General features: G+C 46.2%; 3 protein-coding genes, 1 non-coding gene and 1 pseudogene across 8 annotated transcripts in view; 1 reads left to right on the top strand and 4 right to left on the bottom strand.

Moving 5' to 3' along the window:
- Positions 1–122: 122 nt before the first annotated feature.
- On the bottom strand, positions 123–1,137 carry LOC133220742 (olfactory receptor 14C36-like; annotated as a pseudogene).
- Positions 1,138–1,701: 564 nt separating this feature from the next.
- Positions 1,702–40,742, bottom strand: LOC133220744 (CCR4-NOT transcription complex subunit 1-like). Of its 4 annotated transcripts, none has more exons than XM_061369053.1 (22): positions 40,432–40,742; positions 35,733–35,840; positions 34,904–35,002; positions 34,299–34,367; positions 34,145–34,199; positions 33,501–33,704; positions 31,601–31,769; positions 29,768–29,894; positions 29,369–29,479; positions 28,050–28,220; positions 26,905–27,032; positions 26,222–26,462; positions 24,641–24,760; positions 23,247–23,369; positions 22,894–23,045; positions 16,641–16,791; positions 15,118–15,319; positions 14,555–14,683; positions 5,938–6,062; positions 4,813–5,099; positions 3,433–3,511; positions 1,702–2,036 (listed from the first exon to the last, which is right to left on the bottom strand). In XM_061369053.1, the coding sequence occupies exons 1-22, from the start codon at positions 40,531–40,533 to the stop codon at positions 1,704–1,706; spliced, it is 3,285 nt and encodes a 1,094-aa protein (XP_061225037.1). In that variant the 5' UTR covers positions 40,534–40,742; the 3' UTR covers positions 1,702–1,703. The 4 variants fall into 4 exon arrangements, with proteins under 4 accessions (XP_061225037.1, XP_061225035.1, XP_061225033.1 ...); XM_061369051.1 differs by having other exon boundaries at positions 14,555–14,686; XM_061369049.1 differs by having other exon boundaries at positions 14,540–14,686; positions 40,432–40,741.
- Positions 16,212–16,342, bottom strand: LOC133220778 (small nucleolar RNA SNORA50). The gene has a single exon (XR_009727783.1). It is a non-coding gene; the product is annotated as a small nucleolar RNA SNORA50 (small nucleolar RNA).
- An 8,792-nt stretch (positions 40,743–49,534) lies between the features above and the next one.
- USB1 (U6 snRNA biogenesis phosphodiesterase 1) lies at positions 49,535–53,836 on the bottom strand. Its single transcript, XM_061369056.1, has 7 exons — positions 53,708–53,836; positions 53,471–53,622; positions 53,169–53,352; positions 52,307–52,360; positions 51,220–51,325; positions 50,019–50,102; positions 49,535–49,742 (listed from the first exon to the last, which is right to left on the bottom strand). Exons 1-7 carry the CDS (start codon positions 53,797–53,799, stop codon positions 49,638–49,640), a joined length of 777 nt encoding a protein of 258 aa, XP_061225040.1. The 5' UTR covers positions 53,800–53,836; the 3' UTR covers positions 49,535–49,637.
- Positions 53,837–54,511: 675 nt separating this feature from the next.
- The window catches only part of ZNF319 (zinc finger protein 319), a 5,501-nt gene continuing 1,000 nt past the window's right edge, over positions 54,512–59,012 (top strand). Inside the window, exons 1-2 of one of the 2 annotated variants that reach the window (XM_061369054.1) lie at positions 54,512–54,651; positions 56,049–59,012. The exon at positions 56,049–59,012 is cut by the window's right edge and continues 1,000 nt beyond it. In XM_061369054.1, the coding sequence (XP_061225038.1) occupies positions 56,405–58,057 (1,653 nt within the window). In that variant the 5' untranslated portion in view covers positions 54,512–54,651; positions 56,049–56,404 and the 3' untranslated portion in view covers positions 58,058–59,012. The remainder of the gene's footprint in view (positions 54,652–56,048) is intronic. The other variant, XM_061369055.1, reaches the window with a different exon arrangement.

Genomic DNA, 59,012 nt, shown 5'->3' on the forward strand with positions numbered 1-59,012 from the left:
CAAGAAAGAGAAAAATGACTGCTACTGCTAAACCCAGGACAAGGAGGAAAGACAGACGTGGCCTGTCATGACCTTGGAGCCCTTTGCAGAGGAAAGCAGGCAGTGTACGGCTGCTGAAAACATCCAGTCATCAGCATCCTCAGAACATCCTTGAGCTTCTAGTTCCTCAGGCTGTAGATGAGGGGGTTCACTGCTGGAGGCACCACGGAGTACAGCACTGACACCACCAGATCTAGGGATGGGGAGGAGTTGGAGGGGTGCTTCAGGTAGGCAAATGTGCCGTTTCTGACAAAGAGGGAGACCCTGGCCAGCTGAGGGAGGCACATGGAAAAGGCTTTGTGGCATCCCTGCTCAGAGGGGATCCTCAGCATGGCCCTGAAGATCTGCACATAGTACCCCACAGCAAAAACAAAACACCCACGTGCTATAGAGGTACCAACCACAAGAAGGCCGGCTTTTCTGAGATACGAGTCTGAGCAGGAGAGCTTGAGGATCTGGGAGAATTCACAGAAGAACTGCTCCACAGCATTGCCTTGGCAGAAAGGTAAAGAGAAGGTATTAGCTGTTTGCAGCCCAGCATAGAGAAACCCACTGCCCCATGCAGCTGCTGCTATGTGGACACAAGCTCTGCTGCCCTGAAGGGTCCTGTAGTGCAGGGATTTGCAGATGGCCACGTAGTGGTCATAGGACACGACACTGAGAAGAGAAAATTCTGCTGAAATAAAAAAGACAAACAGAAAGACCTGTGCAGCACATCCCAGGTAGAAGATGGCCCTGGTGTTCTGGAGGGAATTGGCCATGGATTTAGGGACAATGGTAGAGGTGGAGCTCGGGTCCAGGAGGGGGGGCCTGAGGAGGACGAAATAGATGGGGGTGTGGAGGTGCTGGTCGCAGGCTGTGCTGGTGATGATGAGGCCGTTGCTGCCAGGAGCACAGCCAGGGATATGCCCAGGAAGAGCCAGAAGTGCCAGAGCTGAAGCTCCCGCTTGTCTGCGAATGGCAGGAGGAGGAGCTGGGTGATGGAGCTGCTGTTGGACATCTACTGCCTCTGGGCATGGGGCGCTGTCATAGGAGAAAAAGGCAGTGACAGGTTAGGACAGGAGGGATGTCAGATAGAGAAGTTCAATTTACACACGACTCCGAACCCTTTTGGGCTGTAGAGGAGAGGCTCAGTGTGACTTGGTCATGATTGTCTCTGAGGTCGGTTGGTTTGTTTGTTTCCCAGTGTCAGGTCTGACAAGTGATTTTTTTTAGAAATAAAACCTTGAATGTTTCGCAGGCAACTGTGAAGAGTCTCAGCGTGGGACAGGCAAAGGGCTCAGCTCTCTGTGGGTTAGTGCCTACTCAAGGTTGCTGCAGAGTCCAACAGTCTGGTTCTCAGCTGCCCTGCACTTTCTAGAGAGACAGTCAGCTCCTTGCCCAGCAGAGCATGGGCAGCAGCCACCTCCAGTGCCAGACCCCAAGAGAGCTGCCTGAACACACCCTCCCCAGGCCTGGGCTGCACTTTCCCCCTCCCTCCCTGCCCATGGCTCTGCTGCCTGGAGCTGTCCCTCTCAGGAGCTGCTGCTCCGTGCCCAGCTCTGCTCCCTCTCAGTGCTCCCAGAGCCCATCCCATGGGCTGTGTGCTCAGCTCTGCCCTGCACACCCCTCTGGGCAGCACGGCTCTGCCAAGGGGCATCTGCCTGTGCAGGGGCTTAAAGATTTTAAAAACCTAATGCAGTTAGAACTGCTAGGTCAAATGTGGTTTGGTGAGCAACAAGTGTTCTCAAGCCCCAGTAAGGGCACTGACGTGACAGATTACTTACTGGCACGTCTTTCTTGAAGCTCACTCCAGTTGGTCGGGTGATTGTAATGGTTTTTGCAACAGTGGTGGTGGTTGAGGTGGTAACTATAGTGCTGACTTGGCCAGCAAGAGGAGCTTTTGCTGGAACTTGGGCCTGGGCCTGAGCCTGGGCAAGTGCAATACTTCCAGGGGTGGTGATTGAACCCTGCATCTTCACAGGAGGATCTCTGGATTGCTGTCCATATTCTATGTACTGAAAAAGAATGAACAAGCACATACAAAATTTCACATGCAGCTACAGAACAACAGGCTCAGTTTTAGCATGAGTAATATAAAGGTTTGCCAACAGTCTTTAAAATACTTGATACTAATGCCATTAAGGGAATCTGCAAACTAGAAGTTTAGCCTTATAAAGCAGATCTTTTCACTATTAACATACTTTCTCACTGGAGAGGAGCCTCAAGCTCTTCCTCTGACCTCAACAGGTTGACATCAAACACCAAGAGACTTGACATCCTTAAAATTCTACAAAGCACTACTCAAAAAACCCCACCTCTGCAGGCATCGGACAGCAGAGCAAAAGAAGGGAAGAGCCTAGGAGAAATGTTTGAGTACCAAGAAGTTCGCACAGGTTGCCCAGAGAAGCTGTGGCTGCCCCATCCCTGGCAGTGTTCAGGGCCAGGCTGGACAGGGCTTGAAGCAACTTGGTCTAGTGGAAGGTGTTCCTGCCCATGGTAGAGGGCTGAAACTGGATAAGCTTTAAGGTCCCTTCCAGCCCAAACCATTCTATGATTCCATACAGCTATGCAGCAAAGTAGATACGAAGTCTTCCCCAAGGACTTCTACAGACACTTACACATGGTAAAGTCTGAAGTTCACAATTCGTAAGCAAACCATAGTTCTGAAATGGCCAACTTTCAAATTTTACATCTTCCACAGTAGAAAATTAGTTTCTTCCTCATTGTAATACATGTACCCAGGAATTGGTAACATCAAACAGGTTTGCTAACAGGTTTCCACCCGTATCTCTGAGATGACCTCTCTACCTTCATGTTTGAGCTGACCTTTTTCCTTAGATCATGCTCTCAAGCTCTGCCACTGGGATTAGCTTTTCTGTATTTCTATCAATGAAAGCAACTCTGAGTCAGATACTGTGACCAACATTGCTGTGGACTACAGGGTATTCCAATTACTCTGATCAGGCCTTCAGGAATGAAATTTTTCTTACTTTTCCTCATCTTTATGTGGATTATTTCAGCAGATCTGAGTATGACATTAAAAACGTAGCTGAATGCCCTCTATTTTAGAGGAAAATTCAAAATCCTTGAGGGACTGGACTATGAATTCACTGAAGCACCTGAAAACCTCTATGAACAGGTACGTGCATATTGATCATGCAGTTATAGTCAGGCTGCTATTTCTAAATAAGCAACCCAAACATATTTATGGAAACAAAAAAGGTATCATATAACCACCTTCACCTGCCCAACCTATCCCACAGCAAAACCTTTAAGGAAAACATATTTAATTCTGTGGATGCAGACTGCCTAAAATTGTGACAAGTGAGATTATGTTTCCAAAGGAAAACAGGAATTTGCTCAAAAGAATTTAAAATCATAGAAAGCCAGTGTGCTGACACAAACACTCACCTCCTGTAAGTGATGCGGGAACTGTATAAAGTGACTAATAGAAGCCAAGTGCTGACAATACTGGGGATAGTCCTTTAACCTATCAAACAAAACATCCCTCAGTCAGAAGCATAAACCCTGGTCAGGAACAATATTAAAGAGAAATACAAATGTAACACTGGTGTCTCATTCCTATGCTGCATCACAGAATTAATCTGGATTCCTCACGGCAGCTGTGCTACAGACAAAGCATCTTCTACAAAGTACTTTTTGTTGAAAAACCTATTTGAAATGATTTAACAGCAAAACACAAGGTTTATTCACAGAAATTCACCCTACATCTCTGTGCTTCTGACTGAGCACATAATTGCATTTATATTCAGTTTTTGCAGTAAGATTGTTGGGTAAGTCATTTGTAGTCTGCCTCAGTGTGTTTTAAACAGCAATCCAGAGTACCCCTAGCACCTGAGACAGAAGCTTCGCCTATTATTATAGTTCCACTTGTGAATGCTAGCTGCTGCTACTACTCACTGAGAGTGAAATCTTTGTGTCATGCTTAAAATGGTTTTTCAGAAAAGAATATGGCTATGTCTCAAGTATGACAGCCTTAAGAATCTCTACTCATTCTGCTCAGCTAACTCCACAACACAATATCCATCCACAACTGCTGCAAGCAACAGCTTTTATTACAGATTAAATACTCCAGGGCAGATGAACAGGAGAACTGGGATAGAAGATAACATGCTCCTTGCTTATTAGTCCACACATTTATTCTTATAACTAATTCCAGGAAGCTTTCTAATGCTTTTCAAGTTCAAGTATCTTCTTCCAGAATGGAGATTTTTCCTCATGGGTATACAATCCTGCCTACTACAGCTGCCTGCCTTGAGAGATTCCTCTCTTTTATTGGTAAAAGCTTTGAGAAAGCTTTAAATTTTGAGATACTTTTGGGCATACTTGACATTTCTATGTTAAACCAAAGTCCTAGAGCTAGTTCCTAGACAGCTTTCAGTAATGAATAGTGAAAACAGCACTTCATTAGAATGTATCTGTAAGGAGGAATTACATTCACCCCGCTTCTAACAAGCTGACAACTTCATCTAACTCAACACTTCACTCAATTAGTTTTCTCAACAAGCTCACTACATAGTTTCAACATCTCACTTTACCCTGCATTTATACAAGTACCACACTGAAAATTTTGGTTTTTAAAAGTTACCCTTTAACTAGTACACTAGCACATTTTGCTTCAGTACAGCATATCTTTAAAGTAGTCCTGAAGCTGAAATGTGTAAATTTTTAGCACATATAAGCACTCTTGTACTGCATAATTAGAGCAGGTTCAATGTGTAACAGTACATGTAATGCCCTGGTAAAATATTAATCAAACCCCACACTTACCTATTTTTAAATCTATCTAGTGCAGCAATACCAAAATAGTACATTTTGGATGCAAAAGGCTTTCGTAAGGCTTCAAGAACATAGCGCAGGGCCAGGCCCAATGCCATATAAGTAACCAGTCCTTTCTCTATGATACCACCAAAGAGGCAGGCTGTTATGTGCAGCTCTTTATCTGGGTACTGGGGAAAGAAACGGTATTCCTCAAACAAGTTCCTCAGCATACAGTTAAACACTTCTCGTTCTCGTTTAATGTTGGAGTCCTTAAACCTCTGCAGCATTTCCAAGACCTGCAAGGAAATGGGAAATTGTTACCAACAGATCTGCTTCATTTCAGCTCTTCTGCTTCTTCAGGTTTCAAGAGAGATTGTACCTGTTAAAGTAAACTGCAAGACCACATACTCGACTGCAAAACATCTGCTTCAAAAACGGTCATGTTAGCCTGCAGACACTACACTGATACAATAAGCCTTCTCTCCAGGCTTCAGTTATCTCTCATTTCTTTTCAGTAACTGTCTTCACATAAAACTTATGTGGCTACTCCACTGCTTCAAAATTAGCAAAATGAAAATTAATGTTCAGTGGTTCCATAATTCACAGCCACACAAATATATTCAAATAAAGTTGAAGTACTTAGAAGAGTGAGTACATGAGACTGACAATTACTCTCACTGAGACTAACCAAAGTAATTATCAAAGCTCTGAAGGTAGAGCTTCAGGCACCTTTGTATATTTGGATGTTGTAGTCGTTTTTTCGATACTTTAAAAACAAATATATTCAAGATAAGTGTAACTTATAGAGATTGCTTAAAGGCACACTTTAACAGTTATTTTGAACACACAAGCTTCCACTCCAGGTTAAATTCTTCGCACTCAGCATCATTTCAGGCGTGTTAATTGGACACCTAAAAGTCAAAGCTGAATGTAGCAACCAAGTGCAAGTTTACTGTAAAATCATCCTATCTTAGAAATATACAACTTCAACCAAGCAAAAAAAGCAATGATGCAATCATCTACTAAAAGCCCTTTATTATTTTCCACTAAGACTAATACAAGAAGGAATAACTACAATGAAGTTTATAGCAAGTCACTAGACAAGTGATGCAAATGCTACTGAAGGAAACTCACCTCATCTACGGACATGGTTGGATGTGGTGGATGGTTGTAAATACGCTGGAAGTAGCTGTTTGCCTCATCATCTATTTCTTTGCTAAAGTGCTGATTAGCCTCTGGCCACACCTGAGATAAGTCAGCTGTTAAAAAAGGGAACAGGTATAATGCTCAGAACAACTTGAGGTAGCCAGGACCTCATGTAATCCTATTCAATTCTTCAACCGATCTATACAGAACCTGCTGGTTTTCTTGAAAAGCAGGATATTTAACCTTTCCAGTAGTCAGGAACTGTTATTTAAAAATATATATACAATATGTAGTATTTATGCAAAAGAACTGTATTCTAAGATAGCATTAACCTCCTACTGATGCATGCCTAGAATCCACTCCATCCCAAACTAACCTCAGCTGATGCCTGAACTAGATGAATGCAAACAGACTTAAGCATGCTACACAACACTAGCGAGCAGACAAACTTCCACACAAACTTTCAGGCCAGTCAGTGAGTGAGCTTTGAGCAAGTGTCCTGGGTTCAGCAGTAGCAGTCATTTTTCTCCTTCTCAGTAGCTGGTGCAGTGCTGTGGTTTTGACTTTCAGTCTGGGAACAGCGCTGATAACACCGATGTTTTTAGTTGGTGCTGAGCAATGTTTACTCTCACGAAGGTCTTTCTGAGCCTCATGCTCTGCCAGGGAGGAGAGGAAGCCAGAAGGAAGCAGAGACAAGACACCTGACCCAAACTAGCCAAAGAGGTATTCCATACCACAGCACGTCATGCCCAGTGTATAAACTGGGGCAGTTACCTGGGAGGGCTAGATCACTGCTCGGGTCGGGCTGGGTACTTGTCAGCAGCTGGTGAGCGCTTGTACTCTCTTCCCTTGTTATTTCCCTTCATTATTATTGGCAGTAGCAGCAGTGGTTTGTGTTATACCTTAGTTACTGGACTGTTCTTATCTCAACCCATGGGAGTTACATTCTTTCGATTCTCCTCCCCATCCCGCTAGGAGCCGGGGGAGAATGGGGGGAGTGAAAGAGCGGCTGCGTGGTTCTGATTTAGTGGCTGGGCTTACACCACTACAGTTCTTTTTGGCGTCCAGCGTGGGCCATGAAGGGTTGAGATAACGACAGATCTGACCAGAGTGTGTCTAATCGTATGTGTGATAAGCATTTATTGTTTTGGATTAATAGTCACTCGTCACAATGCTGATTCATTGTCTCTCAAAGTTGTTGCTCTTGATCTCACAGTGCCAGCATGTCATACCTTACTTAGAGCTGGTATTTGCTGTGTTAGTGTTTATTGGCTGGGAGTGCTTGGGCTAAGGTTCTTGTTTCATTGTACTTTATGGTAATAACTTGTAATACAATAGACTCATTGATCATGAAACTGATCTGGCTTGCGCTCCCAGTGTGGTCCTCACCTCTGTACTTTGGAGGTATATAATGAAGTGTTGAGCAATTACACATCTTTTTTTTCCCTCCTTGGGTGATCAACCTATGAAGGAGACGTTCCCTTACACCCCCAGGTCCCCCATCAGACTATTTACAGCATTACTTGAGTTCTGAACGTTTTGAATGGTCTTTGGGTACGCTTGAGACCTGCCTGCTGACTGTGATGGGGATCACCATGTTGGCATGTGTTTTACTGATGACCATGTCATCTGATCTCGAAAGCTAAGCAGTCAGGTTTGGGTCTTGTCTAGGGTTAAATGATGATACAGGAGGACCAAAAAATTTTCCCTGAGGCTGGACAGCTATGAGTGGCAGGGTGTGTGGGATAGTATGGGCAAGTACCTAGGCCAGTGGACCCCTCCAGTGCTTTGGAACTTCACCACTGAATAAGTGCAAAATCCAGGAAAATTAGTAAAAACGCTTAAATGAGGTGTGTTGCCATCCTGGTCATACCAGAGATGGACAAATCATGGCAATGTGCTGGAGCTTGGCCTATGCTTGCAGAGCCCTGTTCAACACTATCCAGCACCTCCAAAGGGAAAAAGATGCCTCTGGATCTGAGGGCAAAGCAACAGACAATGCAGCAGACAAAGACCAGCCCCAGCAACAAGTACAGCAGCTACTCAAACTGACAACAGACAACGCAGCTACTCCAAGTACAGCAGCTACACCAATCCCAGTGACAAATACAGCAGCTACTCACACTCTGACTACAACAGGCAATGGGAGCTACTCCAAGTACAGCAACTACACCAATCCTAGCAACAAGTACAGCAGCTACTCAAACCCCAACACCAACAGACAACTCAGCCGCTGTGCTACTCAACCCCCAAGCACAGTGGCTGCACCAACTCCAACAACAGATACCACACCCACTCCAACTACAGCGATAATCACTGCATCTAAACCAAAGCACCAGTTCGTACCAGTATCAGTTGCCTCTCTAAGCAAGGGGAAAAGCAAGAGGCACAAAAAGCAACCCGTACAGTGAAGAAAGATGAAGAACCAATGCACTTACTACATGGGACAGCATCTGAACAAGGGTTATCATTATATGGATAAGAGGAACAAGAGCTTCAGTCTCTGATAAGCAGGTTCCCAGATGGAGTGGAAGAGCTGATTTTTCTCCAGCTCCTGGGATAAAGAAGACTAATCCCTTCCTACAAGATGTAAGCAACCAACATCAATCAATCTGACAGATGGACCATTCGGTGGATAAGGAACTGGCTGGACAGCCACAAGCAAAGAGTTGTGGTCAATGGCTCAATGTCCAGTTGGAGACCAGTAATGAGTGGTATCTGTCAGGGATCGGTGTTGGGACTGGTCTTGTTCAACATCTTTCTCAGTGACATGGACAGTGGGATTGAGTGCGCCCTCAGCAAGTTTGCCGATGACACCAAGCTGTGTGGTTCGGTTGATCCGCTGGAGGGAAGGAATGCCATCCAGAGGGACCTTGACACGCTGGTGAGGTGGGCTGATGCCAACCTCATGAAGTTTAACCATGACAAGTGCAAGGTCCTACACCTGGGTCGGAGCAATCCCAGGCACAGCTACAGGCTGGGCAGAGAAGAGATTCAGAGCAGCCCTGCGGAGAAGGACTTGGGGGTGCTGGTCAATGAGGAAACGAACATGAGCCGGCTTCAGTGTGCGCTTGCAGCCCAGAAAGCAACCGTATCCTGGGTTGCATCAAAAGAAGCGTGACCAGCAGGTTGAAGGAGGTGATCCTGCCCCTTTACTCTGCTCGTGAGACCTCACTTGGAGTATTGTGTACAGTTCTGGTGTCCTCAACATAAAAAGGACATGGAACTGTTGGAGCAAGCCCAGGAGGGCCACGAGGATGATCAGGGGCTGGAGCACCTCCTGTATAAAGATAGGCTGAGAAAGTTGGGGCTGTTCAGCCTGGAGTAGAGTAGGCTGCATGAAGACCTGATAGCAGCCTTCCAGTATCTGAAGGGGGCCTATAGGAATGCTGGGGAGGCACTCTCATTAAGGACTGTAGTGACAGGACAAGGGGCAAGGGGTTAAAACCTAAACAGGGGAAGTTTACATTGAATATAAGGAAGAAATTCTTTACTGTAAGGGTAGTGAGGCACTGAAATGGCTTGCCCAGGGAAGTTGCGAATGCTCCATCCCTGGCAGTGTTCAAGGCCAGGCTGGACAGAGCCTTGGGTGACACGGTTTAGTGTGAGGTGTCTCTACTCATGTCAGGGGGCCTGGAATAAGATGTTCTTAAGATCCTTTCCAACCCTGACTATTCTATGACTCTATGATTCTATGAACATTGCGATCACAATTAGAGGGGCCCTCCCTCCAGCCAGGTGGAGGTAAGGGACAAGTGGATTTACTGGACTGTGTGGATCAGACGGCCTGGCACACAAGTCCCACAGAAGTATAAGGCTCTAGTAAACACCGGTGCACACTGTACCCTGATGCTACCAAGCTGTCAAAGGGTGGAACCCATTTATATTTCTGGAGTGACAGGAGGATAACAGGAGTTGACTGTACCGGAGGCTGAAATCAGCCTGACTGGGAGGAAGGAGCAAAAGCACCCCACTGTGACTGGTCCAGAGGCTCCACGCACCCTTCTCATAGACTATCTCAGGAGAGGGTACTTCAAAGACCCAAATAGGTACCAATGGGCTTTTGGTATTGCTGCTTTGGAGACTGAGGAAATTGAGCAGCTGTCCACCTTGCCTGGTCTCTCAGGATCCTTCTGTTGTGGGGTTCCTGAAGGTTGAAGCACAACAAGTGCGAATCCCAATCACAACAGCGGCAATACTGCAGCAACCAAAACTCCCTGATTCCCACCCATAAGTTGATCCGTAGACTGGAGAGCTAAGAAGTGATCAGCAGGACCCACTCACCCTTTAATAGCCCCATATGGCCAGTGCGAAAGTCTAACAGAGAGTGGAGACTAACAATAGACTATCGTGGCCTGAATGAAGTCACACCACCATTGAGTGCTAACATACCGAACATGCTAGAACTTCAGTATGAACTGAAGTCAAAAGCAGCGAAGTGGTATGCCACAACTGATATTGCCAATGCATTTTTCTCAATTCCTCTGGCAGCAGAGTGCAGGCCACAGTTTGCTTTTACTCGGAGGGGCGTCCAGTACACTTGGAACCGACTGTCCTGGGGTGGAAACACAGCTCTGCCATCTGCCCTGGACTGACTCAGACTGCACTGGAACAGAGGCAAGCTCCAAAACACCTGCAACACACTGATGACATTATCATGTGGGGCGATACAGTGGAAAAACTTTTAGAGAAAGGGAGGAAAATAATCCACATCCTGCTAAAAGCCTTTTTTGCCATAAAACAGAGTAAGGCCAAGGGATGTGCAGAGGAGATTCAATTTTGGGGAATAAAATGGCAAGAAGGATGTTGCCAGATCCCCACAGATGCGATCAACAAGATAACAGCAATGTCTCCACCAACTAATAAGAAAGAAACACAAGCTTTCTTGGGTTCTGTGTGGTTCTGGAGAATACACATCCCAAATTATGGTTTGATTGTAAAACCTCTCTACCATCTGACCCAGAAGAAGAATGATTTTAAACGGGGCAACAACAAGCCTTTGAGCAAACTAAATGAGAGATAGTTCATGCAGTAGCCCTCGGACCAGTTCGGACCAGGCCTGATGTAACCCCAGCCAGGGAGAATGGTCCTGCCTGGAGCCACTGGCAGAAAGCTCCAGGGGAGACCCAAGGTCAATCCCTCAGCTTTTGAAGTCAGGGATACAGAGGATCTGCGGTCAGGTATACCCCAACTGAAAAAGATGCTGGCAGCATATGAAGAGGTTTGAGCTGCTTCAGAAGTGACTGGAACTGAAGCACAGCTCCTCCTGGCATTCCAGTTGCCTGTGCTGGGCTGGATATTCAAAGGCAGGGTCTCCTCTACACATCACGCAACCAATGCTACATGGAATAAGCAGGCTGCACTAATTACACAAGCTCAAATAGGAAATCCCAGTTGTCCAGGAACTGCAGAAGTCATCATGGACCGGCCAAAGGGGAAAGACTGGGGAATGTCACCAGAAGAAGAAGTGACATGTGCTGAAGAGACCCCACCATATAATAAACTATCATAAAGTGAAAAACAATATGCCTCATTTAGTGATGGGTCCTGGCGTATTGTGGGAAAGCATCAGAGATGAAAGGCAGCTGTATGGAGTCCCCAGTGACAAGCTGCAGAAACTGCTGAATGATAGGGTGAATCGAGTCAGTTTGCTGAGGTGAAAGCCATCCAGCTGCCCTTGGACATTGCTGAACAAGAAAACTGGCCAGCACTTTATACTGACTCATGAATGGTGGCAAATGCCCTGTAGATGTGGTTGCAGCAATGGAAACAGAGCAACTGGCAACATAGAGGTAAACCCATTTGGGCTGCTACACTGCGGCAAGATATCGCTGCCCAGGTGCAGAACCTGGTGGTGAAGGTACGTCATGTAGATGCCCATGTACCCAAGAGTCGGGCCACTGAGGAACACCAGAACAACCAAGTGAATAAAGCTGCTAAGATTGAAGCGGCTTATATGGACTTAGATTGGCAACATAAGGGTGAATTATTTTTGGCCTGGTGGGCCCATGACACTTTAGGCCGTTAGGGCAGAGATGCAACATACAGACGGGCTCATGATCAAGGGGTGGACTTAACAATGGACACTATTGCCCAGGTTATTCATGAGCGTGAAACAGCTGCTGCAATTAGGCAAGTCAAGCGGTTAAGGCCTCTTTGGTATGGAGGATGATGGCTGAAGTATAAATAGGGGGAGGCCTGACTATATTACACTGCCACCAACCCACCAAAGCAAATGCCACGTGCTTACCATGGTGGAAGCAACCACCGGATGGCTGGAAACATACGCTGTGCCCCATGCCACTACACAGAACACTGGCCTGGGCCTTGAGATTTTGCAGCAACACGGCACCCCAGAGAGAACTGAGTCAGACAATGGGACTCATTTACGGAATAACCTTATACACACTTGGGCCAAAGAGCATGGCATTGAGTGGGTATATCACATCCCCTACCATGCACCAGCCTCTGGGAAAACTGAACAGTACAATGGGCTGCTAAAAACTACACTGAGAGCAATGCATGGTGGGACTTTCAAACATAGGGATACACATTTACCAAAGGCCACCTGCCTGGTCAAATTCAGAGGATCCACCAACATGGCTGGCCCAGCCCAGTCAGAACCTTTCCATATAGTAGAAGGGGATAAAGTTCCTATGGTGCAGATAAAGAATTTGCTGGGGAAGACAGTCTGGGTTATTCCTGCTTCAGCTAAAGGCAAACCCACTTGTGGGATTGCTTTTGCTCAGGGACCTGGATATACTTGGTAAAAAAGGAAGATGGGGAAGTCCGATGTGTACCTCAAGGGGATTTGAGTTTAGGGGAAAACAGCCAATGAACTCAATTATATGCTATTGCCTGTTATGTAGCACTTTTATAGCCCACCAACTAGATGTCTTCAGGTCACCAGCAACTGGCCCTGACTTCCCTCCAACCATCATCCCAACAAAGAATGAAATTTGATGAAACCAGACAAGTTCTGCAGTGTGATCAGCAGGCAACAATCCAACACTGCACACCATCTCCCCTGCTCTGAAAGACTGTTACAAGAGATGGAGTCTGACATCATGGACAGGACAAACTCAGCAGCTTTATAGGGATTTGTTTGCACTAAGGAATCATATCTCTCTCTTTGTGTGTATGTATATATATAGATATACAAATACATACAGATATATCTATCTCATATATATATACACACATATATGTATATGAGACTAGTGATGGTATATTGAAAAATGTGGGATCTAAGCATGACGTGAATGGTGTGGAATAAGGGGTGGATACTGTCCTGAGTTCAGCAGCAGCAGTCATTTTTCTCCTTCTCAGTAGCTGGTGAGTGCTGTGTTTTGATTTTCAGTCTGGGAACAGCGTTGATAACACCGATGGTTTTAGTTGCTGCTCAGTAATGTTTACTCTGACCAAGGACTTTCTGAGCCTCATGCTCTGCCAGGGAGGAGGGGAAGCCAGAAGGAAGCAGAGACAGCACACCTGACACAAATTAGCCAAAGAGGTATTCCATACCACAGCATGTCATGCCCAGTATATAAACTGGGGGCAGTTATCCGGAAGGGCTAGATCACTGCTCAGGTTGGGCTGGGTACTCATCAGCAGCTGGTGAGCGCTTGTATTCTCTTCCCTTGTTATTTCCCTTATCATTACTATTGGTGGTAGCAGTAGTGGTTTGTGTTATTATACCTTAGTTATTGGAGTGTTCTTATCTCAGCCCATGGGAGTTACATTCTTTCGATTCTCCTCCCCATCCCTCCAGGAGTGGGGTGAGGAAGAAGGACGGGGTGGGGAGTGAGTAAGCAGCTGCATGGTTCTGAATTACCAGCTGAGCTTTAACCATGACAGCAAGTTTGCACTGGATGCTCAAGCCCAAAAATATAAACCAATGGTCAACACAGCTGCCTCCATCTGTACAGATCAGTAACTGCTTTCATGGAGGAGCTATTGAAGGAGACACACAGTATGAGGAGTGTGGAAGGTTTAGCATGTGGCTATGCCTCCTAAAGGTAACAGCTGATTGCTTGAACATTTAGTTGTAAGCATACTTCAGAGGCATAAATGAATGAAGAATAATGGCTCAGTATTAGGAACCAAAGTATACCTTCCAAAAAACCATCTCCCCACCACCTTTTGTTAGTATTATTTGCATCCCATTTTGCAGTCTGATTCACTGCTTCAGGTATCAAGCTCTCTGCTGCAAGAACACCCTATCCCAGTAGCTTTGTTTAACCTTGTTACAAACACAAAATCACCCTCTTACCAGATGCATACAGTTCTCTGTAAAAAGGAGAAAACCTCTGCACAAAACACAGCACAACAAAAAAATGACACAAACACTGTTCATGCAAATCCACCATGTTATGTTTTTATGCTAACAGCTCTTTAACTCTCACCCCAGTCACTTGCAAGGTTTCAACAGAGTTTAGAAGCACCTTTTCCAGACTAATGGCACAATACAAGAGCCACTTCAGAGCTTCTAGCATTTACCACCTACAGATCCAAGCCTCCCCTGAAGAAAATGCAGGTTAACTGCGTAACACAGTCACACTTCACAGCCACAGACAACACTACCACTTACAAGGTTTCATCTTACTCTGCTGGAATGTAGGCTGGTTCAGTCCAGATGTGCTCAGCTTCCTTTGCACGAAGGGGTCATTGTTCACTGCAGGAAGGCCCAGGGCTCCAGTTCCTATGCCAGTCAGGCTACCCGTAGTAAGGCCACCTACTGAAATGGAAACCCATAGTAAGTTTGACCTTACTACTAAAGACCTCCTACTAAAATGCAAACAGCTCGTAATCTCAGTTGTACCCTCTACCGTACATGCTCATCACTCCAGGCACTTGTTTCCAACTCCAAGCTCTAGAACCTAATAACTGTCTAATATCAAGCAGTTTTCTTTCATGCAATTCTTCATCTGTCTTAACATAAAATAAAGCTACCAAAATCTGTCAAAATTTACCCCTCTTGATTCTCAAACTTTTTACCTACTGCAGTTCAACGTTCCGAAGTTTAAGCAGCAACCTAGGAGCAAGGACTATGTAATTCCCTCCCACATGACACAGAGCTGTCAGCCCAGTTAATTTTTAACCACAGCAGTAATAGTGCCTTAGCTCCAGGATGTCACAAATACAAACCACTGCACTGGATAGAAGTACCTGGAAGCTGTGAAGACAGTCCTCCAATGCCACTGAAGCCCGTTGTCTGGTTTTGGGTAGAAAGAGGGGGGAACGCTTTTGCTGGTGACTGTGGCGTACTGAATGCAGAGCCCAAGTTTGGAGGGAAGCCTTGCATACTCTGGGTGTGAGGAGCAGCTGAGCCACCTAAGCTAAGAGATGCCATTCCTGCAAGCGAATCAATCTGAAGAAAGGAAGATTATACACAGACATCCATGAACCCCAATCAAGCTGATTTTTGGCAGGTTTTTACAGAGACAGCAATGTATCAAGACACTCCTGAGAACAGCTCTTTTGCATGTTTACTGCATGATTCTCAAGTCATCCAGATCACTCCCCCCCCCCCAAAAATAAAATCAGTCTGTCCACAGAATGCTGTTTCATTTTTAATTCTTCAAGCCCATGAACTCCTATTCTATCAGACATTTTACAGAAAGGCCAATTGTTCCATAGTCTCCACCTAAGTTTAATGACAGTAAATGCTTGTTAAGTAGCAGCATGTTTGTACTAGTTTATGTCTGCAGTTTACAACCTCAGACATCACCCCAAGACTTAAAGGCTATTTCATATCAAGCTTACAGTGTTTCTGACTGTCTGAAAGATCCCGTTACGCCCAGTTTTTACAGGTAAATACGTGAATGCACATTAATCTTCACATTAATACCCGAGTGATAAGCAGGAGGGAGGCACAATACCAGCTGACAAGCAGTTAAGTTAAGAGCTCCTGACTAGCAACAGCAGAAAACTGTTTCCTACCCAAAAGACAGCATGACTACAAATAACATCTGCTGCTCCATTTACTCACAGCAGTTTTTTGCAGCAAGTTGCCAAGATATCTGGTACATCTGATGAGGAACTTTATTAAAGCAACAATTTACAAGGAAACTGCTCTCTGTATTTAGTTGAAATAATCTGATGCTTCAGACATTCTTAAATGCTAAATTGTCACTACTGCATGTGAAAACACTTGTCACTGTTTTAAAATCTGATACTGAACATAATAGCTAGCAGCAAAACCTGTCTGTAATGTGTTGCTCTCACAGGAGAAAGGGATGATGAGCAGCAGGGAGTAGCTTAAATGTACCTTGTTTTTAAAAGAGCAGTTGAAAGCTGAAGAGCCCCAGTTATAACAAGCCCTTATGCTCTAGCACTTTTGCTTGGCCAGTGAAGCTACAAACAAGACACATGAGGCTCAAAGGCAGTGCTTAATTTTCACAAGTCTTAGTACATTTTAGCACTTCAAAAGAAACTCTTATTTTAAATAAACCAAATCTCTATCCCTCCTCAGTGCTACCATCCTGCTATACTTCAGTTATCTTACAGGCATCCATGAAGATAGTTCTGACCTACAACCCTCAGGCATTATTCTGCAGTTACAAGCAAGTTATCTAGACATGCAAGCATAAAACTAACAGAGCCAGATCATGCTGAAAAGTGCTCAAATAGTGCAGTGGAACTAGTGGTAAAACACCAGCTTCTAAAAACACATCACATTATTCATCTACCTGTACAGGAGAGATGGCATCCAAGCTGCTAGCGCTGGGCGGGCGTCCTTTGGGCATGACTCCAGGTGGTGGCTGCCTGGCTTTATTCATGACATTGCTGCAGTTAGCTACCATGGTGAGGATTGTCTCCGATAGCTCCTGAGAAACACTCCTAGAACATGAAAGTAGGGTAGTGAGCCATGCAACAGCTCTCAGCCTAGAGCCCCCGATTTATTTGGGTTTTCTTACAGAAATTTGGGTCGCACTTCACCAATAGAAGCTACAGAGCAACCCCCAGCAGAAGCTACATTTTGTTATTTGCAAAACTTGTGCTACATGTCCCAAAAGAAACAGCTGTATTAAAAAAGATAATTCTAAACTGTATTTCTAAAAATTAATCTCCAACAGAATATTCCTTTGTTTCCACTAATGCAAATACTGCTTTACAGTTACCCCAGCAAATAATGACTTGCATAAAGCTGGGATATGTACCTACATGGCTCCAGCAGTCCTTGGAAGAGCAGACTATCTACAACACTTTGACTGTTGTTGCCCACATTATGGGCTCTATACAGCTCAGCCTCATGAATTCAATCACACAATAATGATGTGGTGATCCCTTGCTCGAATCTGCTCCTCAAAGCTCCCTTCTGTCCTGACATCACAGTTTGTGATTATTCCCATTCTGAACCCACATTACACACAAGATCTCTCCAAAAGGATATGCAACATGTCTAAAGCTTAGTTTACACACTGAGAAGACAAAAAATGAGAGGTGAATACCATCACCTGCTCCACCAAAATTCATCTGTCTGAACTGAAACATGCTTCCTGCATTAACATGAAATCAAAACAAAAAGAAAATCAACCTAATCAAGGAAATTGTACTCAAAAGCCAACAGAAATCAAACTTCAGAATGAAGATACTACACAATCAAGAGCAGTCAGTACTTCTTTCCAAGGTATTCCATGTCTGGCTGCCAGGTTCCTAAACTAGAAGGAAAGCCAGCTCTGCTGTGGACATACCTAAGCAAAGCATGCTAACACAAAACTGACGTTTTCCTTTTGGAAAATACAGCCAACTGTTTATGGCCTTCCAATGCACCCTTGTTACCCTTTTCTGAAGATTCCTCATTTTAACTCAATTTACACAAGCTTTTACTGCACAGCTGCTGGGGTGAGGGGAAAGAAAGAGGAATCCTGATGATTAAGGCAGAAAAACAAAGTACAGATCAGCCTTCAGCTTTGGCAAGTATCCCATTACAGGCTAACACACAGCTATCAGCTTCCAGTTATTTTTCAACACTATTAGCTAATCCAAGACATGGGAATCTGGTGAGCAGGTGTCCATACAGGGCAACGAACATTTTATCAACTGTTCCATAAGCTGATTCTTCACGTGCTTTAACACCCTCTCACCACGGCAAGGAATTTTAAAAGCAAGGAGCTTGGGGGAGTACCAAACAGCAATCAGAAACGTAACTTCAAATGAAAAAACTCAAAGGGAGTTGCTTTGAGAAAGTGCACCCAGACCTGAATACAGGGCTTTAAGCACGGCATGTGGTAGGCTCAGTAACTACAGAATGTATTTGCCTACATTCCAATGCCACATCCTTAGAAATCTCCACATTCAAATGTATGACCAATTAACAGGCTTTTTTTCTGAACAGGGCTTTTTTCTGATGTAGGAGGCATTCCAAGACTGTACAGCACTGCAGCTAAACAGGGAACAGGACTGGGGACTGAAGAGCTGGGTTCACACACAGTTACCACCATCTTTTGCTTACCCCCCCCCCCTTTTTTTTTATAGCAGATAAATAAAAAACAGCCCACAACGAAGACTAAACCAGGCTTATATTCCTAGAGTTTGAGATGGTGACTAGTTAGGCCATTAGTGCTTTGGAGCAAACCTCTAATACCATGTCCTGCCATTTAGAAATTGAAGGTTAACTTCTTTGTCATATCAAAGGACACACTGAATCAAGATGCAAACATCACAGTAGTTTTAGATAGTACAAAACTGCAGTTTTCACAAAAAGCCCCACCAAATCCCTTCATGCGAGGCAAATTATACCAAGTAGTACATAGGTGGGCATGATTTGGTAAGTAGATCTTAAAGAAAATGTTCGTACTTTCAAGTTTTATGTAAAAATATATTCAGGTGTCCAGCCCAATCAATGCCATTCCTAGAAAAGAACCAGAGGAAAACTGTAAGAGAACTTTTGAAACACAAGTAAGGAGGAGAGCCAGCAAACACTCAAGACAGCTCTAGAGGAGCAAAACTGTCAGCTTAAGGGAAGCTCCAGCTTGCTAGAATAACAAGGGGGTTTTTAAGCCATTTTTACAAAGCTTTTTCACTCTCCTGGGCACAGGCAGCCAAAAGCCTCTTCTCGAGGGAGGGACAGAGAAAGAAGACTGTCGTCCCCCCCCACTGACACACTGGGGCTGTGCTAGACACAACAATATGGGGCTGTGCTAGACACAACAACATGGGGCCGTGCTAGACACAACAACATCACTGCAGTTCCTTCAGGAGAGGACTTCTCATAAGCACTTTGTAACCAAGTCACAAGCTTGCTCAGCCTGTGACACCCATAAGCACCCCAACTTCATTGTAAAAGCACTCAGTAATAAAAGAAACTTACTGCCTTTTGAAGCCTCTCAGCTATATGATGACGCAACTGCAGTGCTCACCAGTGGTGAACAAGTGGCATCAAAACCAAAGAGTCTCAGAACATGCAAGGTCCTGATGGCTAAAAAAAGCATCTCCCTGGACATAAACCAGGACAAGAAAAACCACAGCCTAATTAAGGAGGTGGCTCCTAAACCCACAGATTTAGGAGATGCCAGACTTCAGCTACCCTCCCACATATATATATATAATATTTTCCATGATCTTAATCTTCTAGTCTTCACAATGCCTACTTCCATTCATGAATGAAACCTGAGCTAATCAAAGCAACTGCTTCATGAAAGAAATCCAGGCATTTTCTTTTAAAAACTCAAAGAGAATAACAAATGGAAAATGACTGCAAGTAGGTCACATTCTTGCATAAAAGGGAATACAAGTAGCTATAAAAAGAAACCAAAAGCTGAGAGAATTGTGCCAGTAGAGAACTAGTAGCTCTTAGAATTAACTGAATAAATAAAACCTGGTAACATATTAAGATTCAGAACACAGTGATGTCAGATGCAAGTGAAGACTACAATTAACTATTAAACCTCTAAAATCTGGATGTGGTAGGATGTAAAATAAATGTAATTTCTGAACTGTAGTTTCAGAAGACGCACCTTGAGTTGAAAAGTAACAGCCATCTTTTCAGTCCAAGAGGCATGCCATTGCATTTCAGGAGTGATATTCAAATAGCATCCATTGTATTTCAGGAGTGATACTCAAAAAGCATTTGAGCATTTGACCAGGGCCCGGTCTGGGAGCTCTGCTCTGGCTGCCCCGGCAGTGGCCACCGTAGGCACCCAGACAGAGCCGATGAGAGGGGAGGCTGCAGTGCAGAGCTCAGAGCATAGGGAGGGCCTGCACTGGTCTGGTGAGGGAAAGGTGCTCCCTGGTGGAGGTCCTCCTGCAGCAAGTGGCTGAGCTGTGGGAAGCTATTAATAGGCTACGAGATGTCAGGGTAGCTGAAAGGAAGCAGGAATGCTTGCTCCTGGCCCAAACTGTGCAGAGGCCTCAAGCTTCCCCTGTAGCTCATGGAGGAAAAGAGGAGGTCATTAACCTGCGAAGCTGGGAACTGGTGACAAAAAAAAAAAACAACAAAAAAAGGAGGAAAAGGACAATTAAAAGCAAGGGGCTTCCTCCGAAATCTGTTGTCCCCACACAGAACCGCTTTGCTGTCCTGCATGGGGCTCATGAGGAAACCCACTTCCACCAGAAACAGCTGACTGATGCACTGGTAAAGAAGATCTCTACTGGTGCTGCCAGGAAAAAGCGGCGGGTCATAGTAGTAGGGGATTCTACTTTGAAAGGGACAGAAGCACTGGTGTGTCAGCCTGACGTGGTCTCAAGGGAAGTGTGTTGCCTACCAGAGGCATGGGATCAGGGATGTGGCAGAGAGGCTGCCTGCTCTAGTAAGCCCCACGGACTATTACCCACTTCTGGTGACACATGTGGGTGCTAGGGATATAGACAGTAGTAGCCTGGGGAACATAAAGGACTACAGAGCCCTGGGAGAGGTGGTTAAGGGCTCTGGAGCTCAGACAGTCTTTTCATTTGTTCTCCAGGATACAGGGGAGGACCTAAAAAAAGCTAGGAGGATTAGCCAGGTTAATAAATGGTTAAAAGGGTGGTGCCATAGTCAGGGGTTTGGGTGTCTTGAACATGGGACCCAAGTTGATAGGCCAGGTCTAGCGGGGGCTGGTGGAGCTGGTCTGATAAAAGAAGGGGAAGAGCAGTTTTGGTAGGAGGCTTGCCACACTGGTCAAGGAGGCTTTAAACTAGATGTGTTGGGGGGGGGGGGGGCATCATTCCATCCCAACACACCCAGTCAGTTGCCAGCACCTATAATAAATGCTCGGAGCAATGTAGAGATATTCCAGCTGCTCCAGCCAATGAGCCGGATTCCTTTGGAGCTCGGTTCAGATGCCTCTATACAAATGCCCGTAGCACGGGCAACAAACAAGAGGAATTAGAGATGTGTGCTCATCTACGGGGGTATGATATAACAGGCATCACAGAAACATGGTGGGATGGCTCCTACGACTGGAGTGTTGGAATGGAAGGTTACAGGCTCTTTAGAAAAGACAGGCCTGGCAGGCGCGGAGGGGGAGTTGCCCTTTATGTTAGGGACAGGCTGGAGAGTATGGAACTGTCTGGGGACAGGTGAGCAGTTAACAGAGAGTTTGTGGGTCAGGGTTAAAGGGAGAACAGTGGAAGATTAGACTGGATATAAGGAGGAAATTCTTTCCTGTTAGGGTGGTGAGGCACTGGAATGGGTTGCCCAGGGAGGTTGTGAATGCTCCATCCCTGGCAGTGTTCAAGGCCAGGTTGGACAGAGCCTTGGGTGATATGGTTTAGTGTGAGGTGTCCCTGCCCATGGCAGGGGGGTTCGAACTTGATAATCTTAAGGTCCTTTCCAACCCTAACTATTCTATGATTCTATCATTCTATTTTGAAGTTTAACTGCACAGGTACCAGAAGAAATTTGGGAGAATCCTTTATTTTACAATCTTAGAGCTACCTGAAATTCCCTTCTAGAACAAATACTCATCATGACAAATCCATGCTGATACTCCTTTCCTGGCACCTACATCAGAGCCATGAATCATCCTGCGTACCTTTACAAAGATTCCTTAAAACTTTCAAGACAACACTGCCTAAACCAAAGGACGCAACAGAAGCCTTACCTCAGGTAACAGGCACTGAGACATGTCAGCCTATTTCAGTGTCAAAATTTAACACCAGAACTATCACCATCTCCAGCTTTCAATCCCCTCCGGCTCACATGTCACACTACACTACACCTCTGAAATACTGCTGCAGTTGAACAGCAGCTTGATCTGACAGCAGCAAGAAATGACACCACAAATATTTTACAACACTGTCATTAAAAAAAGCCCCACAGTATTTAAAAACTGGCTTGCCCAATTTCAGTTTCCATGAGCCTTTCTGCAGTTTGCCCCTCCCTGTAGCAAATAAAACACCCCCCTACGACCCACGCTTTGTATTCTTGACACTAGCTTAACAGCCTGATATGAAAAAGATCTTGGATGTTTTTTACTCTTTTAACTACTTCCAGACTGTCTCAAATGAAGACAACAGAAGTTACATGACTAGTTTCAGTCTCAATTACATTACATACAACCACCTCATACCACTTTGCTCCATCACATAATGGCTGCATTAGCCCTTTCTACTAAGGTAGCAACCACAGAGACGTTTGCTTAACACACTCACAAAATCCTTTCCCCAGTCACTGTTTTCCAACATGCCATCCCATTCTGTACTTACAGCCTGTATTCCTTCTTGCCCAAATTACATCCCTTTATCTAGTCACTAACAACCCAGGATCTGACTAACCAGACATCCCCTGTCACCAAGACCAGGTAACCTAATTATAAAGACAGGATCACTCAAACTCTCGTGACTTACCCTGCAACAGAAGTTTCAGTGCAAAATTAAACATATTTCTGGTTCTATATGACTGCAAGCTTATTTACTCTTATGAACCCTATTCTCTATGTGAAATTCCAAACCAGCTGTGACCATGAGCCAGCAAACAAGCTGCAAACAGATTACACGTTCTGCATAAACAACCCTTACCCAGCACAAGCTTGAAGACATGCCAACATAGTCGCCAAGGTTTCTGGAGGAAGTTGAGCACTTTTGGGCTGGTCTTTTTCTGGAGCAAGGCCACCCAGGATAGATGGACATCTTCTCTTTAAGAAAGTCATACAGGCCTGGATGAAAGGCTCCTGAGGAAAAAAATGTTCTGTTAATCTGCAGTTAGCAATTGCACCACGGAAGGAACTGCACTACGCTATTATTCAGTGAAACCATTGAACTATCGGACCATGGAGACTTTCCACAACTTTAAAGCTACTTATAAAACTGTTAAAGTGACTTTAATTAGTTACTGATAAAGTGCAGAAATAAGAAGAAAAATGCTGTTTTACCCCATGCTCCCGAATTTTATCTGTGAGCCATTTGTCAAGTTTGAGGTATTCCCGTCGAGAGGCAAGTGCAGCAAGGTCGATAACAAAGGCAAACGGAGTACCATTTAGCAGCATTGACAAGGCCTAAAGGAAAAAAAATTAAAAATCAGAAGAGTACTAGTGAAGGCACAAGGATAAACACCCCCTCTCCTGCTTTTCCTTTCTAATCTCCACATAGTTTTTAGTAAAGCAGCCTTGCTATCACACAGAATCCCAGACTGGTTTGGGTTGGAAGGGAACTCAGACCAACCAGTTCCAATCCAAGGCAGGGACACCTTCCACTAGACCAGGGTGCTCCAAGCCCCATCCAACCTGGCCTTGAACACTGCCAGGGATGGGGCAGCCACAGCTTCTCTGGGCACCCTGTGCCAGAGTTCCACCACTTTCACAGGGAAGAATTTTCTTCATGCAGTTATGTTTTCTTTGTCAACAAAAAGGCTGGTATTACAGCTTCATCTACAGCTTGCTAAGGAGAGAAATAAGCAAAAACCTCTCATTTGCAGTCATGATCCTATCCCTTCTTTGAAGCCACCTTGTGTTGACAGTTTTAAATTCCTTTTTATTAATATCCACCAGCAAGTGGAGCTACCAAGTTGACACTGCCACTAAATTAATCAGAAGAGCCTATCACTTCCCTGCAATCAGAGCTCAACCCCTTCAGAGCTCTCTGAATGTATCTCCTCAAAAGTGTTCATCTCTGAAACAGAAACTGCTACAACAAAACTGACTTCCAGCAGCAGCTGGTGCTTCTGCACTTTGAGAGACCCAATTATTTTGTATTTAACTTCAGGAAGCAGTAAAGACTCCGAAGTAAAGACTCCAAACAAGCTAGTCACAACTTCGAATGTGTAAACAACTGAAGCACTGCAGTATTCTTAAGAAATCCCCATACATTAAGCTTAACAGTGCCACCTTCACACAATTACCTGATGGATATTTTCTGTATTCCAATTTCAACGGTATTCAACGTTAAAGCAGTCAAAGCTCTTCCTAGATTTACAGTACATTCACATAGCAAGCTGGTCTATTATACTGCTTCCCAAATAACTTGTCAGCTAAGCCACAGTAACCAATTCTACTGCGACCACCAAGTAAAATGTCTTTGTTTCACAAGAAAGCTAGAAAGCATCCGTAGTCAGACACCACAATTCAGCTGAAGAGCACTTGAAGCCACATGAACATAGGCTTTTATTTTTTTTTAAACCAAGATGAGGTACAGCAGTAACAACTCAATTCAGACAAACTACGTAGTCTTTACTAAATTAGTCACAACTAGGCTTAGCTTTTGTTGAAGATGGGCAAGTCAGCACAAGACCCTGGACAAAAACGTAACAGTACTGTTCTGGGAAGCTCACCTTCAAGTCTTGTGCCACATCAAGGATACGTGAGAGTTTTGCCTGGTCATACTGTTCTCCTCTCATGTACCACTCTGCCATTGCATGCATGATCAGCTGACGAATTGAAGGAGACTGGCCCTAAGGAGAATTACATTAGAACTGTACTTCAAGCCTCTAGAAAAAAGATCAGCTATGTGAACATTAAGTAGAATATCTTACTTCTAAAGCCTTACGTGCAAACATTACTTGCTCTTTAGCTTCAGAACTTCTCTTCTGAGTTGAGCTGTTTTTTGTGCAATAGCAAACTATACTGGAACAATTAAAGTATGTAGGATAACTAAAAATGGCATGTACATCCTCATCCCTCTCCTCTCTTTTGCAGAGAAACTGCTTTAGGAATACACAAATTATTTACAGTGTTATACCTGGTGACATCCTGAAGTGAGAATTACAATGTCGCACCTTAACATGGAAAACAGTATCTAGCTGTTTATAGGGGCAATTTCAAACTACAGCACAAATAAGAGTTTGATGGCAGCAAGGGTTTTGCTTAAAGCTCCCTCATACGGGGAAGTGAAACATCCTCAAGTTGTGGAATGGCACCATGTCATATGGCAGCCATCACTGTGTAGGGTACGAAGCCTACCCTGTGGGAAAAGTCCATATTCTGCCATTTCAAGACCTTATGCAAAAAGCATACCACTTATTCCCTTCATTCTGCAATTTAAATAGTTTTATCATGAAAAATACAAACTGTTCATAGCACTTCAGCTAGCAAATAGCCATATTTGCTTATCACTAATGCTGTTTGAACAGAGCAAGATGTCTGCAACTGCAGATTCCCTCCCACCCTAGAAGCTTCCTCTGCCTTAAATTTTTTTATGGTTCCTATTTGCTTAACTACCAGTGGACACAATGACGAAGGCCATACCAAAAGGCCTACTTGTTTCCTGATTAAATGCATGGATTTGAATATATAGTTACCTTGTCTCTACATGGAAGCTCTCCTTGAAAAAGCTCAACAGCAAATGCTAAATTTTCAGAAAATATCCTAGACTCTTAAGAGTATAAATAGTTTCTTTATACCTAGAAAAACCTCCATCTTTTAGCAAGTACAGTGGAGATTATTTTATACATCTTCACCTCTTGCTGCTTTGAGTTCTACACTTTAAATTTGTGAGGCTGAGAGCTGGGGGTGGGGGAGAATGTTGCTGTTGTGAGATTTTTAGTGTTCTTTTGTTTTAAAAAAAATAAAAGAAAAAAAACCTGTGGTCAACTTTGGTTAAAAGTGAATGGTTAAAACAGTGAAACTTAAAATTTACATTTCCAGAAATATTTTCCCAGCGAACATTATTTGTTTGTTCTGAATATATTTCCCCAAATGAAATTATATAACACCAGTTTGCTTCAAAACAAGGAGGAGACATCTCATTACTTTGAATAAACCACTAATAATTCTAATTCTAATAATTTACTTCTTGGGATTTAAATTACCCAGTTCATTAACCAATACATGCATTGTAATTCTAACTGTACAACCCATTCAACAAACTTTCGGTTATCTGAACAAGCTACAGACACTCCAGTGAAAATACTTACCTGTCCATGCCATGCATAGTGCAAAATGATGGCAGAATTGGGATGGTTGCCAAGGAAAATTGGCATGAGTGTGGAGATGAGTTCGTGGCGCAAGGTATGCCAGGATGTGTTGATCTGCAGTAACGCCAACACCAACATATCTGGGCAATGCTTGATTGGAAAACTGAAGAGCTGCTTAACCTGCTCATACTGTCCTACTTCTGCCAGTCGCAACAGAGATTCAATCAAATCCAGGCTCTTCCTAACAAAATACAAAAATAGACAGACAGCCCCCACCCCCAGTTACAAAGCAATCAGCATACAGGATCCAGTAAATATAAATTTATCCCAGAACTTCTTTCATTCAAGTCCAGCAAGTTCCCCTAATGTGACCCTGGGAAAGACAGATTTCAGTTTATACTGCCCCTATCCCCTTCTATCGGCTCACAGTTTTCTTCCAAAATACATCAGCAGAAATTCTCCAAAGAACTGGAAGACTGCAATGACACTTTCAGATATTATGGAAGCATATGAGAATTTTGGATAATACAAGAACTCTCATTGATCAAACACAGAACAAATACTAAAGGCTGATGTCTGGGAATGTACACAGCTACAAATAATCATGATTGTGTACCTACAAAGCTACATTTGACCAGAAAAACAATCTAACTCAACGTATGAAAAGCAGCTGGGAGGCCTACCATGTAGCTATTTCCCGGTTGTCATCCTCTGGTGGTGCTTTAAGGATGTCTGTGGCAACAGTATGACAAGGGTAGTCAGCGAAACAGAAGATGTCAGGATTTATGAGGGAATGTTGAATGAAGGAGAGCTGGAATAAAAGACAACAAAAATAGCTTAGATATTTAAAGTTTCGGGTTCCTTCCACTTTATCATCTGACAATATTTGCCCTCCCCCGGAGGGATGGGAAGGAGAATCAAAAGAATGCAACTCCGATGGGTTGAGATAAGAACAATTTAGTAACTAAGGTATAACACAAATCACTGCTGCTACCACCAATAATAGTAATGATAAAGGAAATAAAAAGGGAAGAGAATACAACACCTCAGCACCTGCCAACCAATAACTCGCCCACCCCAGCCCGACCAAGCACCGACAGATACCTAGTCCAACCCCACAGTCCTAGCCCTTCTGGGTAACTCTCAGTTACATCCTGGGCGTGATGTACTATGGTATGGAATACCTCTTTGGTCAGTTTGGGTCATGTGTTCTGTCTCTGCTTCATCCCAGCTTCCCCTCCTCCCTGGAAGAGCATGAGGCTCACAAAGTCCTTGGCCAGACCAAACATTTGAGCAGTAACTGAAAACATTGGTGCTATCAGCACCGTTCCCAGGCCCAAAGTCAAAAACACAGCACTGCACCAGCTACCAAGAAGGAGAAAAAAATGACTGCTACTGCTGAACCCAGGACAAATGCAAATAGAGATAAGTTTTATATGAGACCGAACCTCACACTTCTCCCAGGATTTCAGAATGCAACAGATACAGATGTGCTGAGAGGACTTGTCTGCACAAAGCTTTTGTTTAGCTAGATAAAAACCTTGGAACACAGCCATGCAGCAACAGTTCTACACTCAGCTGCATCACACGCCAGAACTCTGCTAAAACCAAAGATGCTGTCACAAATGTACAGCAAATGACCATCTCCTCCTAAACAGTGCAGACTGTTCAATCAACAGACTGTACTTCAGTAACATACCTGAAGCTTATGCTTTTAACAGGCCAAACTGTCAAATGTGGCTTGTCTCAAAATTCACATTTGCCTTTCAATAAATCCAGGAACTTGGCAGGTGTTGTACAGTTACAGCAGAAGTGTTGGTAAACCTACCTGGCCTTCTGCATGCTTCCAAGGTCTGTATATGGCATTAACTGGAAAAACTTCCATGCCCAGCCCTCTCTGGATGCCAAACACAACAATATGCAGGCCCTTGCTGTCACGAATCTGAAATCCTGGATGGTCCAACTCATAGGTTACTACTTTGAAGTCCAGGTTAGGATTCTGCAACCAGAAAAACACGAGAGTAGTCAGCCTTGAAACATTACAGTTTTCACTACTGTCTCATAAGAAACAGTCTTCATCAGTAATTTAACCAGCTTAACCTCCACCTGACTTCTAGGTGAAAGCAAGGGTTTTGGTTTTAAGAACAGGGTTTAGATAGTTTGAGAACTTGATGCAAGTTAATATTTGAAACTAAGCCTGTGAGATTGCACTTCTCTAGCACCACAGGCACTAATGCGTATCTTTCCAAGCATTTGATTAACAAGTCCTCAAAAAAAAACCCAACAAACCCAAACCACCCAAACACACAGCCCCTTTCTCAGCATGGTAACTCATTCCTTGAGTAGGCTTACAAATGCCCTCCAATAAAAGGCAGAAAGGTCTGACCTCCTGGCAAGAAGAACTTGCTTTTTCTTTTGGAGAATGTACACTGCAAGTGCTTGCAAAGCAACTATCTGATTTTCAGCAATAGCATGAAACCGTATGGATTAAGGAGCTTGGGGGGAATCACAGCCGCTGTGCACCACAGACCACTCAATTCAGACAGATGCGCACCAAAGAAAGCTCGCTTTATGTTCCAAGGTTTAGAAAAATAAAACAGGGGCTCCTGCATAGATTAGATGTGACATACAAAAAAATACCACCCAATATAAAGAAGGCAAAGGAAACTGCAATCACATTTCACTGAGTTAATTCAAAAATTGCTACTGGTAAGTGGTAGAAAAAGGTTCCTGTTTCTGAAGCATCTAGTGTTTTGGAATGAGTAGCTACAAAAATCTTTTGTTTCCATTAATGCCTACAGTGAGATGCTTTTTAAAACACGGAGCCTGATGTACTAACTTCCCACTGCCAGAACTAAGTTCAAGCCCACAAACGCTTAGAAAATACACACTGGAGTATGTGGGAGCAGTGGAATAAAAGTGAAGCTGCACCCAAGTTTGCCATTCACGCAGCTTTTCTTTCCTGTAATTCCTCAAAATATTCTTTTCTTGAGGGAAAAAGACACCACTCATTTATGTACAGCAACACAGTTACGAGATTCAAAGCCACTCAAGCGGCTAGGAGCTTAAAAAGCTTTATATTCACACCGAGACATGCCCTTCTTGCAGGTATTCTGCATAAAAGACCAAGATGCTCATAAAACTTACCAACTCTTTAAGAACATCAATTAAGACCTCTACATTCCAGGTATGGGCTTGTGCTCCATCACTTTTATCTTTCCCATCACTCCAAATCCCACTGCCAGGAGCCGAAATAGACTGCAAGTTAAATACACGTCAGATACTAGTTAAGAATAAAGTAGTCTCAAAAGCCCCTAGATACAGAGCTCCCTGCACTACGGAGGCAAGAAGTTCAGAACAGTAACACCACCAGCTGCACACACCTGAGAATCTTTCATTCAAGAATGTGTCACAGACCTTTACAGCAGAACAGTCAGAAGTGTTGAATAACAGAAGTAATTCTTGGATTACTAGAGGATTGCACTGTAACTCCTTATTATCTGCTGATTAAAACATATCTAAGCCCCACTCCAGCAGGCCACTCACCTGTAATGGAATACCATCCGTCAACCCCGAGTGAGTTCGAGCCATCATTCCCAAAACCCTGGCAACCTGGGCAGCCGTAACTTCCCGAACACCAAACTGCATGATTATGTTGCGGCATTCTTCCACACTAAGATGCAAAAAAAAAAACCAGAGAGATCTCAATTCAAAAGCAGGTTTCACTGTGGCACAGCTTAACACAGACACAAAAATAAGGTTTGCACGTACAGTTGGGAGAAACTATTACAGATTGAAGTATAACCGTTCACTCAACCTCAGTTATGTTAGTCAAACGATCCAACGTAACAGAATTGCAGGAGGAGCAAGAAGAAAAACGCAGCAGAAGCTCCATGCAATTATTTCCATGAAACATACTGTACCAGCTGTTCAGTTCAAAGCTAGGTCTACTTAAGCAGCAGCAAGAGCTGTTTCACAGGCTATACTCTTCAAGGCAGAAGCACAGATTAGGTTTAGCACTGACTGCTGTTAAAAGCACTTCCATGTATTGACCTGGGAGACAGAGCTTCAAAGAGTGAAGTTTTTGCTAGCTAGAAGTGAAACAGTTCTTCATTAGACCAACAAGGTTTATACAGCATACCTATAAACAATGTTTTATTAAGAGGCACATGTTAACAAAGGAAATAATTTTCAACATCTTCCAACACATTTATGTTTTTTCTCTTCCTTGTTTGAACAGAAATTTATGTTAATGTTTTTGAGATCTGATCACCTCTCTAAAGTAGTCACTAGACCTTCTTTTAAAATAATCATTTACTTCTCTTATCTCATGTTTCTTAATGAATCTTCCTTTAAAAACAAACACACATCAGGTTCATATTGAGTGCCAAGACCCCCATCAAAACCAGCCTGCAGGCTCCTGTTATGACTACCAGTATTAGAGTACTATCCTAAATCCTTAAAAAACTACATTCAGAAATCAAGCTGAGTTTGTGCACAAAATATATTTAATATTTAATTAATTTTAAATATCCAAATTACCTCTTCAGTAAACAGCTTCTAAAAAAACCTAGCTTCTCCTATTCCAGCTCACACGTCCTGCTGAGGCCATCCCTGCAAACCCACATGGTTCTGTGCATGACAGCCCATTTCTCACAGCTCCAGCAAGACCAGGTGACAGTTGCCCACCTACCATTTCAGATCGGAGGCACAGAGCATGAATATGGAACGCTATTGAAGATGTGGGTCATGTATGACTATGAACATACAAACCCAGGATAAATTTAAGACAGTTGCATTTTTACCAGAATAAGCCTAAGTCAGCAAAGACTGATGCAGCTGTGAAAATACTCTAGCAATTCACTATCATGACTTCAAACATACTGTATATCACACTGACCAAACCCCAGTACCAACAGAAAGCTGCAGCTGGTCAACGCTATTGAAGCAAGACTATTAGATTCAGCTCTTCTGTAACCTATTTCATGTGGACAGGGAGCTAACAGCAGTACAGCAGTCCAGCACAAAAACAAAGTTCTTCCAAAGATCTAGTAGGATTTAGTTGGGATTTATTCTGCCTAGTCACTTTGGTTTTACTCAAAAGAATGATGATGGTCTAATTCTTAAAAAACCTTCAAGAGGAATCTTAATACCTTTATCTAGCCCTTCTCACCATGACAAAAGGCTACATAATTTCAACAGACATGCTACACACAGAAGAAAGCAAAATACAAAACTGGAATCAAAACATATGACCTTATAATAATGAGGTTCTAGTTACTTTAGTACTATGAAGTGTTCTTCAGCCTTTGCTGGAAGAAACACAGGAAAAAAACCACCATCACCCAAGATGCCTGAAAATTACATCTGCCTACAAACCTTGCACAAAAGCCATAGCCAACTTCTTGCATGAAATCTGCCAGAGAACTCTCCATCATGGTTTTGGCTATCCCTCCAGAATCAGGCAGGATCCTGTCCATTAGAATGTTCCGTTTTCCAGGGTACAGAAGTGGTGCAAGCACCACAGGACAACGCTCCTGCGGAAAATCTAAAGACAAAAGTAACAAAAAGTGTCAAACCCGCCCCCCCAACACTAGTTGCATGCAACTGACTCTTTGAAATGACTGCCGTGTTACAGTCTCCTCACTGCTACAGAAATCAAGAGGGCACGCATTCAGTGCGCATCCCTCCCTCCCACCTCCCCCTTCCATACAGGGACTTGGAAATTCATAGAGTGGCTTGGGCTGAAAGGGACCATAAAGCTCATCCAGCTCCAACCCCCTGCCATGGGCAGGGACACCTTCCACTAGACCAGGCTGCTCCAAGCCCTGTCCAACCTGGCCTTGAACACTGCCAGGGATGGGGCAGCCACAGCTTCTCTGGACAACCTGTGCCAGGGCCTCAGCACCCTCACAGGGAAGAATCTCATCTCAATCTCCCCTCTGTCAGATTAAAGCAATTCCCCCTGTCCTGTCACTACATGCCCTTGTATTCCTAGAGAATAAGAATGTAGAATAGACTGGGTTCCCACAGGGTCACTGCAACTGCTCAAAAGGGGCAGTAGCCCTGCTGGCAGTAAATTTAGACCTGGATTATTAGTAACAGCAGTCATCCAAAAAAAGCACAGAGCAGGAAACAATACAACTAGAACAGCAAAAGCCTCTCTTCCAACTCAGGAAGTATTAGGAAACAAAGAACCTGCTTTTGAATCTAAGAAGTACAGGAAATGTAAAGCAGGTATTTAGGCATGAAAAGAGAGAATGCTCCCTTCTTCCTCCCTGGGAAGCAAAGACTAAGGGAGACACAGTAACAAGGGGATCAGATGTGGGAGTAGGATTTTGGTCCACAGTGGAAAGCAGCAAAGACAACTTCTGGCTGAGCTTTTCTGAGACAGAATTATCCTTAGTTAAGGTGATGCATAATGTCTCCATTCTCTTTGGAGCCATTCAGAGAAGAGTTACCAATTTCCCAAAGCCACATGGGGGGTATTACAGAAATTAATACACTCATGTTCACTGAAGTATGAATGAAGAAATTATAATTAAATATTCTGCTCTTGCATAAGAGTGCCTTCCTCTAGGTCTGTGTTGTGTTAAATTCAGTTAGCTTCTTAAGTCCAAATCCTCCTTATCCTGGTCGGTTTACAGCAAACACTGTTGTTTCAGAAAGCAAGACACTACTGTATTGATAACATCCCCTGCCGTCACAGGAGGACCATGGCAGCTTCCAAGAAATGATTCAAGTTTTATTCAGATGCACTCCTCCCTTGTAGTAGTGTTTCCTCATAGATACCCACTCCATATACACACAACCCAGTGCTTAAAACAGTATCACAGAATAGTTAGAGTTGGAAAGGACCTTAAGATCATTTAGTTGCAACCCCCCTGCCATGGGCAGGGACATCTACTTGTCTGAAATGGTATGTCCTTTACACTGTAAGGAGCTCAACTTTTTTAACTACTCTGCACTGAGTTGCTTTAATTAAACCTACAAATACCATCTCACAAAAGCATACATGAATATCCCCCTAATTAACTGATTGATCACTCCTCAAAAACCCCAAACATGAGGCCACATTACAGCTCACTGAAAGAAAACCAGTACATTATGCCCGAACAGTGGTATTTTTCTGCCAGTGGACAGACTTCTGAAAATACAACCAAGTTCTACCTCACCCAGCTCCCCACAGTTCAACCAGCAGTCTGCACTGGCAGTAAGTTACAAAAATCCATTCCAAAGTCTGCGTTTAGTCAGGCTTCTGGATCACCACCACACTTACCTCTACGCAATGTTTTGAGGAAAGCGTCAATCTGTTCCTGTCCTACCCCAAAGGCTCCTTTCTGCCCAAAAAGGAGATGGGAGAGAAGAAGGTGCAGGACCTCTATTGCAATATCTTGGAAGCCACCTTCTTGATTTCCACTGACGTCTGCGTCAATGTAAGAGCGCAAAAGATCCGGGAGTTTCTGTTTGATAAACTGGGCAGCTTTTAAAGACAAAAGAGTTTGAGGATCAAAACCTGAACTTCTTTTTAATATAAAGACTCTTTTTAGCTAGGTACTATTCTCTTAGTCTGAGTTTGTTAACCACAAGCCACAACAGCAAGCTGAGAGTTAAATAGAAGTCTCAACCCGTACCTCAGAACTCAAAAATTAATGGACAACTAAAATGCAGTGTATCACAGCACCTCAATTTGATTCATCATCTGGCAAATAATTCATGGAAGCAAGTCATTCAACTTCATGTAAGACAAGGTGACTGTGTTATCTACTGCCCCTCCCAAAGTGGTGTTAGACCTCAATGCTACCACTAATTGCAAGGTCTTGCACTACTCCAGTCATGCAGGCACACATGTATCCATCTAGAAAGCTCACTGCTTACATAGAAAACATGTCCCTGCTGCAGTACTTCAAAAGCTTCACTTACCAAAACCTCGTAGGTCTGAGCTGAAAGAATTCAGTAAAGCAAGTCCAAAAATCACCTACAAACAAGAATGAGTATCACAGTAAGGGAACATCATCCTTGCTAACAAGCTGAGTCAAAAAACATGAAAGTATTTTTGAGGCAAGTGTTCACCTACCTCTTGAACTTTACTTAGTTTTATAACTTTACTCAATTGGGCAAATAAGTGGGGTGAAGGCTTTAAACTCTGAAATAGAGAAGAGTTAAAATGGAAGCTGTTATGGAAATAGTGTCATTTGAACTGCAGCAGCCTACCCAAAGTTCATCTGCATTATCTGGAATATTAGGAACTATTCTGCTGTAGGTTAATACAAAGCTTATGTGGCTGAACAAACATCGCTGGAACTACTTCTGGATACATATAAACTAAGTTTCTTCTACATATCCCACACTTTCACTAACAAACCACTATTGTGGCTTTGACACTGAGAGAAGGAAGACCACTAATGAATCATTTTTGGTTCCAGCTACCACAAACAAGCCATAAAGTACTAGCCATAGATTAAGCTTTAAAACCAATTTTCAGTCATTTTGAATGATCAACTTTCTCTGTTTAACAAACACAGCTTCTGGGCAAGCTCAATTTTTGAAGACTTCAGTGAAACCAATCTTAGCCATAAAAAAAACAACCCCGGAAAAACCCCAGTGAAAACCAGCTGGTTTCCTGAATACCAATTCACTGCAGTTTCTGACACTGGGATCTCCTTCAAGAAGCATACAAACCTTCTGATAGTGTAATGGATTGTCAATGGCGTAGGACAGCGTCGAGATAAAATTTGGTTTTGTAATCAGTGACGTACACTCCTGGATCAGAAATTGAGTCTGAAAAGAACAACATAACTTGAAAACCCCCAAACTGTTTCATAACAGGACAATAAAACAAAGACCTATGCACCTTATCTTTGTTCAGCTTTACTGCACACAGTACTGGGTGAATAGTACCGCACACAATAAAGCTAAACAAAGAGAAGGTGCTTAAGTCTTTTTAATTGCCCAAATTCTCATCAACAGTAAACAGTTTCTTCTCATTCCAGTTTTCTTCAGGTTTAGTCTGCCTTTTTTTTAAGACTAAGAAAGGGATCAAATATTCTCCATCGTATGTGCAATGTTTCATCTTCTGCAAGCATCTTCCCACACTGCAATAGACAATTTAATAATGTTTGATTCCCATTTATAAGCAAAAAAGTCTGTGGCGGAATGGCTAAAGGATGAAAACACTCCTGAGAGAATAGATGCCAGAAGTGTCAGGTAGTGGATCTGAAAGTTTTAAAAGACAAAGAAAGGCTTTCAAAATAGAGCACTGCATGTGCTGGCAAACATAACTGCACTGAAGCTATGTGGTCTTTCAGATTAAGCGATTATAAGTGTCAGGTATTAACAATCTGTCATCTCTGACTTGAGGACCAGCAAAATGTGCTTGCAATTGAAAGGCCACATACAATAAAAGAAGTTGGCTTAAAGCTATTCTCTCTTACCTGCCTTCATGCTTAAATCTTATTGCAGATTTTTAACAACCAAACATAATTAGCAGATTCCTCAGTGCAAACTGTACCTGATGAAAATCTTTGCCACTGCTTTTACCATCGCCACTGAAATCCACGTGCGAGAATAGGCAGCGCAGTAAATGCCTGTCTGCCTCGGGACCGTGCCTATTCACAATCTGGAAAAGAAAAATACAAACTTGGTAGCGATTAGTCATTACAGAGCAAGCTCCACGTCTAGTATCATGAGCACACCAGTACTTCTAGTGGTTAAGTAATCTAAAACTGCTAAAAATGTTCCTTTTTAATCAGTAACCTTAGAAACCATGGCATTAACCCTATTTGCAAATGAAAAATGTAAACCAACAGTTAAAGAAAGGATCTAGAGGCAAGACATTGACACAGAAGCCAGGCATTTCATGGGTAGTATATTCTTAATAAGCTAAGTAAGGGTTTTCAAGAAACCTAGAGAAGGATTTCAAGCTTCTCTGCCACCAAAGCAGCCCAGAACCCACAAAGTGCCATGGCCTCAGTCTTCTCCATGGCTACAGTGCCTAACTGCAGGAGTATGGCCATGAGACAGCCTTCACCTCTGTGCCATGCTTGTGTAGCAGGAATTTATCCCAGAGCCAAGCCATCACAGAGTATTCTTCCTAGATCTCAGAGGCAGCTTCTACATTGTCTCCTGATCCTGACTGACTTGACCGCCATTGCTCCAGGGTCTTTTAAGACATAAGGGAGTACCTACACAAGGAGGTGTTTCCTGTGATCCAAAGAAAAAAGCTCACCTCAAACTTGCTCATTAGCAAGCTTTAAAAATCAAATGCCACAGGCTGAACACCTGCAGCTGAAATCTTTCACCAAATCTTCTCCCTGTCATTAGAGCTCATTCAACTAGATTCTACACTTCAGTCAGAAAGAGGTGATCTGCATTTGTTAATCTGCAACACCTATAACTCTTAACAACAGTATCACATTTTTGCTAGCATCTCCTGTCATGTGCCTTGTTTCTTGGCTAAAGACTGTACCATCAACTTTGTCTGCAGTTATCTTCAGGTTGTTTCAGTGCTTATTCACTTCTTTAAATCTCATCTAACACAACAACATTACTTGTTTTTAATAAAATCCATACTGGCAGAAATTCAAAGTCACAATCACCAGTAGCTAGTCTTTTTTATCCAAAGAGTACAGATAACATCAAATCCAACCTTTACTGGCAATTTTTTTGCCATTGTTCCTCCATTTCTACCTATTGGAGAGACACAACATGTGCCAGCACAAACCAGCAGCTCTGCATGTGCTCTGACTGCCTTCACCAAGCCCACTGCTTCACCCCATCATAAATATCCTTGTTTGCCAGTAGCTTCTTCGTACAAAAGGAAAAACAGCATTGCTTTAGCCTCTGTGGGCTCCAGCCCTGCTGTTACCGATTGTTCCTATCACAAATCCTCTACCATTACACTGTGGTTTAAGCCCAATTGGTAACTCAGAACTGCACAGCCATTCACTCACTCCCCCTGCTTTTTCCCTCCCCCAGCTGCCAGGATAAGGAGGGGAACTGGAAGAACACAACTCACAGGGGTGGAGATGAGAACAGTCCAGTAACTAAGGTATCATACAAAATCACTACTGCTACCACTATAATAATAATGGAAATAACATGGGTAAAGAATATAAAACCCATAAGGGAAAACAGTAACACAAGTGATGCCTCAGCACCTGCCGACCGATACCCAGACAACCCTAACAGCAAACTGGGCTTTTCGGGTAACTCCCCCAGTTTATATACCGGACATGATGTGCTGTGGTATGGAATACCCCGTCTGGCTAGTTCGGGTTAGGTGTCCTGTCTCTGCTTCCTCCTGGCTTTTTGTGCCCCTCCTCACTGCCAGAGCATGAGACTGAGAAGTCTTTGATCGGGGTAAACATTACTTAGCAACAACTAAAACACCTGTGTTACCAGACATTTCTCAGACTAAACTTGAAAACACAGCACTGCACCACCTACCTAGCAGAAAAACAACTGTTACAGCTGCGCCCAGGACACATTATCTGACACTATGCTCCCCCTTCCCCCTCAGCCTGCTGATTCCAGTGCCTGACAACTTTGGTTCTGCTAGAAAAAAAAATAGCCAAGTTGGATATATCTCTGCTTCTTGACCAGAGGCTTATGGTGCATCAGTCCAGAGTAAAGAGCTCACTCTAACTATGCTCACAGTCCTGTCTCTGTAGACAGCCATAGCCCATGATTATGTAAGAGCACACTTGGACTGGTGCAAACGCCAGCAAAACTAAACTGACAGCGAGGTTTATTGGCTAGCTCAGGCTTCAAAAACCAGGCAATTTGTTGAGGTAATCCCAATTAAATATGAAGCTTTGGATGTGGTAACAGGAGTGGCATGAAGCTGGATCAATCTCCTAGGGAGCTACTTGGTGCTATCACCAAGATAAATTCATCAAAGCAGGTGGATGCACAAGAAAACTGTACATACTAAAGCCATCAATGCAATATTTTATGCATCAGAATTATACTGCTTCCTTGCACAGAAGTAACTTCAAACAGACAATAATTTGAAAATTTAACATATGGGGAGGAGGGAAAGAGAAGGCTTGAAGTGCAACGTAACATCTTTCAACTCTAACTACAATTCACATAAAAGCTTTTACAGGGAACTGGAATGAGAACTGCTAGCTTTCCTGTAGAGACAGCTGAAAGAATCATAGAATCACAGGGTACACTGTGTTGGGAGGGACCTTAAAGCTCATTCAGTTCCAAACCCCTGCCGCAGGCAGGGATGACTTCCACTAGAGCAGGTTGCTCCAAGCCCCGTTCAGCCTGGCCTTGAACGCTGCCAGGGATGGGGCAGCCACAGCTCCTCTGGGCACCCTGTGCCAGGGCCTCAGCACCCTCACAGGGAAGAACTTCTTCCCAAGAGCTCATCTCAATCTCCCTCTGTCAGGTTAAAGCCATTCCCCCTTGTCCTGTCCCTACAGGCCCTTATCCAAAGCCCCTCTCCAGGTTTCTTGTAGCTCCTTTAGGCACTGGAGCTGCTCTAAGGTCTCCCTGAATTATTCTCTTCCCCAGGCTGAACAAGCCCAGCTCTCTCAGCCTGTCTCCAGAGCAGAGGCTGTCTTAAAACATCAGCCATGTTAAAAGACTACTGAAAGCATGTTAAGGCAGAAATTAATACCTCAAGCTTTGCCACTGTTCTGCTTGAGAGTAATGTACTTAAATGCCCACTTTGGTGAGTGACAAGAACAACTCCAAGCAGTTTTACACACAGACTAAGTGCTCAGATACAAGCTTGGTAAAACTGAATTAATTATGCCAAAACTTTACATCAGTGTACTCTCAGACTAAGAATTAATGCATGGACATATAGTATCTTCAGTTATCTGAGGAAGAATTGTACTAGTAATCACATAACAAAAGTAGTACCAAGAAGTTTAAAAATAAAAAATAAAATAAAATTTAAAAAAGCATCATGAAGACTTCTTAAGAGTTTAGTCTTGAAATCCTGTATTTGTCTTATAACCAAACATACACAAAAGAGCCATTTCCACAAACCAGTTTCCAATCTCTCAACACAGTGAGCCTGAGGCCTGCCATGAAGAATAAGGAACAACTGGTCCCATTTTAGAGCTCTGTACTCCAACTGAATGGCAGATCAACACTACCTTCTCCCAAATCATTGTTATTCTTTATGCAAGTGCTCCTGACAGACCTGCAAGTCATGCCTAAGCCACACCTTGCTGTAAAAATGGGCTGTTGAAACCAGTCATCTCAGGTGAGCTCCCTGCAAGCACTGAATTTGCAAAAGCATGGAAGCCTTACAAGAAAGGTATTCCATTTCCATGGCTTACCAGATCATTTTAAGCAGTGCATATTGCTGAAATCACCCCCTTGCCTCAAGGTAAGTCATGAATGCACTCTTAAAGAAGTCAGCTGTTACCAGAAATTCACTCTGCATAAGCCCTCTGGCCTCCTAATCTGATGCAAATCACTGCAGGACTGCACTAGTGTAAGGGAAAAAAAAGTATCTAACTGGCCCAGCTATCTGCTGGGAAGTGAATTAAACCAATTTCTAAAACAGGTTCAGTTAACATTTACTTCCTCCAAAGCACAACTCTGTGGATAATGCTTTTCAGCCCATCCTGCTACTCAGAGCTATTTTTGAAAGTGTCAGTTAAACCAGAATTCTTGCCCAGATCTTAAGATATTTGGGTTTCAGTCTGCAGCTACCCTACCTGCCTCCTGAAAACCCAGGGCCCAGACAGCTTAGCTTTACCACCAAGTCATGCTTCATCCAGTGAGATGAGGATCAAAAGCCTCCACCCAATGCAAAGTGAAAGCATTCAGACATTCAGATGTAGGTATCCACCTTCTCCTACTTTCAGGGCAACAACTCTGAACAGTAAATGCATGTTTTCCTTCCTCTCCCAATCAGTGTTCTCTGGAATGTTCAAAAGTTGAAAGATTTCACCTGAAGTAGTTGGGAAAGTTTTGCATATCACCCTCCAAGAGCAGGAGTTAAGTCTAATACTCAAAAAAAACAAAGTTAACAGTGGTCTCAACTCTAAGCTGCTGTATTCCATGACCTGAGAGATGAAACCAAGAGTATCAGAGACATAAGCTGCAGTTCTCAATAGTGCACAGCAATGCACACAACACCACCACAGAGCACAATCAAAACGAGAAGCAAAACTCCATTTCACACTCCAACTTTCTTCTTTCCAGAGTTTATTTTGCAGCACCATTAGTCTACTTACATGCTGTATTTCTTGCTGGCTGGCTCTGTAGTTTTTCTTGGTTAAATTGTCCACCAGGTAGCTGATTTGAGACAAGGCCAGCGAGAGCGAGTCAAGATTCATTGCTGGTTGGGGCGGAAGCAGGCGGCCGAGCCCGGTGCAAAATCACCATTATTCCCCTTTAGTCACCTCAGAGACAGGTTAATTTTTTTTCCCCCAACTAGCCTCTATCTGGTTCTGTGTTACTTTCTTCAGCTCTTCTTTCTCAGTTGTCTTTCTCTGTTCTGAAACATGGCACCTGAAAGACAGCATTACATTAAATTAAAGTTCTGTAGCAACATCACAGCTTTCTCTGATTCTTTTGCTTCCAAGCTAACTTGGCCAAGCAAGTAAAATAAAGTTTAACAAAGGAACTGGTAATACAGACATGATAAATGCAGAAGCCATTTGAAATAACTATGTCCACAAGGAAGTACTATCAAGTTTTCACAACACAAGCTTAGCTGTTTTCACACTACCTACCTACATTTATTGGTTTCTGCCTTTTGCCAGGTTGCAAGAGCTAATAAACAGCTCTCTCAGAAGAGTAACCACCCTTCCAGCACTGGGAGAAAGAAAACCAGATGCAGAATGAATTAGATAAGACACAGCAACAATCAGAGGTCAGAATCATTCAAAGCATCAATCAAGTTTATTTAAATAAATTGTTTTTTAAGCATCTCTGCAATATTTTGCCTTGCCACCATCAAAGCCGTATTGCACTCAACTGTACACAACAAAATAAGGGATTGTGAACCAGCAGCATGCACAGGGAACCAAAATGAACTAGCCTTCACATGGAGCTTATACCAAAACAGCTTCTCCAGCTACAACAGCAGAGCTTGCTAGCTTAATAAATTTCTATGACAACACAAAACTTGGACATCTCTTTAAGTTACAGATTGTCAATGCAATAAAATTACATCCCAGAGCAAGTCCTGCATAACCAACAGTCTGAAGAGTCTCAAAGGAAACCGTAAGCTGCTCTGAGAAGCAGCACTGTAATTTATCACAGGTGGCATCTAGCTGGAGTCACTGTTTTGAAGCTCTACTTCATCAAAACACAAAGGTCATCAGGCTTTGTACGTAAGAGTCTGAAGATCCTTTTTTCAGGATAAAAATAACTGCTCTACTGTCTTGGCAATACAGCCAAAACCACCAGTCTGTGATTTCTGCCTCATCGAGACTGATCACAGAGGTGATGTGTTAACTCAGGGCACATAAGTTCAAAGCAGGCCCTGCAGTAGTGTGGCTTCTGCAAGAGCAGAACCAGAGCAGCACCAAGGTGAGCTGAGGAAGCTGTGCTGGACAGAACTAGAACTCTTCCCCCTATTCCTCTTTACACAGAGGCTTTCACTCCCTCACACTTAGAACTAAAGCTTATTTAACATCTGCCTACACTTTAAAATGTAAGGAGCAGCAAATACTGTCACAGGCAGTGAAGACTACTCTCCTGTTTTGCAAAGTTTATTAGCTTAAATAAAAACATGGGTAAGAGAAGTCAAATCATCAACCAACTTCCAGGCTTTCAACATGCCACAGAAAACCCTATGTGCTCCTAGAAGCTATTTAAGTTCCTGCTTGCACAGGAAAACTTGAATCCCACGAAAAAGACATTTTCAAGAGGGAATATTAAAAGCATTCTGCAATGACAAGGCAGTTGTGCTCTGAAAGAATTTAAACGCATGCTTAAAAATGCAGCAAGAATTACAGAAAACTTCCATTTCTTTTCTGTACCTCTGACAAGCTGTAATTCATTACCTTTATATACAGGTTTAAAAGCCCACTGACTGTGAAACAGCTTTGTAGGAAGCAGGAGAGGCACAAAAGTTAACAAGATTTCTCAGCAGCACAGTACCTGATTTTTTTTTTTTTTTTTTTTTTATTTTTATAACTCTATTCCTCTCCGGAATACTCCAGAAAGTGTCACTGGGCTTGGAAACTGCACTTTCCAAGATGTTCTTACTGGCAAGGTTTAACATACCAGACCAATCTAAAGCTGCTGAAAAGCAGTTGTTAAAAATGAAGCAGGTAACAAAACAGACTATTGTGCCAGTTGCAGCTATCAAAGCCACCACAAGCAGCTAGTGAGGGGAAAATTCAGTCCCTATGGCAGCACCAGATTTCAGCTGTCAGCCTGAAGAACTCAGGATAAAACTTGGCCATTTATAAAGCAGTAACAGAAATTTCAGAGTTTGTCTTTCAGGACCCTAGGAAGAAACCAGGTATTGTTTCTCAGACTGATACAAACAACACAGTAATCACACCTACTCCACCCAAATACCAAGTTTTTAGGTGTTGGAACCCTTGAGTTAGGCTCAGTCTAAATGGGATTCCCCCAGCTGCCACACAGACACCAATCATTCCACCCCCCCTTATCAGCACTGCTGTTTTCTCCCAAGAAAAGCAGGACTACCATCTCAACATGCTTTAACTGCATGGAAGCAGGACACCAATAGTTCACCACTTTCCAACTGCAACATCTGTCGCCAGTGCACTGGACAACCCAAACTAGAGTCAAAATGGGATTTTCCCTTTCAGAGAAGCAGGGTAAGAGCCTGAGCAGACACCAAGACTCCAGGACACAAAACAATAGCTGAAGGAAGCAGCTTCCCATTTATGTTCTAAATACATAGCTCACACTGTGTGTATCCTGATACACACCAAAACCTGACAGCTCTCAAGCACCAAACAGCATTTCCAAGGTTCAAACAGTGCAACCTTAACTGACAATAGTATATGAAATCAGAGTAATTCAGGGAGCCCTGCCACGAAAGCAAAAATGCACAGGTACCTCTCAGGTCACTCAACATGAGGCCAAAATTCAATTACTACAACACTGATCAACAAGCTATGAATGGTATGCAAAGCAGACTTTATTTTTAGATGCATAGATTCTTAGTGAGAATTAATCTCCCTCCACTGGCCTCAATAATTCAAGCAGCTTCTAGTCCATAGCGCAAACCTGCCATCTTCCCAAGTCCACAAAAGGAAGTCCTCAGACAGAGAGTTCATCACAAAAATGCAGATTTGCTGACAAAATTAGCTACTTTCAACTACAGACACTATGACACATCCATGGAATAAGATAGCAGACATGGGACTCAGAAGCTCTTACAATATTAAGATTTCATATTGCGCAATACAGCTGATTTTTAAGACACAGTAAATACTTACCAAAATCTACACTATTACACAGCCTGAGAGCTTCCTAAGGAAATTCAAAGGCCATCAGCAAAATATCTGGCATCTATTTCAATAGATTCTTTTCAACAGCAGTGTTTTGTTATTAGAACATAAAGATATTTTTAGGCAAGAATACAAAAATCACAAAATAGAGAGGGACAACATGTAACCAGCAGTCAGGTCTGACAAAAAACACTCTTAATAACCTGAAGGACAGCACTAGGAGTAACTAAGCCTTGCTGTTGAAGACAATAAAACTGAATTCTTCCAGAAATTCAGAAACACCCTTAAAAAGAAAGTAATTTCAAAATTACTTCAAGCTGAGTTTTTGATGTTTTGAGTATTTTACAGAGGTAAGTAGCAACTCCCACTGGGTTTCAGGAGGCATGAACACTATGCATACTGCATGTGGAGAATATAAAATCTCAAGTGACAGACACAGCTACACGTTTGCCAAGTAGATTCTAAACTCCTGTCAAAATCATTGTATGAAACGTGCTTCAAGTACTACTGTTAAACCTGTTCTGCCAAACAGGGTCCCTTACCCAGTTCTCAAACGCAGAACAGGACTCATGGAAAAAGCAGCCCCATGTGAGAAGCTCTCCAAGGGGGAAAGGTAAGTGGCCCTACTGTATGAAGATAACTTCATACTACCACAAGTTAGGGTATTATTGCAAAGGAGATATTTCTAACAATACAGCATCTGTTGCTTTTTCTAGCTTTGAAATAAGCAAGGCCATTTTACCAGGCAGTGTGTCCTGAACTGGAGGACAGTCTTGAGAAGCACTCTTTCCATAGGGTCTGCAGGAAATAATACCATAGCTAAGTTAGATTTCAGGATGTTCATCATTCTGAAACCTAGAGAAGGAAAAGCCTTACAATGTAAGTCACATGAACAGTAAAGTAAGCTCCTGAATAATTTGATGGGTTCAAATTTAGGAGTTTACATGTAGAAGCACTACCTGAACATTCCATTTACTGTGAAAATGCACATAACTCCAGGCAACTGGATGCCACAATGACGATTAGACACAGTAACTTTCATTTACAGAGAGCAGCTGAACTGAGCAGATAAGTTTGCTCCCATACACTAAAGACAAACAGTTAAGTTCCATGTTTGGAACCTACCCCAAATAAATCAGGCATGCACCAATGACGACATGGCTGCTTCAGGCATGTTCACATCTTAAGCTACAATTGTCCACACAGAAAAAAAACTTCAAGAAACTCTCACTTTCCACTTTCTGTTCAGTCAAATGCTGCAGGATAAAGTTCCATGGACGGAAGTGAAGAAAATGCAGGGACCTCTTCTCAAAGGATTAGTACTGTTGTCCTATCCAAAACATGATTTAGGAGAGTTAAATGCTATGTCAAAAGCAAAGGAGACTAGCAGTATTTATATAGTAGAGGAGTTGTAAAACAAAAGAGAAGTCTGGCTAAAACAGTGCTGTCCTCAACCACGGTAAAATGGTAAGAATCTCCAGCATAATTAATCAATGACTGATTACAGGGTCACAAAGCTTCAATGTCCACTTTTCCTAAGCTTCCTTTGCACAGCTACCCATTCTAACACCACCAGCAGCCACTTCAGCATCAATTAAAGTGAGTATCTAGGATCACTATACTAGAAATATAAAAAGGAGTATGTATGTCTCTAAAAAGGAGAGACAGGTAGACAGAATCACAGAATCACAAACTTGTCTGGACTGGAAGGGACCTTGAAGCTCATCCAGTTCCAACTCCCTTGCAGCTTGCTATGAGTCTGGAAACACAAAGGCCAATAGCATAAAAACCAGCAAACTTGAAAATCATAAATGCAGAAATACCCAAAGCAATAACAAGTCTAGCAAGGGCAAAAAAAGTCTACTACCAATGTCACCTCACCTGGACTCCTCCTCCCTGTATTTTTAGCTGATGCCAAGGTAGTTACCTTAGGGACAGGAAACACTTAAGTTGTGTGCATTCAGAATGACATGTCAGGTGCCATACCTGTTTTGTTACCTGCTTAAAAAAAAACAGTTCCACTGAGAACAAATGTCACCCTTCCTTCCAACAAGTGGATTCAGAAACAGTCTAAGCTCATGGTGAACTCACAGACTATGCGTTTTATTTCTTCATTTTCTCTCAGTTCTGGTGCAGAAACAGTCCAAACCGTTTGTGGTTTGTTGAAATTAAACTACGACTGCCTAGTTAGAGTATAAAGACAGTAGAATGAGAACACAGTACTATCCCAGATTAGGGAACTATTGCAAAGGAGCTATTTCTAACAATACAACATCTGTTGTTATTTTTAGCTTTGAAATAACCAAGGCCATTTTACTGTGCAGAGTGTCCTGAACTTCAGGACATCCTTGAGAATCACTATTTCCATGGGGTCTGCAGTAAAGTTCGGTCACCCGGTGATTTACTACAGGCAGCTTTTTACAGCTAGTTTTCACTGCGTGACAACAGCGACGATCTCCCAAGAGGCCACCGATTCGTGCTCGGGCAGGGGCAGCACTGACCCCTTCCCGACTCTCCCAGAACTCCATTTTCCACGGTCAACGCCACGAAAGCGAGCGGAGAGCAGAAAACAGCTCCAGAGCTGAGGAGCTCCGTGCCAGTCGGGCCAGATCACGGCGCGGCCTGCACCCACGAACCCGCCAAAGCCGGCGGCGTCCGCCCCGGGCTAAAAGGCACAGCTCCTCTAAGTTCGCTCGGCTGCTCCTCCCGCCGCCCGGACGCAGGCTGAGTGCGGCCGGAAAGCTAAGAGCGGCGCGGGCCCAGCCGCAGGCGCCCCACTCTCATCCGAGCACGGCGGGGCCGACTGCGCTCCTTCTACCGGCCCCGACGCGGCCTACACCGCCACCCCTACGGCCAGCGCGGGACCAAGGCCCCGCTGTCCCAGGAGAGCCTCCTGCCCGCCCGCAGCGCACCCGCGGGCCGAGGCCGCGCTGTGCCTGGCGAGCAGCACTCACCTCAAGGTCCGGAACTAGCAGGGGGCTGCGACCGACCGAGCTTTTACCCTCTCCTCCGCTGCTTCGCTACAAAATGGCGGATAGGGTCGCGCGCTCACGTCGCGGCCTTTCCCCTCCCCCGTCCCCTTCGTGTGCGGGGGGGGGCGGGGGCGAAACAGGGAAACAGTGGGGTGGGCGGGGCTTCCCTCCAAGCTTTCCGCCCCAGCCGGCGACGCGCTCCACCAATCAGAGGACAGCACCGCGAGACACCGGATCAATCCTGACCAATCAACGGGGCGCGACCTCTGAGGGGACGTTCTGCCGCCTACACCCTGAGTTATCCACACCCCTCACGTGGAGGCAGCGCCGTGCCTCCATTGGCCAGAGAGCTCCCCGAGTCTTTGCTCTCTAAGCTAGTCAACGCTTCTCGTTTTACGCATGCGCATAAGCGGCCAATCCGGGCTGGTGAGACGCTGAGGCGGAAGCGGCGGGGAGTGCTAGGGGGGGCGTGGAGCCCGGGGGGGCGGGAAGGGGAGACGGCCCTCGAGTGGCGCGGTCAGCCCCGTATCCCCCTCGCTGCCCTCCCCCACCCCGCCCGGCGGTGTTACGGCCTCAGGCATCGCGCCCCGTCCCGGCGCTGCCTTGGTACGGCCGCAGGCGCTGCAGCCCCAAAACATGGCGACGGAGCCCATCCCCCGGGGCCGACCCGCTCCGTTTGACGCTCTCGCCTCCTGGAGACCGCCAGCTCCTACGGCTGCGGCCACCACCCGACACTTTAGCTCTTTTTGTGCGGCCTCAGCCACCTTCCAGCCCTGGGGAACAATACCGGGACCCTGTGGAGCTCCCCCGGGTACGAGGGTACCCGGCCTCTGACAGAGCATACAGGAAGGACCTCAGCTCTGACAGGGACCCCTTCCCCAGCTGTCATGGGATCAGCAGTGACAGACCCCCAGTCCCACAAAATCCACGCCAAAGCTTAGGAAGCCAGGGTGGAGATTTGGGATGCAGCTTCATCCCAACCTCAGAACAGGCTGAGAAAGTTGAGGCTGTTCAGCCTGGAGAAGTCTGTGTGGAGACCCCAGAGCAGCCTTCCAATATCTGAAGGGGAGCTATAAGGATGTTGGAGAGGGACTCTTCATTAGGGACTGTAGTGATAGACAAGGGATGGTGGGTTCAAACTTAAATGGGAAATTCAGGTTAGATATAAGGCAGAAGTTCTTCCCTGTGAGGGTGCCGAGGCCCTGGCACAGGGTGCCCAGAGAAGCTGTGGCTGCCCCATCCCTGGCAGTGTTCAAGCCCAGGTGGAGCAACCTGGTCTAGTGGAAGGTGTCCCTGCCCATTGCAGGGGGTTGGAACTGGGTGAACTTTAAGCTCCCTTCCAACCCAAAGCAGCCTGGGATTCTGTGATTTGATGGTTTTGAAAACCAGTTACTGCATGAGTGTTGGCAGACACCGTGAGATGCTGAGATGCTCCCATGGCCACAAAGCCCCTGGCTTCCTCGTATGCAAGCACCAAGCACACAGAACTATTTGTAGCCATTGCGCCACCTTAAGTCTTGCAGGAGTTGGGTGTGTCTGAAGGGGAACAGCTGAAATACACCACTGAAATGGTTTTATGACAGGAGACAGACTTTACTGTTCACAAGTCCTGGGGTCTTTCATCAGACAGATGAGGAATGAAAGATCCAGGGCAACACATTGGGATCCTGCTCCAAGTTCCTCAGAGGCTGCAGCTGACTGCCCACTGGAACAAAAGGATTGAAAAGGAGCTTCTCCCAAGGGACAAAGTCCAGCCTGCCATCCCCATGGTCACTGCGGCTCTGGGGCTGCTGCTATCACCAGGAAAAAGCACGGAGCCTGGGCAGGAGCTTCCACCCCATGACCACATGGCAGCAAACCTCTCTGGAGAAGCAGCCATCCAAAGTCCTGGGCTTACAGCACTCACAGTATCACAGTAGGTTAGAGATTGGAAGGGACCTCAAAAGATCATCTAGTCCAATCCCCCTGCCGGAGCAGGAACACCTAGATAAGGTTACACAGGAACGTGTCCAGGCGGGTTTTGAATGTCTCCAGAGAAGGAGACTCCACAACCTCCCTGGGCAGCCTGTTCCAGTGTTCCGTCACCCTCACTGAGAAGAAGTTTCTTCTCAGGTTTAAGTGGAACCTCCTGTGCTCCAATTTGTACCCATTACCCCTTGTCCTTTCATTGTTTGCCACTGAGAAGAGCCTGGCTCCATCCTCGTGACACTCCCCCTTTATATATTTATATACACTAATAAGGTCACCCCTTAATCTCCTCTTCTCCAAACTATAGAGACCCAGCTCCCTCAGTCTTTCCTCATAAGGGAGATGCTCCACTCCCTTCATCATCTTAGTTGCCCTAAGTCACCCTCTTTTAAATCAAAGCTCTTGTTTTAGACCCAGACTGGAGCACCGAAACAAACACAAGGGGTTCCCAACCTCTCCCATCCAGATTTCATCTTCTGCTGTTTGGCAAAAGGATCAGATACTGAAATTTCTCTGTAAAGGCAGCATCAGTGAGAGGGGGACACAACACAACCCAGGAACTCGTACAAGCTAGCTTACAGTATGGAGATGCTCAGCTGAGAGAGTCCAGCTCCATGTACTTGCCTCTTGCTACTTAAAGCATGCTCAGAGCCTCCTGGCAACATGGCAGTGCTATTTACAACAAGGCAAGACACTCTCCCTTTAGCAACAGCTTCCCATGCTACCTTCTTTCTCCTTCCCACGAGGCATTTATGACTTTTATAGGATTTTTTTATCTTTTTTTATAAAACTGACAAAACTAGCAACCACGGGATGGCTGGAACCACCAGCGCCAACTGCTGCATATACAGCAGTGGGGGTGTAACCTGCTACAAACACACAGTTTTTAGCCAGCAACTCAGACTTGGAAGCAGCCTGACTGGAAGCCCAGAGATGCTGATCAGGCAAGAGGAACATGGGAAGTGCGTGAGAGCACGCAAAGTTCTGAGCTGCACTGCAGATCTCTTCTTGGTTAAACATCAAGCTCTTCAGGACTGACATGCACAGTCCCAAGGGCCCCTACCTCAAGGGGAAGGAGAAGTACTTGTTCCCTGACTTGCAGTGTATTTGCTCCCACTGGACACGCAGCAGGAGTGCCGAGTCCTCAAACCCGTCCACGATGTCCTGGAAACCAGATGGAGGAATTAATACCAGGAGGATGGATCTGCCAGAGGACAGAGTCAGCAGCTCCCTCCCTCAACCAAGTCAGAGATGAGGCCATTTGTGGCCAGAAGCCTCTGACTTCCCTCTGGAGGGTGACTTAATTTAATTGCCCCCAAAAGCAATATGAGTTCTTCCAACCCAGTGAAGTTTGTCTTGCTCAGTGAAGAGAACTCCTCTGCTCTTGACTGAACACCAGCTCTGCTCTTCCCCTGTTCTTCATGCTGTGCGGGGCCATACCTGGAGCTCCCGCAGGCACTGCCCTTCCAGCCTGTCCGACAGGTCCCCAACGCACCAGGCCAAGCTGATGTGGAATGATGGGTCCTGAAAGCAAAACAGGGATTGGATTGTGAGGGGTGAAGGAGGCTCTACTCAACGGATGGAGCCATAGTGGGAGAGCTGGTGTGATGCTGTCCTGCCTGGGATCACACAGAGGCTGGGAGCACCCTCTGCCAGCTCAACAGTGTCAGAGCTGATGCACATGAAGTGAATTGAGTCCTACACTCCCCCAGCCCAGCCTTTCTGGACACCAGTGGGCAAGGCTGATTCTCAGCCTCCCTGCAGTCAGCAACTGCACAGAGAATTTCCCATGGTCGGTCTCACAGTGGGTAGATGGGTCACTTCCAAGTAGTACACAAGAGACTCCTGCTCAGCTCTGGAGATAGAGAAATCAGGGTCCGGCCCTTCAAATTTGACAACCTGTCCTCAAAGCTAGTACCAAGCATAGACTGATGCCCCAAGAAATTGCCCAACAAAGAGACACAAGCATCACTGCAGTGCTCACCCCACGCCTGTTTTATCCTAGGACAACCCTGCTTCCATCCACAGCTGAGTGCCTGCTCTGGCCCTTTGCCACAGAGACATGATTCTCAAGAGGCCACTAGACAGTTAACATCCTTACCTGCACAGGGCACGATACAGAAGTCAGAGACTTACAGAATAGAATCACAGAATGGTTAGGGTTGGAAAGGACCTTAAGATCCTCCAGTTCCAACCCCCTGTGCCATGGGCAGGGATGCCTCACACTAGACCATATTGCCCAGGGCTCTGTCCAACCTGGCCTTGAACACTGGTAGGGATGGAGCATTTACCACTTCTTTGGGCAACCCATTCCAGTGCCTCATCACCCTCACTGAACTTCCCCTGTTTAAGTTTGAACCTATCACCTCTTGTCCTATTGCTGCAGTTCCTAATAAAGAATCCCTCTCCACATCTTTGTAGGCCCCCTTTCAGATACTGGAAGGCTGCTCTGAGGTTGCTATGACTTTCACTAGTCCTATTCTCAGCAAGATCATGTGTGAGGTATGAAAAGCCCAGAGGAGACCACTTCAGTGTGTAACCTCCCTGTGCCTCTTTATTTGAGGTGAACATTTTAAGGGCTTCTCAGAGGGAACCAGCTGGCATGTCCAGAGTGGCAGGGAATTACAGGAAGATGCCTCACCTTGTAGAACGTAGGAAGGTCAAATTCCTCCAGAACTCTGTCTACCTCTGAGACCAGCTCCAGCAGCTGGAAATGCCCAGCAGTGACCTCCAAGCCAATAAAGGTCCTAGAAGAAGGCAAAGAGAGACAGCAAACATGCTCTCATGCTGCAGGAAACACAGCTGAAAGCATACCTGGCCCTGTGTTCTGACCAGGCAATTTCCCTACCCCCTGACAAAAGATAATATGAGGAATTCCAGGTTTAAGCGTTCAAGGAAACTGACCATATTCTGAAGAAAAAAAGAAACAGGGATGTAGTGGCAGGGAGAAGCGGGACTGGATGATACACAGTACAGGCTTACTAGACTAATTCAGCACCATTTGGGGCACAAAAACTCACTTTACAGGCACAGAATGCACTCTATGGAAATTCCAGCAGGGCATGGGCCTGGGCAGGAGCTGCTGTTGAAAAGCAGAAGTTGCTGGAGGGGTTTTACAGTGGGAGAGGAAGCAGGCAATGGGACATACCAAGCTGGACAGATGAGATATCTCCTCAAGAAGACTGTCTGGATGATGCTTCTAGACTCCAGGAGGGGAGGGTAAGACTAAGGATCCACTTCTTTATGCCCGTGACTATCGTGGGCTGCCATTCCCACTAGGTTCAGCAACTTCTCACAATTTAAACATCTCTGTTTTGACATTTAAACTACTTAATTGCATTCAGTCAGAATCAGGCTTCTGAGCTAACACCCACGAGAATTAGCACTGTCTGAGCCATTTCGCTCCAGCTCTTGAAAGACCTGCACTACAATTTCACCACCAGCGCTGCTGCCAAAAGATGTGGCCCCAGCTCTGCCCATACCAGGCTGCAGGATCACCCAGTGCTGATGTGACCAAAGGCTGGCAGAGAATCAGCGCTGGAGCTAAATGTTTGTACAAGTGGCTGGGGAACAGGGTGAGACCTCTGGGGATGAGGTGATCCTGTATTGCCCTGTCACACAGCTCAGGCCGGTCACTAGGACAGGCAGGGTCATGCCTCCTATTCACCCAGCACCTTGCTCAGGCTCCTCCCCAGGCAGGCAGGGAGGTTGCACTGCTACTCACTCACCTGGTCTTGTTCTGGTTGGTGTAAACCTTCACTTGGTCAGCTACACAAAAGAACCTGAAATAAGGAAGAACCTATTTCAGCTGGTAGAAGGAAAGAAAAAAAAAAGTGGGAAAAAAAAAAAGGGAAGGAAAAGAAAAGGGGGGTGGGGTGGGGTGGAGGAGATGGGAAAAAAAGAGAGAAAATAAGAGAAAAAAGAAAGGGGAGAAGAGAGTGGGATAAAAAGAGAGGAGAGGGAGAAAAGGAGAGGGAAAAAGTGGGGAAAATTGGAAAAAAAAAAGACAAGGAAAAAAGAGGGAAAAAGTGAGAAAGTAAAACAAAAAAGTTAAAAAGTGTGAAATAAAAGGGGGGGGGGAAGACATAAGGAAAAAAGGGGGGAGGGAAAAAGTGGGGAGAAGAAATGAGAGAAAAAAGGGTGAAAAGAAAAAAGGAAAAAGAGAAAAAAAAAGAGGGGAAAAAGAAAAGGGGGGGGGAGAGGAAAAAACAAAAGTGGGAAAATAAGAAAAATGAAAGGGTGGGGGGGAAGAGAGGGAAGAGAAGACAGAGAAAAAATGCTGTGGAGGGGACACGATTTCTACCGAGCATTGGAAAGATAAAGGTGAATGTGTGCCCCACTGGCACCGAACAGGTGAGGCCAGAACCTTCCTGGGGTCGGACTCACTCCCTCGGTTTGCAGCTTTCCGGAGTCACCGGAGTGAGCAGTGGGGCAGCGCACGGCACAGCACCGCCGCCGCCTGGAGAGGGCAGGCGTGGTTCTGCTGCCCGATCCCGCTGAGAGCTCCGCAGGGATCAGCACCAGAGAAGCCTACGGGTGCGCTGCACCCAGAGGCCTGGGCGGGAGGGAGCGGCCCCGCAGGGCTCGTACCTGTGGAAGGCAGCCAGGCGCGCCCTGAGGCCGCTCACGAAGGGCTGTATCCAGTGGTAGCGCAGCACCACGCACTGCGAGAGGCTGAGGTGGAACTCCTCCATCGCCGACAGCGACGGGACGTGGCTGCGGGCGCGGTACATCAGCAGCTCCAGCAGCTCCAGGAACTCCTCCCGCACCCTGTCTGCGGGCAGCGCTCTCACACACGGGCTGTCCCCGTGCCCACCACCACCCCTCCCCGGGGCTCCCGTCCTCGACAGACACCGGCTGCCCCGGGGGCTCGCGGGGCCGCCATCACCTACAGGGCAGGTAGACATGGGTGGCCCAGTTGCCCCGCTCGTGCGGGAAGCTGCGGACGCGGCCGCCGTGACGGGAACTGTCATCGGTAACGGCCTCCTCCGGCTCCAGATCGCCAGGCAGGTCAGCGGGCAGCGGCAGGCGGTGCCGCACAGCGCTGTAGGACGAGAGGGATGAAGGCCGCGCGTCCTCACCCGGCCCCGCTGACTCCCACAGCCCTGGGCCCTTTCCGTTGCACTCACCCGGCCCTAGAAGGCCCCTGTTCGTCGCCCCCGCTGTGCCTCCCTTCCTCTTCCTCCTCCGAGCTGCTGTACTCTACCAGCGCCGCCCTCATGGCTCTGCCGGGCCTTTCCGGGCCGCTGCTGCCGGTGACCCCCTCTCCCGGTACCGGTGCGGGGGCGCTGTTTTCGCAGCGGCCCAGCAGGGGGCAGCCTCCGCGGCTCGCCCCGCCTCCTCCGCCGCCGCCGCCGCCGCCGCCGAGGCCGGTCCGGCCCGCTGGGATCGCGCCCTGCCTCCCTTCGCGGCCGCCGCCCGCCCGCCTCCAGCACCGGCGCCCCCTTCCCTCCTTCCGTCCGTCCCTCCCTCCCGGCTCTCGTCGACACGCCGGCGTGGGTCTTGGGCGGAGCGTGCAGGCCGCGGCCCCGCCGGTGGCGAGCGGGCTGCCAGGAGCCTCCCTCCCGTCGGAGGTTGGGGGCTTGGCCGCCGTCGCCGCCGCCCTTTGTGTGGGCCTCGCCGGGGCGGGCAAGAACCCCCTACCCCGGCCCAGCGTGGGGCTTCTAGCAGTGCAGCGGCGGGGCAGGCCGCAGGGCACCGTAAGCGCGCCGGTGCGCACGCCGGCGGGGCAGCGGGAGCCGTCCCATGGGGAGAGGCGAGCTGCGGGACGGGCCTGGCCGCGGGCTGCAGCGGCCGCTGGCCTCCGAGCTCCACAACCGCCCCCGCGGCCCCCGGGCCCGCCGCGCCGCTCCCTGAGGCGGCCTCGGCCTTGTCCCGCTGGTGGGAGGCGGGAGCGGGCAGCACCATGCCGGAGCAGGCCGTGCCGCGAGCTGCTGCTCCAGTTTGAAAGTACCTCTGCGCTCCCGTCTGCTCTCCTGGAATGGTTGTCGCTTCCCACCACCCACGGAGGGATGAGTTAGGCTCGGAGCTGGAGCCGGCTCGGGTACCCGTGCAGAACCCTCGGTAAGCCAAGGTTGGTATTCCTCGTTCTCCCCCTCCTCCATGCGTCTGGGATGCTCCTGCCGTGGTTAACGCTGCCCGAGGGGGAGGGCGGCAGCCGGGCTGAAGCTCTGTATCCATCCCATCGAGCTCCGTGCTGGGGATTGCTGCTGCCAGCCCATGTCTGCAGGCAAGGTGAGCTATGTAGGAGAAAGAGCACATCTTGGCGTTATGGCAGGGTGAGGGGACCTTTGAGGGTTTTACTATCCAAAATTGTGCTGGCAGTCAAATACTATTTTGCAAGTCCCTGTAGGCAGAAGCTCCCCAAGTTGTAGGTAACCATCCAGTCTCGGTTGAGCGCTGGAGAGTGGGGTTGTGGGTTTCTTTGGTCCTCGTTATCGCTTGGTTTTAAACACAACAAACACCTTCCTAGAAGACCCAGGTTTTACTTAACCCTGGGTAGGGGCATGTGGGTTGGCTCCGTCCTGTCTGTGTTCTGATGGGAGTTAGGAACTCATGGCTCAGGCTGCTTCTTGCCAAAGCCTGGCCCCTTTCTCTGTCTTGAGATGTGTTGCCTGTGCTGCTCACGGGTGGGTTTTACTCTTAAGTTTATACCAGGTTTTTCTGAACATCTCTAGAAAGACGGGACCTTTTTAGTGAGCTGTGATATTCTGCAGTAAGCCGAGGCAGCAGCTCTGGTGTGGGATGTTCAGCTCCAGTGTACTTCTGTTCCATGTTTTGGTAGGAGGTTCAGCTGAGTTACTGCTTTAACAGTTCCTTTATCTTCACAGCAGGTGCTGTGCATGATACCTGTGGGTTCCGTGTTTTGTGGATAGGATAATTCCTGGTTCCGGCTCTTCCTAGTCCACAAGGACTACCCAGAAAGAGCAGAGGAAATCTCTTACATACATCCCTTGGGTAATGTGCCTGATACCCAAGGAGCAGGAGGAGCAGAACTGCCTCACAGGGGTGTTTCAGTTTGGGTGGGGTCCGCTTGGGATCTGCCTCGATGTCTGTAAAATCTGATATGGTAGCTTCTTGATTGTACAGCATTTGGTGTACCTCGGCCTGGACAGAGACTGGTGTCTCAGCCCATGCCCCCAGTGGGGCCAGGAGATCCAGTGGCTGACAGTAGCTGGGGTAGTAGCTTTGCTGACTTGGACCTGGGCAGCTGTGCTGCCTCTCTTGAGAGCACATGTCTCAAACACATGGCTGGCTGCATGTAGGCAGAGCCTGACCCTCCCCAGGTCCAGTCATCCTTAGCCCAGAGGTATGGGGGGGCTCTGGTTCTTGTCAGCTCCTCCAAATTGGCCTTCTGGCAGCTTTGCAGGGACACAGGAGAGTTTTCAAAGCGAACTGTGGGAGGAGGTTGACTGAAGAGTTGCCCATCTTTCTTCTAAGACCTTACACCAGCTGTCCTCTTCCTTGCAGAGAGAGCTGTTCCCTGGGCTGCTTCCCTCACCCTTCCCAAATGTGAGCTCATCACAGCCAGCACGGAGAAGGACCTCCTCTTGTCTTGCTTCTGCCTCCTGTTCTTTTGGCAGAAAAAGCCAAACCGGATCAGTCCACAAAGAACTTGAGCTGATCTGAGGAGGAGGCTCTGGAGTCTCAATCACTTGTTTGCTTCCCAGGATCCTGGCTGTCGGCTGGATTTTCTGCCCTTGACTTCAGCAGATCAGCTACGGGGAATCAGGATCTTGGGTACTTTCAATTCTTGTTTTCACTTGAACCTTCTCCACCAAGAAGCTGAAGCTATCCCTGCTGAAATCCCGCGTTTTTCCCCAAGCATGTCAGAAAGCTGGCAGCAGCAACAGCAGCAACCACCACAACCACCGCAGCAGCACCACGCTGGGGCAGCCGCTCTCACAGAGCACTCCATCCCGCCCAGCACTGACAGCTCCTTGGGCTGCGCTGTCTACGGCATACTGCTCCAGCCAGACCCCGGTCTGCAGCACCCCCAGCACGCCTCTCTCCAGGTTGGAGACCTGTCCCACAAATGTGGGGTGTGTGGCCATGACCTCACTCACCTCTCCAATCCCCATGAGCACCAGTGCTTGCCAGGCCATGATCGCTCTTTCCAGTGTACCCAGTGCCTGAAGGTCTTCCACCAGGCCACTGACCTTCTTGAGCACCAGTGCATCCAGGTGGAGCAGAAGCCCTTTGTGTGTGGTGTCTGCAAGATGGGCTTCTCCCTCCTGACTTCACTGGCGCAGCACCACAATGTCCACAACAGCAATGCCATGAAGTGCTCTATCTGTGAGAAAACCTACAAGCCCCCTGAGGCAGAGCATCTGCAACCTCTTGACACCTCGGAGAAGCCCTACAGCTGCTCCATCTGTCAGAAAACCTTCAAGCACCTCTCGGAGCTGTCCCGGCATGAGCGCATCCACACGGGGGAGAAGCCCTACAAGTGCACGCTGTGCGACAAGAGCTTCAGCCAGTCGTCCCACCTGGTGCACCACAAGCGGACGCACAGCTCAGAGCGGCCCTACAAGTGCACGGTGTGCGAGAAGACCTTCAAGCACCGCTCCCACCTGGTGCGCCACATGTACGCGCACTCCGGGGAGCACCTCTTCAAGTGCAACGTCTGCGAGCTGCACTTCAAGGAGTCGTCAGAGCTGCTGCAGCACCCCTGCACACCCAGCGGGGAGCGACCCTTCCGCTGCGGTGAGTGCCAGAAGGCTTTCAAGCGCCCGTCTGACCTGCGGCAGCATGAGCGCACGCACAGCGAGGAGCGGCCCTTCAAGTGTGACCTGTGCCAGATGAGCTTCAAGCAGCAGTACGCGCTCATGCGGCACCGCCGCACGCACAAGGCTGAGGAGCCCTTCAAGTGCAACCTGTGTGAGAAGGGCTTTGTGCAGCCCTCTCACTTGGTGTACCACCAACATGTGCACGGCATAGAAAACCTCTTCAAGTGCAACGTGTGCCAGAAGGGCTTCAACCAGTCCTCGGAGCTGCTGCGGCACAAGTGTGTGCAGAACGCAGAGCGTCCATTCAAGTGTGGCATATGCAACAAGTCCTACAAGCGGGCCTCGGCCCTGCAGAAGCACCAGCTGGCCCACTGCTCCGAGAAGCCCCTCAAGTGCACGCTCTGTGAGAGACGTTTCTTCTCCTCCTCCGAGTTCGTGCAGCACCGCTGCGACCCGGCCCGCGAGAAACCCCTCAAGTGCCCTGACTGTGACAAGCGGTTCAAGTACGCCTCGGACCTGCAGCGCCACCGGCGCGTGCACACCGGTGAGAAGCCCTACAAGTGCCCCTCCTGCGAGAAGGCCTTCAAGCAGCGCGAGCACCTCAACAAGCACCACAGTGTGCATGCCCGGGAGCAGCAGTACAAGTGCATGTGGTGCGGGGAGCGGTTCCTGGACTTGGGCCTGCTGCAGGAGCACAGCGTCCAGCACACGACCGAGGGCGCCTACCAGGTGGCCGCCTGCTTGTCGTGAGCCTCCTGCCCCTTGGTGGCTTGCAGCTTGCATGTGATGCTCTGGAGCCTCAGCCTCCCCCTTCCCTCTTCTTGGTTGTGAACAGAGTTTGGAGGTAGAGGGGTAGGGAGGTCATGCAGGTAAACTTTCCTCTGGCCTCTGTGGTTGCTACACCACACGTTTTACAGGGGCGATGGACGATGTGAAAAGCTCGAAGGGGTGGAGAGGAAAGGAGGGAGGTGCGGAGATGGAGCAATGCCTGTAGTTGCCTAGTTCATGCTGTACCTGCAGTTCCAGTGCTGGGAGCTCAGCTGTGGGCACCAGCCTTTCGCATGCGGCCTTTTTTCAGTGCTCTGCCTGACGGTGTTGGTGCAGAGGGCTGGGGGACTCCTCCCGAGAGGGCTTAGGAAAAGGGCAGAGAGAGCTCAGTGAGGCAGTAGCAGGTTTCTGCTTCTGGGATCTTCCACATTTCTTGGTCCAGGCTCAGTTGCAAGGACTGCTTCAGTTTGTTAGTGTTGACTGCCTTGACCTCCCCTGCTCTCCCTCTTTCTAGAGTGTAGAAAGGGAAAAGCCATGGGGCCGCACAGCTCCAAAAAGCACTTTGGCATTGCTGCTTTTGCAGTCGTTGGTTGTCAAACCCTGCAAGGGTCCTGGGCGAGCCTGCCCATCCCTGCCAGCAGCATGGGGAGGAGTAGCAAGCGCTGTGCTGCTACCAGCAAATGTGGCAAGGAGTGTCTCCCTGCCCTGCTCATGACTGAGAGCCTGCTTCCTGAGGGACCCAGCTCTCCTGCCAAAACTCCCTCCCAGCCTCTGGGCCACTTTGCACTGCTTGGGCTGTTAGCATCCCCCCAGGGGCATCAGGCAAAGAGCCCTTCTGGCAGTTTGAACAGTAAAGGTTGAGAGAACACTACTAATAACCTACAGTTTGAGAAGTGTTACCCTTGCCAACAGGACCCCATGGTGCCAGGAGCTTGGT

The sequence above is a fragment of the Neopsephotus bourkii genome, unplaced genomic scaffold (assembly GCF_033783945.1).
Source record: "Neopsephotus bourkii isolate Nb327-2 ecotype Australia unplaced genomic scaffold, CSIRO-AGI_Nbou_v1 NB_1474, whole genome shotgun sequence".
NCBI classification, from domain to species: domain Eukaryota; kingdom Metazoa; phylum Chordata; class Aves; order Psittaciformes; family Psittacidae; genus Neopsephotus; species Neopsephotus bourkii.

Bases quoted from the DNA above. Each gene is read 5' to 3' on its own strand.
- LOC133220744 (XM_061369049.1), bottom strand. From the start codon at position 40,533: ATGAATCTTGACTCGCTCTCGCTGGCCTTGTCTCAAATCAGCTACCTG. The intron at 23,370-24,640 runs GTGAGCTTCCCA...TTTTTCCTTTAG, and splicing joins ATGTGGCACAAGACTTGAAG to GCCTTGTCAATGCTGCTAAA. The intron at 5,100-5,937 runs GTGAGTTTCCTT...ATTTCCTTGCAG, and splicing joins CAACCATGTCCGTAGATGAG to GTCTTGGAAATGCTGCAGAG.
- USB1 (XM_061369056.1), bottom strand. From the start codon at position 53,799: ATGAGGGCGGCGCTGGTAGAGTACAGCAGCTCGGAGGAGGAAGAGGAA. The intron at 53,623-53,707 runs GTGAGTGCAACG...CTCGTCCTACAG, and splicing joins CAGGGGCCTTCTAGGGCCGG to CGCTGTGCGGCACCGCCTGC. The intron at 49,743-50,018 runs GTATGGCCCCGC...TCTGGTTTCCAG, and splicing joins AGTGCCTGCGGGAGCTCCAG to GACATCGTGGACGGGTTTGA.